Here is a 72089-nt window from a genome sequence, read left to right on the forward strand (position 1 = left end):
ACTCACCAGCTGGCTCGGTCCCCTCTAACTCTGCCACATCCTTGGTCTACTCAGAGCCTGTCGGATGTGGCACCACGTTGACGAAATCCTCTATTTCTTCGGGGTCCGACACGTCCAAGACAGCAGCCGACTGGCGAGGTGTAGCCGGCATCCGACATCAGGAGTGAGGCTACATCCCAAAGAATAGATAAGAATATTATTATGGCAATACCTACATTCGCGGCCGGATGATCCCGATGATAGGGAGCCTTACCCCATTCCCATGCGCCGACCTAGTCCATAGAGGCGGTGGAGATCTGATTCACTAGCTCTGCCACTCTCCCAGGTTGTAGCTCTTTCATCGAGAGCCGGCACGGGTCGTCTCGGTCGCTCATCTGACAGATCAGCTACGGTCGGTGCTGCAACGGCAGAATCTGGCGTGCCACCATGGCGGCAAGGAGATCCGCTGCCTTGAGGCCTTCCACCTTGAGAAGCTCCAGCCGGGTACAGAGCAACTTCACCTCCCCGGTCGGTTTCGGTAGGGTGCTCTTCCAGTTCAGCTTCGCCGATGGCGGCGTGAGGACGAAGTGTGGCAGATTGATATGGTCATTCTTAGGGTCGATATTGTTCATGTAGAAGAAGCCCTTCTGCCTCTTCTTCACCGAGTCCTGAAACGGGAGCTTCGGGAAGCCGGATGCGGTCCTCTCATGGACAAGGGACATGCCGCAGTCAGTCATCTGCTTGTTCCCGGTGGTTCCGCCTGGCACCCACTGTTGTTTGAGGTACAAAAGTCGGCACCACATATCAAAACCTGACTCAACTCCTAGGAAACCCTCGCAAAGGGTGATGTAGACGGCCAACTACAGCACTATGTTCGAAGTGAGATGGTGTGGCTGCAGCCCAAAGTGCGTCAAGAAGCCGGACAAGAAGACGACCGCCGGCAACCCGAACTCACGAGCGAAGTGTTCTACAAACAACACCGCCTCGCCGGCCTCTAGGGCCGGAGAAACTTCTCACACGGGGACGCGCGCGGCGACGACATCCACCGGAGGCAGCATGCTGCAATGGCGGAGGATCTCCATGTGCTCCGCATCCACAATGCTACCTTCCCAGGCGCCCCGGGCCTTCGTCGCTTTGGCCGCGGCTCGGGACATGGTGTTCTCACACGGGGACGCACGCGGCGACGACATCCACCGGAGGCAGCATGCTGCAATGGCGGAGGATCTCGAGGTGCTCCGCATCCACAATGCTACCTTCCCAGGCGCCCCGGGCCTTCGTCGCTTTGGCGGCGGCTCGGGACATGGTGTTGAGCGCAGCGAATGGCGTAGAAGGAGCGCTGTGCTTCGATGGCGAGTGGCAGCAAGCACGCGAGCGGAATCGTTCTCTCGCTCACGCACGCGTTTTGGGAGGGGAGGGGCGTAAGATGATATGGAGCAGGGGACGAATGGCATGTTCGGCCTCCCCGTCTGCCCATTTAAACCCCGAGCTGGATAGCGGGGAAGGCGATCTGGTGTGCGCAATCCCCATCTCCACCACGCCGCACGGAGGCGTTAAGGTGCCTCAGGACGCCAACCATCGCCCTGTATCTATGGAAGATCCTTGCGCGCGGGACGAGGACGCGGCCGGGCGGGCCCCATCGTGTAGGCCTGGTCTTGTTGCTTGTGTGGGCTGTGAGGGCGCAACCCTCGGGGCCAGCCACGTGGAGAACTACCACGTTAAACGGAGAAGCCGAGGCATCTCGCAGAAGCCAGCCAGCCGCCGGCCTGGCCATCTCCAACCAACGGGCCCCAAATGCTCGTGGGAGTGACCTCCAAGCCGGCAAGGCCCACAGCGCAAGCCGGCGGGCCTCCCCTCCTTCGGGCACTACTGACGGGGGGATAACCCCGAGGTAGGCTTACGAGGCCTCCTCCACAATGTTTCGGTGTAGATTGGGGCGAAAGCCTCCTTGCATACCGGCTCCCCCTGGCCGCCTACGCACCATGTGCCAGCTAGGGGCGTCGCCGTCTACTCTCTGGCCGAATGTCTAGCCGCCAGCCGGCTGGGGAGCACCTGTTGCATCATCTCCTATGGTGCGATGAAGGCCTTCGCTTAAAGGCGAAGGCATGTTAACTCGGGTACGATGGAGTGGGATACGCGTGGTTACAGTTGTGCCGGCCGTACCTCCGACTGGTGCCGGCTGCGACCCGTCAACCGTGTACGGTGTTCGCCCGCCGCAACTCACTCCATTACCTGGCCCGACTGGCTATAGTGAAGGCAGCCAAATCACTAACCAGTGCCGGATTCCGCTGGATGACAGCCACAGTACCACCCGTGCTCCTCATGAGGGGCATGCACCGATCCCATTGGCCAGTAGGCGGGTCCTAGATCTTGATGGGACCCTACAGCCAGCGGGCCCCGCCAGCGACAAGACTACTCAACGGTAGACCCACTAACTAGCCGAAGAGGCTGGCAGTCGGGACACATCTTGTACCTTATATTCTTATTGTAGGTCGGGGGGTTCGTCTATAAAACCCCCTGGCCCTCCTCCATGCAGAGGGTCGGTCGATATTACACAAACACACACACACACACTCATACAGGAGAGGTAGACTGCAAGACGGCTAATCCTTCTTCCTCCTCCTTCGAAAAGCTCAAGGCGCATCTTGTAGCTCCACTAGTTGATAAAGCATTCCGGAAGGACTAGGGGTGTTACCTCCTAGGAAGGGCCCCAAACCTGGGTACATCGTTCGTCTTGCATCTGTAGTTACCAATCTCGTTCCTGAAGCCCACCGGTGACCATTCGGCCCCAACCACTCTTGATAACCTACACATGGCATCTGTCGTGAGACTACGACGACAACCTATGAATTAGTAAATGCAAGTCAACTTCATGTTGACAGACACCTAATGGGTAGCCTACCCAGTGGATGGGAAACCTCCACTAACCCAGGTCATAGTGCACACAATGATTGGGTCATCGGAATATTTGACTCAATCGCATTGGCAAATCGCGAGCAGACATCATAGGTCACGATATTTTTGTTGGGGAACGTCGCATGGGAAACGAAAAATTTCCTACACCCACGCAATACCTATCCATGGTGATGATTATCTACGAGAGGGGAGAGTGAATCTATATACCCTTGTAGATCGCTAGGTGGAAGCGTATATAACGTGGTTGATATAGTGGAACATCTTCGCGATTCAAATCGTAGCCCGTCCCGCGATCTCATCCCGATCCGTCGGGCGATCCCATCACGATCCATCCCGATCTAGTGCCGAACGGACGGCACCTCCGTGTTCAGCACACGTACAACTCGATGACGACCCCCGCCTTCTCGATCCAGCAAGAGACATGGGGAAGTAGATGATTTCTCTAGCAGCGTGACGGTGCACTGGTTATGGTCGAAGAACTACAAACTAGAGGAAAGGGTAGCACGTGGCAGAAATTGTGTCTCAAAAACCCTCAGACCACTAGTCTATATAGGAGGAGTTAGGAGGCAGCCTTGCCCACCGAGTGAAACCCCTTGGTGTTGTCCGAACCAAAGGAGGGAGGAGTCCTCCTCCAATCCTACTTGGATTAGGACTCCTTCCCAAATTATCCACCTCTTTTGAATTTTCCACCTTTTTCCACATGGTCTTTCTTTGGTTCACTAGACAGCCCACTAAGAGCTATTGCGCCACCATCAAGTCCACGTAGCCCTCTTGGGGAGTGGTGGGCCTACCTGGTGGACCCTCGGTACCCATTCGTCGCTCCGGTACACTGCCGTCAATGCGTGAAATCCTTCCGGAATCCAAATACCAACTTCCTATATATCAATCTTCGTTTCTGGACCATTCCTGAAACCCTCATGACGTCCGGGATCTCATCCGGGACTCCGAACAAAACTTCGATCACCAGCACCAATAACTCAACCATACCGAAACGTCACCGAACCTTAAGGGTGCAGACCCTGCGGGTTCGAGAACTATGCAGACATGACCTGAGACACTCCCCGGTAAATGTCCAATAGAGGTACCTGGATGTCCATATTGGATCCTACATATTCTACGAAGATCTTATCGGTTAAACCTCTATGCCAAGGATTCATATAATCCCGTATACCATTCCCTTTGTCCTTCGGTATGTTACTTGCCCGACATTTGATCGTCGGTATTTCTATACTTATTTCAATCTCGTTAGTGGAAAGTCTCTTTACTCATTCCATAATACAAGATCCCGCGACTAACTCTTTAGTCACATTGCTTGCAAGCCTTATTGTGATGTTGTATTACCGAGTGGGCCCCGAGACACCACTCCGTCACACGGAGTGACAAATCCTAGTCTTGATCCATGCCAACCCAACAGACACCTTTGGAGATACCTTTAGAGCATGTTTCTAGTCACCCAGTTATGTTGCGACATTTGATACACATAAGGGATTCCTCCGGTGTACGGGAGTTGCATGATCTCATGGACATAGGAACAGATACATTGACATGCAGAAAATAGTAACAATAAACTGACACGATCATATTCTATGTTTATATGTTATCAAGTGACAACACTTGTCTATGGCCAGTAAACCTTGACTATCTTTGATCAACGAGCTAGTCAACAAGAGGCTCACTAGGGACAGTGTATTGTCTATGTATCCACACATGTATTCGAGTTTCCAATAACTACAATTCTAGCATGGATAATAAACGATTATCATGAACAAGGAAAGATAATAATAACCAATTTATTATTGCCTCTAGGGCATGTTTGCAACAGTCTCCCACTTGCACTAGAGTCAATAATCTAGTTAACATCAATGTGTGATTGTAATGAATCTAACACCCATATAGTTCTGGGGTTCGATCATGTCTTGCTTCTGTGAGAGGTTTTTAGTCAACGGATTTGAAACCTTTCAGATCCGTGTGTGCTTTATAAATCTCTATGTCATCCTATAGATGCTGCTACTACGTTCCATTTGGAACTATTCCAACTGATTGCTCCACTATACGAATCTGGTTTACAACTCAGAGTTATTCGGATTAGTGTCGAAGCTTGCATCGACATAACCCTTTACGACGAATTCTTTAATCACCTCCATAATTGACAAAAAAATCCTTAGTCCACAAGTTACTAAGGATAACTTTCACCGATGTCCAGCAAGGCCCACATCAGGTGCAGTACACAGCATAGCATACTATAGAGTCTATGGCTAATACATAGGGGACGACCTTCGTCCTTTCTCTTTCTTCTGCCATGGTCGAGCTTTGAGTCTTACTCAAATTTACACCCTACAACATACACAAGAACTCCTTCTTTGCCGATCTGTTTTGAACTGCTTCAAAAATTTGTCAAGGCATGCATTTCGTTGAAAGTTCTATTAAGGGCTTTGATCTATCTCCATAGATCTTGATTCTCAATGTTCAAGTAGCTTAATCCAGTCTTTCCTTTGAAAAACTCCTTTCAAACAACCCCTTATGCTTTCTTGAAATTCTACATTATTTCCGATCAACAATATGTCCACCACATATACTCATCAGAAGTTCTATGGTGCTCCCACTCACTTCTTTGAAAATACAAGTTTCTCATAAACCTTGTATAAACCGAAAAGCTTTGATCATCTCATCAAAGCTTATATTCCAACTCCAAGATGCTTGCTCCAATCCATAGAAGGATCGCTGGAGTTTGCATACTTGTTAGCATCCTTAGGATCGACAAAACCTTCTGGTTGTACCAAATACAACCTTTCCTCAAGGAAACCGTCGAGGAAACAATGTTTTGACATCCTATGTGCAATATTTCATAAATAATGCAGCAACTGCTAACATAATTCCAACAGACTTTAAAATCGCTACGAGTGAGAAAGTCTCATCATAGTCAACTCTTTGAATTTGTCGGAAACATCTTTGCGAGAAGTCGAGCTTTTCTTAATGGTGACTTTTCACCATCATCATATGTCTTCCTTTTAAAGATCCATCTATCATAAATAGTCTTACGACCATCAAGTAGTTCTTCCAAAGTCTACACTTTGTTTTTATACACGGATCCTCTCTCGGATTTCATGGCCTCCAGCCATTTGCCGGAATCCGTGCCCACCATCGCTTCTCCATAGCTCATAGGTTCGTTGTTGTTTAACAACATGACCTCTAAGACAGGGTTACCGTACCACTCTGTAGCAGTACCCGACCTTGTTACCTACGAGGTTTGTAGTAACTTGATCTGAAGCTTAATGATCACTATCATGAATTTCCACTTCAATTGGCGTAGGCGCCAGAGGAACAACTTCCTGCGCCTTGCTACACACTGGTTGAAGTGACGGTTCAATAACCATATCAAGTTCCACCACCCTCCCACTCAATTCTTTCGAGAGAAACTTTTCCTCGAGAAAGGACCCGTTTATAGAAACAAGCACTTTGCTTCTGGATCTGAGATAGGAGGTATACCCAACTATTTTGGGTGTCCTATGAATATGCATTTATCCTCTTTGGGTTCGAGCTTATCAGGCTGAAACTTTTTTACATAAGCATCGTAGCCCCAAACTTTTAGGAAACGACAATTTAAGGTTCCACAAACCATAGTTGATACGGTGTCATATCAACAGAATTACGCGGTGCTCTATTTAATGTGAATGCGGTTGTCTCCAATGCCTAATGCATAAATGATAGTGGTAATTCGATAAGATAAATCATAGTATGCGCCATATCCAATAGGGCGCAGCTATGACGTTCGGACACCTTGGTGTTCCAGGTGGCATGAGTTGTGAAACAATTTTCACATTGTCTTAATTGTGTACCAAACTCGCAACTCAGATATTCATCTCTATGATCATATCATAGACATTTTATCCTCTTGTCACGACGATCTTCAACTTCACCCTGAAATTACTTGAACCTTTCAATAATTCAGACGTGTGTTTCATCAAGTAAATACACTAGTATCTACTCAAATCATCTGTGAAGTACATAACGATATCCACTGCGTGCCTCAGCACTCATTGGACTGCATACATCAAAATGTATTACTTCCGATAAGTTACTTTCTTGTTCCATCTCACTTGAAATTGAGGCCTTCAGTCATCTTGCCCGTGTGGTATGATTTGCATGTCTCAAGTAATTCAAAATCAAGTGAGTCCAAAGATCCATCAGTATGGAGCTTCTTCATGCGTTGTACAATAATATGACTCAAGCGGCAGTGCCACAAGTAAGTGCTACTATCATTAGTACTTTGTATCTTTTGGCATTAATATTATGAACATGTGTACCACTACGATCGAGACTCAATAAACCATTGAAGGTATTTGTTCAAGCAAATAGAATAACCATTATTCTCTTTAAATGAATAATCGTATTACAATAAACACGATCTAATCATGTTCATGCTCAATGCAAACACCAAATAACAATTATTTAGGTTTAACACTAATCATGATGGTAGAGGGAGAGTGCGATGTTTGAACACATTAACCTTAGAATTACTTCCAAGACACATCGTCACCTCACCCTTGCTAGTAACCATTTAATCTATAGCTGTAATTTCGAGTTAATAAAACTTATCAACTGAACCGGTATCTAATACCCTGGTGCTACTAGGAGTACTAGTGAGGTACACATCAATATCATGTATATCCAATATACTTTTGTCAACTTTGCCAGCTTTCTCATCTACCAAGTATCTAGGGTAGTTCCACCTCGATAACCGTTCCCCTCATAACAGAAGCACTTCGTCTTGGATTTGGGTACAACCTTGGGTTTGTTCACTAGAGCAGCTACTGTTTGCCGTTTCATGAAGTATCCCTTCTTCCCCTTGCCCTTCTTGAAACTAGTGGTTTTTCTAACCATCAACAATTGATGCTCCTTTTTGGTTTCTACTTTTGCGGTGTCAAACATCGCGAATAGCTCAAGGATCATCATATTTATCTCTGATCTGTTATAGTTCATCCCAAAGCTCTAGTAGCTTGGTGGCAGTGACTTTGGAGAACCATCACTATCTCATTTGGAAGATTAACTCCCACTCGGTTCAAGCGATTGTAGCGCTCAGACAATCTGAGGAAATGCTGAACGATTGAGCTTTTCTCCCTTACTTTGTAGACAAAGAATCTTGTCAGGGGTCTCATACATCTCAACAAGGGCACGAGCATGAAATCCCAGTTTATTCTCTTCGAACATCTCGTATGTTCCGTGACGTTCAAAACGTCTTATGTGCCTCAATTCTAAGTCGTTTAAGCATTACGCACTGAACTATCATGTAGTCATCAAAAACATGTATGTCACATGTTCGCAACATCCACAGACGACGTTCGAGGTTCAACACACCAAGTGGAGCATTAAGGAGATAAGGCTTCTGTGCAGCAATGAGGACAATCCTCAGTTTACGGACCCAGTCCGCATAATTGCTACTATAATCTTTCAATTAAATTTTCTCTGGGAACATATAAAAAACAATAGAGCTACAACGCAAGCAACAACATAATTTGCGAAGTCCTTTTGACTATGTTCATGATAATTAAGTTTAGCTAATCATATTACTAATAACTCCCACTCAAAATAGACATCCCTCTAGTCATTCGAGTGGCGCATGATCCAAATCCACTAACTCAAGCACGACCATCTCGTGAGTTGAGTATAGTTTCATTGGTGAACATCTCCATGTTGATCATATCAACTATATGATTCATGCTCGACCTTTCTGTCTCTTGTGTTCCGAGGCCATGTATGTACATGCTAGGCTCGTCAAGTTTAACTCGAGTGTTCCGCGTGTGCAACTATTTAGCACCCATTGTCTGTGAAATGTTGAGTCTATCAGAGCCGATCATCATGTGGTGTCTCGAAACAACGAACTGTCGTGCACAGTCGGGGAGAACACAATTTTATCTTGAAATTTTAGTGAGGGATCAACTTATAATGCTATCGTCGTTCTAAGCAAAATAAGGTGCATAAAAGGATTAACATCACATGCAAATCATAAGTGACATGATATGGCCACAGTATAAGAAATAAGGTCAATTATGACTCCCTATATTGGTCATTGATTCGTCATTGTTGTCGCTTATTGACATTTTTTTGATACAAGGTCAACAGTTGACTGTCAAGAAAGAACAAAGATGACCTTTCTAAAATTTTGGTCGTAGGTCTCTATTGACCAAACTTTTGGTTTGGTCATTACCCATTTGTGTGAGCCACGTAGGATCTGACGTGGCCAAGCTGACGTGGCATTGCTACTGACCAAATGGAATCATCATAAATTTCAGATCCCAGTCCACCAATCTAGCCTACATGGGCCTGGCGCAATACCTATTTTACTATTGAAAATGTCTGATTTGTTTGGGTTGAGGCATTTTTTTGCTAGAAGCACACATATCTCAGGATAGGCCCATTAAAAACAAGTACAAGAGAATAAAAGATTCCAAATAAAATGTATATTTAATTTCAGTAACATATCACATCAAATAAAATACATCATCCACCGACTCCATGCATTAAGGTTCAACGCCTAACAAGTGCACATCACAATAATTTTACATGTGCACAACAGAATACTTCTGCAAGTGCAAGTGCACAAAAAAAGGACCCAACAAATGCATAGTCGCACATAAAGAGAGTTCCACAAAGATTGGGTGAGAACGACAAGTTTCTTCTCATCCTCTTCCTCTACACAATATTCAACTCTTTCCGTTGCCACCTACAAGAAGAAAATGATTGTAAGGCTTAGAAAGCAGACCAAGGGAACTAGTAAAATTGCACGCACGATAACCAATGATAAAATAGTAGAAAATTGTTTTCTCATTCATCTAGTTATGACTTATGAGGTCATAAAAAATATCATATGAATATATATAGGAATTGATTATTTGTCATCCAGGGTGAAGAATTCTTATTCTTCACCCGAGCCAACCCACACCCTAAACCAAAGCATGCAGCTTGCATCCATCGTAAGAAAAACATATGGTTTTGAGGTAATCTTACAGTTTCAGAATTAGTCTTGCGTTTGTAACACCACAATGCGTAGTAGGTGAGGTAAGATTTGTTGCTTGCCAAGTAAAATTATGTCCTCGAGAATTCTTCTTATGCCCCGAATAGGCACGGTAAGGAAAAGGAGATTCTTCCCGTAAAATTACTGCATGACTTTTTGGATATGGCTGTATGGTCCCTTGTGTTTATGGATGAGAAAGAAATGGAGCAAGCCAACATTAATCTCCTTGATTTCACCGAGAATGGCATCGAATACAAAAACGCTAGAATGGATCATGTCAGTGTAGCTAGAGATCTACTATACCTAGTCCATTATACTAATTACTACTCCCTCTGTTCACTTATATAAGATGTTTTAGCCTATTCATACAGTACTCTAAACAATTCAAAACCAGCTGTCTAAACCGCCTTATAAAAATGAACGGAGGGAGTAATAGATATATAAAAAACACCTACTATACAATTAAAGAATGCATCCTTAACCTATTAAAAGGCCTGGACTGTCTCTTAGGAATTTGGCAGTTTCTCTTTCAGCTTGTTCGTAGTAAGGAAAATGTAGCCATCTTTCTGCCAAATTTACTGTTTTTGAAAGAAGGGAGAGGTCGTAGCTCAGCTCTACCCTTGATTACAGCTACCTTACATGCGCTACAAATTTCATTTTAAGCGAAAGCAGAAATACTAAGGCACTATTCTGTCATAGCTACAAATACTTTACTATCTTTACTGGTATAGGGAGAAGGCACAGACTATCAAATCTGTCTTAGTCGATCGATCAGGGTGAAGAATAAGTTATTCTTCACCCCGGTCGATCAAGCGAGCCACTTTGTTTCTCGACCGATCACACCAACATGCCCCTTTGGTGAGCGACGGTTTTGACTAGTATAGTACTGCTTCTCTTATCAAAAGCAGAAGTTTGACAATTTAGTGTGGCACTGACACCGTGTCCATTGATATGGCTGACACTCACTCACACTTAATTTATCCTCCTCATTGTATATGAACTAATGTGTCTACATATATAAATAGATGAAGTTTGTGACCATCATATATTTCATACCGTCGTGATGGTGACTTATAATAGTTCCCACATTTATGGTATCTTCGGTTATTATTCTCAAAGATGGTAGCATTACTTATCAGATAAATATAGGATTTGTGGTCGGTGGCGTATATACATGAACATAGATGAGGCTGGAGTTGTGGAAGTCAAACATACTTGCCACTACTATAGAGTGAGGTGCCATGGGGCAGGTACTTGAAGGCCGCCGCCACCCAATACCCACTCATGCCCAAGCCTTCTTTCTTCTCTTCCTCTTCCTCTGCCCAATACGGAACTCCCGCCATCGCTGCCTGCATGTGGCACACCTCGCATGTCTATTACCCTACTTTATATTGCAGAAAGTACTCTCATCGATCAAGGAGCTGGAATGCTTAAACATAAAAAGATCATCTTAAAAAGGCATGTCTCCTAGAATTCGAACAGATAAAATATGTCCACCTGTAGAAACCTATAAGCTAAGGCATCTTATTAACACATCCAAATTTGTAATGTGGGCCAAAACAATGAACATATACTTAACAAATAACAGAAAATGGTTGAGAGGTGAAAACCTTTTGTTTCACATCTTCTTCTCCACTGTTGCCTCTTGTATTATTGTCACATCCCTAACCCTTAACCAAGATAGCATTGTGCTCATGTCTTCTTTGCATTTGCATCTAAGAAGTTTCTACAAAAACAACAAAGTGGCAAAGGAAAAACTCAAAACCCTAGCCACCATTTCAATTGAAGGAAATTTCAACTAGTTCAAAATCAATGAACCCAAAATGGCCTCAAGAAATGTTCAAACTTTCTGATAAATCATGAAAGTAAATGAGCATTGGAGAAAACTATTTTCTTGACACTTTAAGCATTTTAAATAAATGCAAAAGCCACTGGTTTCAAATTTAAAAATTTGAAATCAGAAACTATAATTTTCCAAAAATGTTGAAAGTCTTGGAAATGAGTGGGGATATTATAACAAATATTTCAGGAGGTCAAAATTAGTTTTTACCTTTTGTTTTGGAGCTGAAATAATTAGCAAAGCAATAAATAGAAAAACAAAAAAAACCAAAAAAGAGAAAATGGGAAAAGCTTACCTGACGCCCAAGCCAGGCCAAGCCCATCTCGCCGCTCGTCCCCTTCCCCGCGCCAGTAAGCAGGAGGAGGTGGCCGCCGCCTCCTCCGGCGCGGCCACGCACCTACGTGCCTGCCTGGCCGCCGGTTCGCGCTGGTGATGACGGGGATAAGCTCCCCAGAGCCTCCCCTATCCATTCCCCGCCTCGGTTCTCCTCCTCCGGCCGGATCCCCTCCTTCTCCCTGCTGCCGCCATTAGAGCCGAGCTCGAGCTCGAGCTGGCCGTGCCCCTGGCCATAGGATCCCCTCCGCGAGCACGCCATTAGCTCCGCCTCGTCGCCCTGGTCATTCCTCCAGAAGCCGAAGCTTCCTCGCACCCTGCAACGCCCACAACGCCGTCGTCTTCTTCCTCCGGCCGCCGGACCTCTCCCGTCGATTCGTCGCCCCCAGGCCTTCCCCGAGCCGTCTGAGCTCTTCTTTGCACTCCCTGTGAGCATGCGGTGGTTTTCCCTAAGTTTTCCCCGTCGATCCCCTCCTCTAGCCCTAGTTTCACCGGAGCCCGACGAGCACCGCCGCTGCCGCTCGTCGCCGGTAGCCCTCCGATGTCCAGCTCGTCCTCCCAAGAGCACCAACAGCTCCAGGACGACGCGTAGATGCCGTAGCAGCTAAGAACTAAGCATGGATCCCTCTGATTCAAAGCCCCCGACCACGCCCGAGCTTCGGCCGCCGCTCCGGCTCGTCGCCGACGCCTCTTCCGGCGACCCTAGCCTCCCCAGATGGTCCTGCTGGATCGGCCACTTCGCGGGCTTGCTGTAGATGCCAACCGCGTGCGTTTTCGTGCTGTGAAGCGCCGTCTAGGTCGCCTCCGGCGAGCCCTCCGCCGCGGGTTTGGTCGCCGGCGACCACCCTCCGGTGGCCGTCGATGTGGCCGACCATTAGGGCCTAATCGCCCTCCCCTGAGTCGCTGCCAGAGGGCCCCACGCCTGGTCAAACCCCAATTAGGGGCTGGTCAGCGCGGGATTAGTCCCAGAGAGGCTGACCAGTGGGGCCCCCCTGTCAGGTTTCACCTGAACAGGTCGGCTGACCTACTGACGTCAGCCTGATGCAATAAATGGAATTTCCAGTATAAAAATAATTCAGGAAATTGCTAAAAATTGCAAAAATCATAGAAATTAATCTGTAACTCCAATGAAAATAATTTATATATGAAAAAGTATCAGAAAAATTCAAGGATTCTGATTATGCTATTTTCAACTATGTTTGAAAAAGTTACAGAACCCTAAATTGTGAAATAAGGAATAATTCAATTCTTTTAATCACTTTATAAATGGAATTTGCAAAAATATCCAAATTTCATTATAAATACAATGATCACACACTGCCCTAGAGGTAAATCAGTACCATAACTTGACATTTCATGCATGTTAACACTAGGTTGATCTGAGCATCAGGTCGAATCAATTAAACCGGTATCCGGGAATACCCGTTTGAATTGCTATTCGAATGTGATTCAAATCAACTCTAAACCTAAAACATCTTGATTATAATAACTTATCACTTGCATTCTCATGCCATGCTCATGCATCATTTTGATTGCATATGATTGTTATTGAATGTTGCCATTCATTTCGATAGGCTCCGCACCCCCGGATTCCACTGAATATCCGTCCGACGGATATCGTTCCTCCTCTGAGCAACAAGGCAAGCAACCCTTTTGATCATCCCGATAACACCTATGTTCTTGCTCCTGCACCTATTTAATGCATTAGGATCAAATGCTTCAGCTGCTTTTGCCACGATAGTTGGACCCACTTCCTTTGCATGACTTAACCTTGTCACAGTAAATAGCCGAACCTTGCAACCTAGCATACCTGGTAGTTGCTTGAGCTATGATGTGCCTTATCCTGCTATGCATGCTATGCTTAGAGTTGTGTATGGTCTGTCATCTGGGAGATGAACATAAATGTGGAACGTGTTCGGTGAGCAAAGGTCGTGTGTTGAACTTGATTTGGTAAAGGTACCGGTGAAAGGCTGTGTAGGAGTACATGGCGGGTTGTTTCATTGGAACCGTCCTTAGGAACTGAGTTCCATGTATGTAATCCAAGACTAGATACTACCACATGCTGGGCCCTGAAATATGACCCCGCTCGGCCTGTTAATCGCTTAGTACTCGGTCGAGGAGTTGCAAGTAGTTTCTGGTGTTTATAGTAATGCTGGAGGCCGTGCATGGTGCTGACCTGAGAGGTGGACCGTGATGCGGTAGGCAGTGGCACGGTGTACCAAGTGGCACCCAGATGGTGGGCTTGGGAACCCTGCGCACATCGTTTGAGGCCGTGGCGGAAACCTCGGCCGGACTTCCGTACGGGTTACTCTCAGATAGGCGATAAACCTGGACTAGGTACTAGTGTGGTTAACGGTCGTGGCCGACTCCCTCGCTGGGCTTCCGCTTGAAGGTTGCCGAGGTGCATGACGTGCACATGGCGATAAGTGGCGGAAGCGTGTGTGACGAAGTACACCCCTGCAGGGTTATGATCTATTCGAATAGCCGCGTCCGTGGATATGGACTACTTGGAGACATATGTTGTTCATAGATAACTTCAGTGGCTACTCATAAAATTGTCAAGATAAGCGTGAGTGTCGTGGACGGCATTTCCGTATGGAGACGGAATGATTCCACGATAGTGTATTGTTGTGGTGTTAGTGGACTCGTGTGCGAGAAATCAAGTTGTCAAAACTAATTTCAAAAAGCAAGTTGTCTAGCCACGAGTCAAACGCTGGCTTTCCGCATGAAACCCCACAATACCTTCTTGATACCTTGCATGAGTAGTTAGTCATCCTAAAGTCTTGCTGAGTACCTTCGTACTCATGTTTGCTTAATAAATGCTGCAGAGATTGCTAATGACCCTAATGGAGGGTTCTTCGTAGACATCGACGATGACGAGTAGCTGTTGTCCCAGCTACGATCTGGCCCTACGTCGGCTCTGTAGTATAGTCAGGCCATGTGCCTTCTAGTTGCTCTGTCTGTACCCAGACAGTTTATAACTCTTCCGCTGGCTTGTAATTGTATGACTGCTATTATGGGTCGAGAGACCCTTAATGTGTAATATTATGTGTGTGGCTCTTCCGAGCCTCTTAAATAAAGCTTGTATGATTATGGTTATGTTGTGATGCCATTGATGTATCTATACATATCGGTATGCCATGCGTACGTGTGTCTTACTTGATATGTATGGGGTTCGAATACCTAGTCGTGAACTTTAGTAGCACTCCTTACAAGGAAATGCCCCTTTGTGATCCAACGAGCCTTGGTAGTTCGCTACTGCTCCGGACACATTGGTTGACCGGCATGTATCCTTCTTAGCTGCTGTGTCTGTCCCCTTTGGGGAAATGTCACGCGACGTAATGGAGTCCTTGTAGCTTGCTACGACTCGTCTACGTTCGTTGGTGACCGACACCTGCTTTGTTGGGTCATGTATGCCTGTCCTTGTGCGGAACTGCCACTTTGGTTTATGACTAGACATGTTGATCCGGGTTCTTTGACATTGGCTTGCTAGCGACACTATCGCATACGTGAGTCAAAAGACGCAAACAGCTAAGGTAAGGCTGCAGCCGTGGAGTTAACCGTGCGTGAGACCACAAAGGGATGCGTTGTGTTACAGGCTGGATTCCTATGGCTTAGGATCGGGGTCCCGGCATAAGGAGAATATGAAAGAGGAGAAGAAATAGGAGGAGGAGGAGAAGAATAAGAAATCAAGAAGAAGGAGAAGAAGAAGGAGAAGGAGGAGGAGGAGGAGAAGGATGAGAAGAAGGAGAAGGTCTTTTCATTTTTCTTATTTCTTCTCCTCTTCTTGGAGCTAAATTATGTAATTATGTCTGTTTGGAGATAAATGGCCTAATTATGTCATTTTGGAGCTAAATAGGCTAAGTATATAATATTCGTGAGCTAACAAAGGTTCTTATATATGCCATTTTGAGCTTATTATGTCATTTTTGAGCTAAATGGGCTAATTATGTCATTGCTGGGGAAAATAAGGTTAGGAGAATACGAAAAAGGAAAAGAAAGACGAGGATGAGAAGAAGAAGAAGAAATCAAGAAGAAGGAGGAGAAGGAGGAGAAGGAGGAGGAGGAGGAGAAGGAGGAAAAGAAGGAAAAGGTCTTCTCCTCCTTCTCCTTCTTCTCCTCCTCTCCTTTTCCTACATCTCCTCCTCCTCCTTCTTCTTCTCTTCTTCTTATTATTCCTTCTCTTCATTTTTCCTATTTCTTCTCCTCTTCTCCTATTCTTGGAGCTAAATTTTCTAATTATGTCTTTTTCGAGCTAAATGGGCTAATTATGTCATTTTGGAGCTAAATTAGCTAAGTCTATAATATCCATGACCTATCCAAGGTTCTTAGCCATTTTGAGCTTATTATGTCATTTAGGAGCTAAATGGGCTAATTATGTCATTGTTGGGGAAAATAAGGTAAGGAGAATATGAAAGAGGGAAGAAATAGGAGGAGGATAAGAAGAAGAAATCGAGTAGAAGGAGAAGAAGGAGGAGGAGGAGGAGGACGAGAAGGAGGAGAAGGAGGAGAAGATGGAGAAGGTCTTCTCCTCCTCCTCCTTCTCCTTCTCTTCTTCTTCTCTTCTTGTTCTTGTTCTTCTTCTTCCTTCTTTTCATTTTTCCTATTTCTTCTCCTCTTCTCCTCTTCTTGGAGCTAAATTATCTAATTATGTCTTTTTGGAGCTAAATGGGCTAATTATGTCATTTTGGAGCTAAACAGGCTATAATATTGATGAGCTAACCAAGGTTTTTATGCCATTTTGAGCTTATTATGTTATTTTGGAACTAAATGGGCTAATTATGTGATTGTTGGGGAAAATGGGGTAAGGAGAATATGAAAGAGGAGAAGAAAGAGGATGAGGAGGAGGAGAAGAAGAAATCAAGAAGAAGGAGAAGAAGAAGGAGGAGGAGGAGGAGGAGGAGAAGGAGGAGAAGGAGGAGAAGAAGGAGAATGTCTTCTCCTCCTTCTCCTTCTCTTCTTCTTCCTCTTCTTCTTCTTCCTTCTGTTCATTTTTCTTATTTCTTCTCCTCTTCTTCTCTTGTTGGAGCTAAATTATGTAATTATGTCTTTTTGGACCTAAATGGCCTAATTATGTCATTTTGGAGCTAAATAGGCTAAGTATATAATATTCATGAGCTAACCAAGGTTCTTATATATGCCATTTTGAGCTTATTATGTCATTTTTGAGCTAAATGGGATAATTATGTCATTGTTGGAGAAAATATGGTAAGGAGAATATGGAAGAGGAGAAGAAAGACGAGGACAAGAAGAAGAAGAAGAAATCAAGAATAACGAGGAGAAGGAGGAGAAGGAGGAGGAGGAGGAGAAGGAGGAGAAGGAGGAGAAGAAGGAAAAGGTCTTCTCCTCCTTCTCCTTCTTCTCCTCCTCCTCTCCTTCTCCTTCATCTCCTGCTCCTCCTACTCCTTCTCTTCTTCTTCTTCTTCTCTTCTTCTTCTTCTTCCTTCTTTTCATTTTTCCTATTTCTTCTCCTCTTCTCCTATTCTTGGAGCTAAATTTTCTAATTATGTCTTTTGGGAGCTAAATGGGTTAATTATGTCATTTTGGAGCTAAATTAGCCAAGTATATAATATTCATGACCTAAGCAAGGTTCTTATGCCATTTTGAGCTTATTATGTCATTTTCCAGCTAAATGGGCTCATTATGTCATTGTTGGGGAAAATAAGGTAAGGAGAATATGAAAGAGGGAAGAAACAGGAGGACGAGGATAAGAAGAAGAAATCAAGTAGAAGGAGAAGAAGAAGGAGAAGGAGGAGGAGGACGAGAAGGAGGATAAGGAGGAGAAGAAGGGGAAGGTCTGCTCCTCCTTCTCCTTCTTCTCCTCCTGCTCCTTCTCCTTCTCTTCTTCTTCTCTTCTTCTTCTTCTTCTTCTTCCTTCTTTTCATTTTTCCTATTTCTTCTCCTCTTCTCATCTTCTTGGAGCTAAATTATCTAATTATGTCTTTTTGGAGCTAAATGGGCTAATTATGTCATTTTGGAGCTAAACAGGCTAAGTATATAATATTCATGAGCTAACCAAGGTTCTTATGCCATTTTGAGCTTATTATGTCATTTTGGAACTAAATGGGCTAATTATGTGATTGTTGGGGAAAATGGGGTAAGGAGAATATGAAAGAGGAGAAGAAAGAGGAGGAGGAGGAGGAGGAGGAGAAGAAGAAATCAAGAAGAAGGAGAAGAAGAAGAAGGAGGAGGAGGAGGAGGAGAAGGAGGAGAAGGAGGAGAAGAAGGAGAATGTCTTCTCCTCCTTCTCCTTCTCTTCTTCTTCCTCTTCTTCTTCTTCTTCCTTCTTTTCATTTTTCTTATTTCTTCTCCTCTTCTCCTCTTGTTGGAGCTAAATTATTTAATTATGTCTTTTTGGAGCTAAATGGCCTATTATGTCGTTCTGGAGCTGAATAGGCTAAGTATATAATATTCATGAGCTAACCAAGGTTCTTATATATGCCATTTTGAGCTTATTATGTCATTTTTGAGCTAAATGGGCTAATTATGTCATTGTTGGGGAAAATAAGGTAAGGAGAATATGAAAGAGGAGAAGAAAGACGAGGACGAGAAGAAGAAGAAGAAATCAAGAAGAAGGAGGAGAAGGAGGAGAAGGAGGAGGAGTAGGAGAAGGAGGAGAAGGAGGAGAAGAAGGAAAAGGTCTTCTCCTCCTTCTCCTTCTTCTCCTCCTCCTCTCCTTCTCCTTCATCTCCTCCTCCTCCTACTCCTTCTGTTCTTCTTCTTCTCTTCTTCTTCTTCTTCCTGCTTTTCATTTTTCCTATTTCTTCTCCTCTTCTCCTATTCTTGGAGCTAAATTTTCTAATTATGTCTTTTGGGAGCTAAATGGGTTAATTATGTCATTTTGGAGCTAAATTAGCCAAGTATACAATATTCATGACCTAAGCAAGGTTCTTATGCCATTTTGAGCTTATTATGTCATTTTCCAGCTAAATGGGCTCATTATGTCATTGTTGGGGAAAATAAGGTAAGGACAATATGAAAGAGGGAAGAAACAGGAGGACGAGGATAAGAAGAAGAAATCAAGTAGAAGGAGAAGAAGAAGGAGAAGGAGGAGGAGGACGAGAAGGAGGATAAGGAGGAGAAGAAGGGGAAGGTCTGCTCCTCCTGCTCCTTCTTCTCCTCCTGCTCCTTCTCCTTCTCTTCTTCTTCTCTTCTTCTTCTTCTTCTTCTTCTTCCTTCTTTTCATTTTTCCTATTTCTTCTCCTCTTCTCATCTTCTTGGAGCTAAATTATCTAATTATGTCTTTTTGGAGCTAAATGGGCTAATTATGTCATTTTGGAGCTAAACAGGCTAAGTATATAATATTCATGAGCTAACCAAGGTTCTTATGCCATTTTGAGCTTATTATGTCATTTTGGAACTAAATGGGCTAATTATGTGATTGTTGGGGAAAATGGGGTAAGGAGAATATGAAAGAGGAGAAGAAAGAGGAGGAGGAGGAGGAGGAGGAGAAGAAGAAATCAAGAAGAAGGAGAAGAAGAAGAAGGAGGAGGAGGAGGAGGAGAAGGAGGAGAAGGAGGAGAAGAAGGAGAATGTCTTCTCCTCCTTCTCCTTCTCTTCTTCTTCCTCTTCTTCTTCTTCTTCCTTCTTTTCATTTTTCTTATTTCTTCTCCTCTTCTCCTCTTGTCGGAGCTAAATTATTTAATTATGTCTTTTTGGAGCTAAATGGCCTATTATGTCGTTCTGGAGCTGAATAGGCTAAGTATATAATATTCATGAGCTAACCAAGGTTCTTATATATGCCATTTTGAGCTTATTATGTCATTTTTGAGCTAAATGGGCTAATTATGTCATTGTTGGGGAAAATAAGGTAAGGAGAATCTGAAAGAGGAGAAGAAAGACGAGGACGAGAAGAAGAAGAAGAAATCAAGAAGAAGGAGGAGAAGGAGGAGAAGGAGGAGGAGTAGGAGAAGGAGGAGAAGGAGGAGAAGAAGGAAAAGGTCTTCTCCTCCTTCTCCTTCTTCTCCTCCTCCTCTCCTTCTCCTTCATCTCCTCCTCCTCCTACTCCTTCTGTTCTTCTTCTTCTCTTCTTCTTCTTCTTCCTTCTTTTCATTTTTCCTATTTCTTCTCCTCTTCTCCTATTCTTGGAGCTAATTTTTCTAATTATGTCTTTTTGGAGCTAAATGGGCTAATTATGTCATTTTGGAGCTAAATTAGCTACGTATATAATATTCATGACCTAACCGAGGTTCTTATGCCATTTTGAGCTTATTATGTCATTTTGGAGCTAAATGGGCTAATTATGTCATTGTTGGGGAAAATAAGGTAAGTAAAATATGAAAGAGGAGAAGAAAGACGAGGAGGAGGAGAAGAAGAAGGAAAAGAAGAATGAGTAGTAGGAGGAGGAGGAGAAGGTGGAGAAGAAGTAGAAGGTCTTCTCCTGCTTCTCCTTCTTCTCCTCCTCTTCTCCTCCTCCTTCTCCTTCTCTTTGTTCTCCTCCTCCTCCTCCTTCTCCTTCTCTTCTTATTCTTCTTCCTTATTTCCATTTTTCCTATTTCTTCTCCTATTCTCCTCTTCTTGGAGCTAAATTATCTAATTATGTCTTTTTGGAGCTAAGTGGGCTAATTATGTGTTGGCCTAAATTAGCTAAGTTGTGATCTAACCAAGGTTCTTACGATGTTTTTACCTAACTAAGCTAAACTAGCTAATTATGTCAAAAATGAACTAGAGAAACACGAGGGTTGCTCACGTCGGCTTCGTTTGGAGACGGTTGCCGTGGAGAAGGGTTGTGCGATGCCGCTCGGGAGTTATTCTGCAAATTTTTTTTCAATATCTTAGTTAGCATGATGACACACAATTGTTAATACTAGTTTATAATGACCATTAAAACGAAACTCACCATGCCAATCCCACAGAAGACGGGCATCGGCGGAGGGGCTTGTCCGCTCTTCTCTTACATGGACTGCACATTCGGTTTTGAAGAGTCAGTCCTATTAGCTAGTAATGAAACAGACGTTACACACATGATTTGGATAATGTGAAAAAGAAACTTACCACAATAAGCTCGTACATGGCCAGGTGAGCCGCCTCATTCCGGGCCCTCTCGTCCTCAATCAACCGAGCCGTGGTCGGGTCCCTCTCCTCAAGAGCAGCCTGAAGAGTAGCCTGGCTTGCCGCTCTCTCTGTCTCAAGAGCAGCCTCGGTTGCCGCTCTCTCTTTTTCAGGAGCAGCCTCGTTTTCCCCTCTCTCTTTCTTAAGAGAAAGCTGCAACACCATTCCTCGTTACCATAGTAATGATCGATGGCCACACACACAATGAAATGGATGAAAGTTTTCTGAGTCCGTACAACTAACCTCGATGGCAAGATCGAATGGCCATGGATGAGGCCTTATCTCAAGACAGGAGCTCGACTGGCGCGCCTTGATCTCTGGGAGAGTGAGTGGACAACGTATTATACCATCTCCAATGGCTATCGAGCAATGGGTCCTCCGGCAACCAGATATCATCACCAGCTCTGGATCCAAAGGTTACTGGCTCGGGTTAAAGTCCTCCCCTTTCCAAGCCTTCCCCGTGTCCCTGTATTTCATGAGCTTGTGGTGGGTTAAGATGTTGGTGAAGTTATTTTGATCATCCAGGTCAGCCAAAGAGAATGCCTTCGCCTTCTTGTACGAGGCGGTATGGGCCATGCCATAAAGGTCGTACAACTCTGGCATCTCCATCTTATTGTGATGCACCTAAAAGAGAGGAACAAAGTATTAGTAAGGGGCTCAAGCTAGCATGAAGAATGAATGGCATGAATCATGAAGCAAACCAAATACCCAGTTTCGTCCGAACTGAAGTAAGTTGGCGCTGCCTTGATGGTGTGGCACACCAACCATTTGGCTACGCCGATCCTTCGCATTGTCATGGACGGCTCGCCAGTTGCCTATGCACCACTCATCCACCAACGCCTCCCAACAATCCATCTTATCCGCACACCATCTCGGGGTCACCTATAAGTTATTAGAAAGAATTTTGACCGCTACGCCTATGAATCAAATCAAGAAAACTACGTACATGGCCTTAAGAAAACTACGTAATTACCTTCATGTACTACTCCTTTTTCAGTTACTTTCTGCGGCACTCCTTCTTCTGCTTCTTAATACCACGCGTGGCATAGTAGTCTCGAATGGCCTCCGGCCGAGCCTCGTGGCATAAGTTATGTAATAACCACCTACACTCGGCCTCGATAACCTTGGCCTCCTCCTCCTCATATCCCTCCTCACACCTATAGAAGGTCTGCAATCAAACGAGACAACCGATTAGTACAATAATTAGCTATATTGTTAATTTTAGATTGTGTAAAAGAATAATTTAACCTAAAGTTGTTGATCACCACCTCGGCCCTCATGTGGCACAAGACACCATCTAAAATCTCCTCTGGCGAGGCCTGCGTAGCCTGGTAGTGCTCCTAGGTAAATCCTAGTGTAGGAACGTGACCCTCACCAGGCAACGTGACAAACCCCGGAAAATTTGTCCGGCAAAGCACACCAAGGACGCAGTTCGGCTTGCGGACTCCACAAGGGTGTTTCCATCCCTTGCAGTATGATAAGGTCAACACATTAGATCTTTGAACAAACTTGAAGGCAGAAGATAAAAAAAGAGGGAATGTACTTACCTATCCCCTCCAGGCTTAATCCCCCGCCTCTGCTCACGGGTAGCCAGCGCGACTGGGAGACATGTACTACCACGCTTGTACACTTTGGCCCCGTCCACCTCCACGTCGCCCTCACTATCTGTAGACTCATCCCCACCATCAACAGAACATGCACCAGGACCCTCGGTCCGATCCGGCACCTCGGTCTGATCCGACTAGGCAACCCATCTGGACCTCTCCACGTCGGCCGAAGCGTGTGTGGCAGGAGTCTCCTGGGACGTAGCCTCAGGGACCGGAGTCTCATGGGCCAAAGGCACCTCGACCCGAGGCTGATCCTAGATCAGAGTCTCATGGGCCGAATGACCGTCCACCCGAGGCTCCTGGACCGGAGTCCCCGTAGCCTCCTTCGTAAACGGTTCCACCATAGTAGTACTATGCTCGAATGAATGAGATGGTGGTGGTGGCGAGGACGTCGCAACAGCCCGGCAACCTCTTCCGCGGCCACCACCTCTCCCTGTACCCTTCCCCTTATTCCCTACCCGACCAGCACCTCTCCTAGTGGGCATTGCCGCCGATGAAGAAGCACCCACTGGTGGTGTCGTCAAACTATCTGCCAAGGTTCTACGTAGAGATAGGGGTGGAATGGAAGTACCACCCCTCGTGCGGGCCGCTGAAGAAGAACCCGTCGAGCTATCTGGACCTGCGCCCACCATCTTTCAACACCTGTTGACCTGCCATGATAAAGATTAAAATAAATTAGTACAACATAAATTTTTTGAATAAATGACATGAATAATAATATGTACATATATAATTTAAGTTGGACATCTTCATGAATGACGTGCTCATCGGGTTCAACGGCATGAAGTTGTGGAAGGCCTTTCTGTAATCGGTCAAGCATTGATAGGTCATCCGCATCAGTAACCTCTTCTAGTTCCATCTCTGCTGGTTCCGGCTCAATGGTGAAGTCAGGTTCATTATCACTGTCTACTTCCATGTTCAGGGGTGAAGCACGGCGGTTTTTGAAACATTTCTTGGAAAGACGTGTTTCTTGGAAGAATTCTCCATCATATGTGTCTGGGTTAATGTGAGGTCCATAATCCTGTTCATTTGGGAGAGGTGGTCTAAGACGTGGCGGCACTTCATAAACAACATACCAACCTTCCAGATTCTTATCAGTTTGGCATGCCCACGGTAGATAGAAAACCTGGATTGCCTGTTGAGCCGTAATATGGACATCGGGAACATCTAAATGGCAGTTTGGATTGATTTCGACTAATCCTATATGTTCATGATTCCTTCTAGTCTCCTTCGGCTGGAAGCAATAACATTTGAAGACTACCACATTCGGTGGGCTTTCACCATAGAATTGAAGTTCATAAATTGCTTCAACTCTTCCATAATACTCGATAACACCTTCACCGATAGCAGAGACACCACAATTTGTAGATTTCCGGTCGGGCATAGATAGCTCTTTGCCAAATGTACGAAACAGATACCCATTGATGTTGTATTTCTCAAATGAATGAACCTTATAGTCAAAACCATTAGCGGCTTGTCTCAATTTGGCATCCATAGACTCTGTATTAGCCTAGATGTTTAATACGAAACGATTGTTGCATTAGCCGCAAGTTAGACCAAGAAATGAAATGGTCCATTATTGATAATTACCGTTTGTTTGAACCAAGAGATGAAACCGGGATAGCCGCCTCCTGTCTTTGCTAGAAGCTCATACTCTTCGACGGAATCATTTTGGATCACCGCTCCATCCGAGAATTTGGCAATGTATCGGCTGTATGAAATATCCGAGAATAAGAGTAGTTCAAAGGAATTAGAAGTTACGGGAAAATGTGCCGAGAACTTACTCGATGTACAGCCGCACTTCGGTTAGGTTGTTGAAGATATACAACGAAATGGTCCCCCATTCTTCGACATCCAACATTATTGGTTTCGAAGCACTAGCTGGTGCGAGCTTCCCTTTGAATAGGATGAGGTTGGACCCACCTTTTTTAGGGTCTGCATCATTATACCGAGGCTTAGGATTATGCAAATGATGATTTTTGGCTTTGTAGTGTGCTGTCACAAAGTTTGCCACCTCCTCAGTAATGAATGCCTCAGCCATCGATGCTTCAATTCTACACTTATTTTTACATTTAGCTCGAAGCGTCGTCTGCATCCTCTCACTTGCATAGCACCAATGATTTTGCACGGGCCCACCCAATCTTGCCTCGGTCGGTAGATCTAAAATCAAATGCTGCATTGGATTAAAGAAGCCCGACAGAAAGATCTTCTCGAACTTGCACAACAACTCCGGTTCAAACTCCTCCTTGTCATCTACCATGCCAGGCAACAATTCTTTTGCACAAAGAACATGGAAGAAATAGCTCAGCTCCGCCAGTACTAGTTATTCGTCCTCGGGAATAAAGCCACGTAACATCACCGGCATTACCTGCTCTAGCCATATGTGCCAATCATGACTCTTGAGACCAAATATTTTTAATTTTTCTAGACTCGCTCCCCTATTTAGATTCTCTGCATACCCATCGGGGAACATCAAGTGCATTTTGACCCACTAGATAATTTCCCTCATGGCTAGCCTTCCAAGATTGAACCAGGCCTTTGGCGTCGACCACTTCTGCTTTCCTTTGCCTTCTCGCATGTTTTGTAACGGTCTGTGACATAGTGTCTCTTGATCGACTCTAGCCTTAGTATTATAGTTTGTCTTACCATCTATGTCGAACAATGTACCAAAACTAGCCTCTCCGATATTCTTTTCAATGTGCATCATGTCGATATTGTGTGGAAGAAGGAGGTCTTTGAAGTAAGGAAGATCCTAGAAGCATGACTTGTGAGTCCAGGCGTGTTTTGAATTATACCCCTTGAAATACCCTGGACGCTCTGGATCAGGTTAGAGGGCGTTTAACTGATCCAGGATATGTTGGCCTGTCAAAGCAGGTGGTGCCATGTTTTTGACAACTTTACCTTTGGTAAAGTTCTTCTTGTCTTTTCTGAACTGATGGTCTGGATCTAGGAACTGTCAATGCAAGTCAAAGCAAGAATACTTCCGACCCTCCTACAACCAATGAAACTGAAGAGCTGCCTTGCTTTGGTGGCACGGGAACCTTCCATGCACACATCATCCAGAGAATAGCACACACGCCGGCAAGTCATGCATAGAGTACATGTACCACACATGCATTTTGAAGTTTTGTTTTCTAGCGGCATCGTATGTCTTGACCCCATTGTCCCAAGCTTCTTCCAATTCAGCCTTCAGCGGTTGCAGGTACACATTCATATTCTTCCCCAAATAATTGGGCCCTGGAATTATCAACGTCACAAATATGTTCTTTCTTTGCATAATCTGCCCGGGGGGAGATTGAGTGGAATGACAAATACACGCCAAGAACTGTATTGGGTTGTCGTCATTCCGAAGGGATTAAAACCATCTGTGGTGGCGTAGACTCGAGGATTCCTTGGATCTACGCTTTATCCTAATGCAATCCATCGAAATGTTTCCACGCTTCCCCATCTGATGTGTGTACCGCCATCTTATTCCCATCTGCATCTAGTTCAGTTCTTTTGCCCAATTTGTTTCATGTCATCTGTCTGGCTGTCTCTTCATCCATCAAAATACGTTGAAGCCTTGGTACGATTGGCATATACGAAAGAACACTAACTCCAATTTTGGTGTACCTCTTCTCACCCATACCGTTGTCTACCACAAGATACCTACAAGACTCGAAATTGGGACAATATTCCAAGTGTGCATACTCCTTCCTAAATAAGACACATCCTTTCTCACATGCATCTATCTTCTCATAGGACATCTTAAGTACATGAAGTATTTTGTCCGACTGGTACAGATTTGCAGGCATGACATGTCCTTTTGGTAGGAAGCGTCCAAATAGTGTCATCGTATCGTTGTAGCATTCTCTTTCCAAGTTGAACTAAGCCTTCAGAGCCATTACTTGCGCAATTGCATCCAGCTGACGAAGCTCAGTGTGCTCATGGAGAGGACGTTTTGAAGACTCCAACATTTCATACAAGGCCTTTGCAGATTCCTCCATCTCATCATCTGAATCCCTAGCATCATCAAAGTCTTGCACCATGTCTTCGATCCCGGTACCATGCTCGTCTGTGCGACGACGGACCACCTCACCTCTGGTGCGTTGTATAGACTCCACATGAAATGTCCACACCGTATAATTAGGCTTAAAACCCCTCCTCTCTAGGTGTTTAATCATTACATCCTCTATTGTCTTTTTATAATTGTCGAATCCAGGACAGGGGCAATATTTTCTTTCCTGGCCATTTACAAATGCGGCTTTCACAAATTCCTTGGCTTTTAGAAACCATTCTTTCGTCATCTCTTTCTGACTAGGGTGACCGGCATACATCCACGCACGATCACTCATGTTGCCTAGCTACAAAACACATAAGAAATATATTTATATATAATTTAGCATATATATTCATCAGTTAATCAAGTTTGCCATTTTTATTATGTCCATGCAACCTACACACTAATAGGTAAAGATAGGTCCTAGTCCCACCCGAGTATGTGTAGATTGGGTTCGTTTTCCCATGCTATGCTCCGGATCCAATATAAAATTTTGGCAGCACCTCCCCGCTGTTCTCCCCATACGTGTCTCCGCAATAAATAGAGAGGATGTGTATCCGGAGAACAACAGGGAGGGACTGATGAAATTATGCATCGGATCCGGAACAAAGCATATGGGAAAACGAACCCAATCTACACATTCCTTGGGCTGTCCATGGATAACGTTGGAAAATTCGAAAGAATCACGGTTATAAATATAAGCAAATGCATGCATATTTATAACTGTATCCCTTTCGAACGGGAGACACATACTGGTCACGCATACTGATAAATTAATTTAATTACCTACATCTAGCAAGTTTCATCCGAAAATCGACCCACAGTAAACGAAGGGGTGAGGAGGAGATGACATTTGTACAGACCCACGAATGCAGGGGCGGAGCTCGTAGAATGCACGGGGAGGTCTTCGCACAGCACACCTCACAGCGATGAGACAACTATCACATGTAAATCCACCCGGTCAACACAAATATTTTCTGTTCTTTAATAAAATCGAACAATATACGACCTAACACAAATATACGGCGTATTAACAATTGCGCGGAGTTTCGTGCTGGGGTGTCAGGATGTCGTGTCGGGGTGTCGGGGCATCGTGCCAGGGTGTTAGGGTGTCATTTTCTTCTTCTTCCTCTTCTTTTTTTCCTCTTCTTCCATTTCTTCTTATTCCAATTCTTCATTTTCTTCTTCGTCTTCTTCTTCTTCTTCTCTTCTTCTTCTGCCGGCAGGAGGAGAGAAGAAGGAGAAGAAGAAGGAGGGCTCCTTCTCCTCTTATTTCTATTTCTATTTTTCTTTATCCTCTTCTTATACTTATTCTTCTTTTCTTCTTTTTTCTCTTCTTCTCCTTCTTATTTTTTTTCTTCTCTGCTTCATTTCTTCTTCTTCTATTCTTCTCTTTCTTCTTTTCTTCTTCTTCTTTTCTTCTTCTCCTTCTTATTTTTTTCTTCTCTTCTTCATCTTCTTCTTCTTCTCCTCCACTTCCTCCTCTTTTCTCCTCTTATCCTCCTCCTCTTCTTCTTCTTGCTCTTCTTTCTATTAAGCTAACTAACTAACTAACCTAACTAACCAAGCTAACTAACTAACCTAACTAATAAAACTAATAGTAGGTAATTAACAACTAACCTAACTAACAGTAGGTAATTAACAACTAACCTAACTAACCTAATAATCTAAAGAACTAACCTAACTAATTTAACATAAATAAAAATAGGAAAAACAAAATAAAAATAGGGGTGGCCTACCAGCGGGGGGGGGGGGGGGGGGGGGGCTGGGCGTTGTGGGCGGCAGGGCGTCGGGCGGTTGGTGGCGGGGACGATGGGGTGTTGGGGCGGTGGGAGACGCACGCGACACGGGTTGTGGTGCGACGGTGCGACAGGGGCGGTGGACACGTTGGGGGCGGTGGGGCACCGAGGGCGGAGCGTCAACGAAGGCGGTGGCCGCGGGGGTGGCGGTGGTGGGTGTCGGGGAGAGAGGGGAGTGAGAGTGGGGGTTGGGGCGACGACCGTTAGGGGAGAGAGGGGTGCGGGGGTGGGTGCGACGGTCGTTAGGGCATGTTACCTCTTTGCTGTCTACCCCCGACGGCAAAGAGGTAAAAGGCAGACGGCAAAGGAAGATTCCGTTAGGGGGAGAGAGTGGTTACGGGGTGGGATGCCTTGTGCTCTTTGCCGTTTGCCTGAATGCTCTTCGCCGTCAGCTGGCACATGGCAAAAAGCAGACCGATGGCAAAGAGTATCTTTGCCTTTAGTCTGCTGTTTGCCGTCTGGTTTTTGGTAGGTGATGGCAAAGAGGGTCTTTGCCATTAGCCAACAGACGACAAAGAAGCTGCAGATGGCAAAATCTCTGATTCCAGTAGTGTATTAATCCCTACTTTTCCTAACCGGTATGATTGTCTTGTGTCCCTTTGGACGCACCCCTTCGGAGGATATTTATATGTGTAATCAATCATCAATGAGAACAATGATTCATTTTACATATTTTTTCTTGTCTCTCGTTTCCTACTCTAAACAATTTCAGTCATATCAGGTGAGGTTGTGTGTTGGCTATAAATAGCCCATCCCCTTCACCATAAGTTGCTGGCTGCTCGGAGTTTGATACGTCTGTTGTCTTTTTGGAGCAACCCACCTCGAAGGCACTGAGAGAAAACGATCCTGCGAGGATAAACACAAACAAGTAGAGCTAGTGTGTTTGAGCATCACCGAAGTCGTTATGTTCTGAGTGAACTGAAGACTTATTACACTTGAATACTGTGATAATTTCAGACGGTTAGGCGTCTAGGTCTAGAGATACAAGAGGAAACAAGTAAATCATGTGATATATTTTGCTTATGACCTCCAGAGAAATTGTCGGGTATAGGCATGCACTCTTATACCGCTAGCAGCATAATAGACATCCTAGAAACAATATGTTCATTGGTCAAAATAATCGAATAGGAAGGAGTTGCGGCACTAAAAAACCTGGAACACTTGAAGATTAGATTTATATAATATAATATTCTTTTGCGCCGAGAAAGTTCACTCACATCAGAAGATGCTGCGAATTCATTTGGCTTACTATACATCAGCCACAAGTTACGTCACGAGAGAAGAGACCAATTGAACTGAGAGAGATACGATTTTTTCTAAGCTACTCATATTAGAGAGGAATCATCCTCTCGTACATACATATTACGATCATTCCCCTACAACCCAGCTCATGTCATGTTATTCAAACACATAGATTACTAACAGGTAATTTGTGATGCTTTTATAGTCCGATGGGATTATGCATGCATAACCTAGGTCATGTTGTTTTGTAACCATCGAACAGTCACTACTTATATTCGAATAGTTTTCAACAGAAAAATATTGGCGGCCCTCAATGATGCATTGCTATGTCAAAAGTAGATTAGTAGAATTTTATCGGGAATGACCCAGTTTATGCATTCCTCATAACAATTACATGTACCATCGAAAATAAAACTTTCTAGCCAATCAGTTGGCACCCATATGTGTTTGGGTGAAAATAAGGGGTAATGGGTACCGCGCACACAGAGTGACATGCATGTCACTTACAACGTGCAGTTGTCCATGTATCTTTCATGGCGACACTTTCTTCTCCTAGGAATGCTATTTAACCCGACAATGGCTAGCACAACATCCATAAACAATCATATCCTCATCAACAACCTCCTTCTAAACCCGTCATACCATGTGGAAGTAATCTCAAGGTCTAGAATGGCGGTGAATACTAGGAACGCAATTGGTGTCATTCTCCTCCTGGTCGTGATGGTAGCGGCGGTATCAACACCTTTGGCAACTGCCGAAGAGTTCTGTTGGGACAAATGTATCAAGCGCTGCAAGGGAGAACTAGAGGTTTGCAGCCCAAAGTGCATTCATTTTTGCAACTATCAATCCGGAGACGTAGGATATGTTAAGTGGGCTACCGATAAACTGAAGGAGGCCGCCGCTACCTCGCCTGAAAAGGCTGTCCTCCTCAAGAATGAAGCTCAAACGTACTTAGAACGTGCCAATGCCCTCAACAAGAAAGCCGAGACCCCGTGAGTGTGCACCCTTCTGTCTATAGGTGTCGCTGCCGTTTTGGTGTCTATATATGTTTTGTTTTTTTAAATGGTCGTGGTTGCATCCCCTTTTCTTGTTTCTTTTTTAAAGTAATATCTTTTGTATTATGACGACAAGCTTGTTCCAACAACTCAGTTTCCCTTGTCGACTTGATTTTCATTTGATTTGGTTATGTCATAATAAAGTTCCTTGGTATGGAAATATTCCTTTTTAATGCGCACAGTGCCTATTCTCCTATTTTATCTGCACGCAAGAAGGATTGGGATCTTTAGGATGTGTGAAAACAATCCGTCCACATTCAAGAACAATTAGGCATGCATATTCTAGAGAAGCATCCGTGTAAGTGCTTGCGCATTTTTTAGAAAATGGTCATATATATGTAAAACACTAACCTTGATATTCACATGTTTTCTTAAAAAATCATGTAAGTTTTCTGCGCATTCCTGGAAACCACATAAATTAGAACTTTTTCCTAGGAAATATATGCTGGAAAAACCAACCAGCCAAAATAACGGTGGGCCAAAAATTAAAAAAACTGGGCATCTATAATTCCCTACGGCCATCGAGGCAATCGCGCTTAGTCTTATCATTGTGAAATTATCGATACAACTTTGTTGATTATTTGTTTGTTCCTCTTCAAGAAAATCATGTATTACCAACATTTTTATGTCATCCACCCCTAGCCTCTCATCTCTCTTGTACAAGACAGGGCTCCTAATTAAGGTGTAGGACTCCTTAGGGCTCCTCGTCTGTCCTTCACACCATATATCATGTAAACGTACGGCCGTCGTCGGGTGTTAACGTTGCTTTACCATCCTTGGAGTACATAAGGTTAAACACTTCACTTCACCTTCTGGTCTAGGTGAGAAGGTGTTTGCACGGAAGAATAAGGCCTGACACCTACACTCGGAACCTATGGTTGCCTTGGCCACCGTTTCCTTGAGCTTGGTCAGGCCCATGGCCATGCCGACATTGCGAGTGAAGATAAGTAATAAATCCATGTCCAAGTTACGATGGTGCCAACAATACATTAGCCACATCCTAGGAATCTACTTTGGCGTCGTCCACGCCCCGGACACCATGTATACAGGTCACCTAATCTCAATCTCGTCTACTTAATAAGTATGTAATTACTAAGATAGTTTTCAAGATCCTTTAAAAGTTTTTTTTTTACTTTTGCAAAACCAAATATTGTATTTTTTTCAGTGACTTTATCCATCTAGTGAGGCTTCCCAAAACCACTAGCTCTAGCAACATAGCTCAGTCCTTCTTTTTTAATGTACTACTTAGGAACTCTCCACAGTTTTATAAAATTGGGATTTTTCTTTTTTCCCATTTTTTCTTACAAACCTGATGAAAAGGTAGGGGCATATGCATGTCATGTTGTAAGTCATACATGTTGATCTGGGTACACGGTAGCCATTCCTCCTTGTTTTTCCACAACCACATATTGGTGACAAGTGATTGGCTAGAAAGATTTATTTTCCATGGTACAAGTAAATGTTACGAGGAATGCATACACCGGGTCATTCCTGACAAAATTATATTGACCTACTTATGACATGGCCATGCATCATGGAGGACCATCAGTATTTTTCTTTTGAAAAATCATGTGAATACAAGTATTTATTGTTCGATTGTATCTTGCATGCATGTGTTGCAAAACCGCATGACTTGGATTATACATGCACAATTCGATGGGATAATAAGAGACCAACAAAATCTCTACTAGTAATATATGTTTTTGAATAGCATGGCACGGGCTGGGCTATAGGGGAATGATCATAATACGTATGTATGGGACGAGGATTCCTCTATAATAGTAGTAGCTTGAAAAATATGTTTCACCGTCAGATAAATAGGTGTCCTCCAATTTGTGGCGTAACTTGTGGCTGAAGTTCAATGAGCCAAATGAACTTACAGAACCGTCTCATGTCAGTGAACCTTTTGGCTGCGAAAGTATATAGCTATATGCTTCAAGTGTTTCGATTTTTATATTACCGCAACTCCGGCCTATTGGGTTATACTCACCAGCCAACAATATGCTTCTTTAATCTCTGTTATGAGGCACTATAAGAGTGCATGCCTATACAAAACACGTTTTTGAAGGGCATAAGCAAAATGTATCGTATAATTAACTTTTTTCCTCTTAGAGGTGTTACCCAAGGGATTTTCTTTAAAATTTGATCTAAATCTTCAAATGTTTTCTAATCCTAATCGAAAATAGTCAATTTCAAACAATTCATCCAAAACTTTGAAAAATTGTTTTCCTTTAGGCCGCAGTGTCGCCGCCCCTAGTTCTCTCCACGATTGCACCAAATAGTATGTTGTCACTATGTCTCCTATTTGGGTTGTAGTGGCGCGAGACATGCTCCCCATGACACACAAGCCACCGCTACAACGCCCCTTCGGGGATGTAGTGCTGCGACACACGGTTCTCGCTACCACCCGAGGTCTTCCTGCTGTCGCCCCGACCTGTTCGCCGCCCCGAGGTCTTCCCCCCGTCGCCCCGACACGCGCGTTGCCGCCTCGGGATGTAGTGCCGCGACACGCGGTCCACTCCACTGTCCCCTGCTCGTTGACTTCCTGTGGTATGCGCCTGTCGAATTTCGGGCTCCGCAATACCCTAAGGATTCGAACATTGGGGCATGTATGAAGATCTCTCCCTGCTTAGCCTCGCCTAGCCCACTACTCGATGGAAACAACGAAGGACTCAGTCGATGGCGAGGGTAGCGCAGAACACAACAGTTTACCCAGGTTTGGGCCGCTGCAAAGCGTAAAACCCTACTCCTGCTTTTGGTGGATTGCCTCTCGTCCAGGTGTTGGATAAATTGGTACAGTGCTCTCGAGCCTTCGGAGGCCAAGTGGCTAGGTGTATCGCCCTACGGTTCGAATGAACTCTCCCTACCAAGTGTTCTACCCTCACTATTTATAGAAGAGGCCCGTGTCCTCTTCCCTCGTAGCTTCGGCGGGAAGGGATCCCACAACGGCCAATTTTGATGGGGAACCGGGGAACATGCTCCCCTGCCAAAAGGTGGTCTTCGCCTGCAAAGTAACTGTCCGTGCTGCAGGGACAGGCCCGAGGATGACGTTTGCACTACTGGCGGGCAGCGGCGGCTTCGTTGCACCAGAAGGCAAACCTTTCGAACATGCCTTTGGAACCCTTGTACGCTCCCCCTCCTTTGCACCAAAGGGGAAACTGCCCCGCCCTGCCATCTGCTGCTCGTCTGTCCTTTCATGGCGTCACCCTTGCCTCTTGAGGCCCGACCTTGCCTTGGAATATCCGCCGCTCCGGAGGGGTCCTGAGGAGGCCCCTCCGGGTCTTGACGCTGCTCCTCCTCGTGAGGCGTGGCCCCTCACGAGGGCCTTGCCCTGAATGGTGCCGAGCCGGTTGGTTTGTTCCGATGAGGTGGGCCCGCCGTGGGCAACAAGTAGGCAGGTCTGGTTACCCCCATTCCTAGAACGCCGACGGTAGCCCCCAGGCCCGCGGACTGCTCTGGTTGGCTTCGGGGCGGAGCCTAGGAGGGCAGCATGAGGCATCATGGGCCATCAAATGCCTATGGGCCTGGCCGGCGCGCGTCACGCGGCTGGTGTCGGGTCCTTCGTGTCCTCTATCTCTGCCTCCCTTATTAGGTGCCCAGCTTGTAGCTTCGGTGCCTTATTGCTTTCCTTCTTCCGTACTCGCCCTTCCTCTTTGGTCTCTCACTCCAACCGGCGCCTCCTAGATCCAGCGCCGCGTAGTTCCTTGTCAGTTCAACAATGGCGCCCGCCGGCAAGCAGAAACCACAGGGGCATGGTTCGCCCGCGGCTTCTCTGCTCCTGGACTCTGCCCTCTCCAAGGACACGAGTATCGTCCCCGTGCTTCCATGGACTGGTGCCGAGTCCAAAGAGCATGGGTGAACCGTCATCTAGCCTAGCGCCGTAGAGGAGCGGCCCGCGTCCCGGGCGGTATAACCTTCTTCCTTCAAAGTATTTATGCTGGGCTGGTGCCGCCTTTATCCCGGTTCTTCACCGTTCTCTTGGACCACTATTGGATCCAAGCTCTTCATCTCCAGCCAAACTCCATCTTGCTGCTGTCCGCCTTTGCTTTCTACTGTGAGGCTTTCGTTGGCGTGCAGCCTTCGGTTGCCCTCCTCCGCCACTTCTTCAGCTTTCGCATGCACGACAACGCTCATTTGTCGGCGTGTGTATCCTTTGTGGCGGCCCAGACCGGCAACATGCTATTGAAGGCCGGGAAGAAGGTGGAGAACTTCAGGCACCGTTGGGTCCTTATGTGCCTCAACGATACCAACCCTCGGCTAGAGAATCCGAAGGAGTTGCCGGAGAAGATCTCCACATGGAGCTCGGCGAAGCTCTCCGACCCTCGGATTGTGCCCGTGCTGGAGCGCTTTTCCCGCGACATCAGCGGCATGTGGCTGACCGGGGGAACGATAGGGAAGGAGTTCCTGGCGCAGTGCATGGCGCCTCTCCAGGAACAATCCAGGCCCGTGTGGGAGTACCGGGATGGCGATGTAGCGCTCCGGCTACGGTCCCGGAATCTCCCCACAGAGGACCTTAGTAAGGTCATGGCGATCTTGGTGGCAGTGACCCTGGCAACCTTCCCGAGGCCCTGGGTCCGTTATACTGTCGTGATGACTGGGCCGACCTGGTCGTTCCGATGCCTGTCTTCAAGGAGGGGGGGCTCCTCCCGGCTGAGGGCGCTGGTCCGGTGGAGGTGTCATCCGGTGAAGGGGACTCGAAGAAGACAGTGAACGACCGCGTGGCCAGAGTTCCTCTCCCGTCGCAAACTTTCCTTCTACGCAAGCTCGAGGATGATGATGCCAACAGTGATACCCCGACCGGGACCTCCTCGCACCTGTCGAGGGCCTCCAGGGGGCCCGGGTCGACCCCCTGCGCCACGCGGTCCGCGTGCGTGCTTGCTTCCCGGAAGCTCGGGGCTGAGCCATCCTCCGCGTAGCCCACCTCTGTCGGCAGGGGGTCTAACGCACCGAGCTCGCCTCCCTCTGTGGGGGGCTTGTCACCTCTGATGTCGTCAGGGCGGAGAGGAAGAAGAGATGGTGTGATTTTGAAGAGTAAGCTACTTGCCTGGGCACGCCTTGCGCATCTATTGTCCGCGCTTGGTTGATCCCCCTCTTTACTTGTCGTCCAGGGATGTTGTCTCGCTGGGGGAGAACAGGAAGGAGACGGTCTTCAAGCCAAAGGCGACTCCCGACGGCCCGCCTACTCTCGTTAGCGCACCGCCATATGGAGGTGGGGAAGGGGAGGCTCCTGGGGCGGTCCCCCTGGCCTTGGTCGTCAAGCCCCCGATCCCCCGAAGCATCTTGAGGCAACCGTGGGGACGCCGTTGCCTGGGGTCAGGCCCGCGAGGGGCCTCGGGCTCCTGAAGGCCTTCACCGCCTTAAGAAATGTCACCGACGAGATGGGGAAGGCCGAGAGGGAGGCCGAGGCTGCCCGTGCCTTGCATGAGAAAGCACTGAAGGAGGCCAAGGCGGCTATCAAACGCTGTGAAGAGGTGGAGCTGGCCTACTTCCCTGACGTTGAGCTCAGGCTTCGCACGTTGCTGTGCTCCCTCTACCGGGACGAGTTCAATGAACCTCTGGCCACCCCGTAGGACGGCTTTGTCTCGCTCGTGAAGGGGCTCGTAGGGGCACTGGAGATTGTCGTCCTGCAGGTGGATAAGATCTTGGGCATTGAGTGCCGCGACCTCTTCTTCGTGGCTGCGACTCGCGTCTTCATCCACCTTCATCTTCGTGACCCCGGATTCGATCTAAGCTCCGTGATCATGCCGGTCCCTACCGAGGCCCACAACCATGCAGCGGGGGCGTTGAAGGGCCCTGTGGAGGCGTTGGTGAGGAGGTTCGCCCGTGTTGCAGATCCTCCGTCTTCAGGTGCCGCTAGAGCTGATGATGGGGAAGACAAAGCCTCTGACGTTGACGACCAGCCCCCTGCGGAGGGGGCGACCGACAGCGGCTCCTCCTGATTTCTTGGCCCTGTTATTTTCCTGCAATGCACATCGTGCCTCGCGAAGGCGTTAAACTTATTTGCGTTTTTATGAACTTGGTCATGGTTTGTAATAACTGAATTCTTGAATGTTTTCCTCGCCTTGTTCCTGTCATGTTTGTTGTGTTATTCTACATCGGCAGGGTCCGCCCCGCGCGTACGTTTCCGTGATTGAACCAACGAAAAACAAAGGACGGCCCAAAGGGGGAAGGGTCTATGAGCGTAGTTAGGCACCTTAGTCGCGATGCTTAGGAGCCCCCCTTGACGCGCGAGCTTCCCTCATGAGGAGAACGCTGCGATGATTTCAAAACATCGGACATATTCAGCACTCCGTGTCGGCAGGGCCCGCCCCGCACGTACCTCAACGCGATTGAACCGATCGGAAACCAAAGCCGGCCCAAAGAGGGAAGGGGCTATGAGCGCAGTTAGGCCCCTGAGTCGCGATGCTCAGGGGTCCCCTTTGACGTCTGAGTGACTCCAATGTTCCTACTAAGAAGCTGATAATTTGAGACTCTCGAACTCCTTCAGCACTGTGCGTCGACAGGGCCCGCCCCATGCATACCATCCCGCAGTTGAACCAACCGGAAAGGGTGGCTCAAAAGGGAAAGGGGCTACAGGAGCCGCGATGCTTAGGAGTCCCCCTTGACGTAAGAGTGACTCCAGTGTTCTTCCTAAGGGATTCGAAGTGATTTGTCGAGCGCACTGGGCTCTGCATCGGCAGGGCCCGCCCCGCGCGTACCTTCCCGCGCTTGAACCGACCAAGGATGACCCTGGTGAGTGTCCCTACCTCCGAGTCATTGGTGGATTGAGTTGATTTTGTTTGGGACATTGGGAAACCCTGCCGACTTCTTCTTCTTTGGGAGCGAGGCTGCGTATCTGCATGGACAAGCTTCGACCGAGCCCCCAAGAGGGGAGCCGACCGCCCGACAATATAAGCAAGGCAGAACGTTAGGATTCTGAACGGGTGAAATTGAACAACCAAATGATGCATAAACAAAAGTTGCAGCCGGAGGAGTGTCCTGAGCTCGGGGAGGCCGCATGGCCCCGGGGGTGCCCTCAAATGGGGTGAACCAAAAAGTTACCTCACAGTAGCCAACAAAAAAGTCACCTGGCGGCGTGCCGCTGAAGTACCGAAGGCTTCGTCGTCGCTTGATCTCCTGTCTCCACGGTCGCGACCCTCAGGGGTCCGCCGCTTCCCGAGGCTTGGGGCCTTCTCTTAGCCCGAGCATCTCCGACTCTTCCTCGCGGCGCCCTAGCAAGCGGGGTACGAGCATGACCCGCTGGAGCCTCTGGTAGGTGGCAGCCGCGTTCCCCAGCCCGAAGGGCATGAAGGCATGGGCGTTTGGTACTCTCACCGGTAGCCAGCCAGCGTAGGCTAGAAGGAACTGCATCCCGCGACAATGTTGGTTGCGGGCACGTTGATGCAGATGCAAGGCCGGTCAAGCGTGCCGACGACGGCGACTGCGATTGGTGATGCAGGGCAGTCACCGCATCACATGGCCTGGGCCCCTCGAAGTTCTTGGATTACTCTGATGACGGATTCACGGGAGCTGGGTGGACATGCTCAGGAGCGCGTCCTCCGGATGTGCTCGAACGCCGTCCCTGCCTCACTGGTCAAACCAGGGACCTCCCCGGTGGGAGCCCCCAACCCTGACCCAAGGGGGGTGCCGAGCGTGCTTTTCTATGAGATGGAGGCATGTCCCTGTCCCCCGGCATGGAGCCCGAAGCCCCGAGGCGCTCCGTGGAGAGGAGCTCCTTCTTCATCTTTCGTGGGCCTCGCGAGGCAGCTCGTCTTCTTCGTCGTCCTGGCGTTCTGCCACCACCGTGCGATAGGCGTACTCAAGTGTACAGACGACATCCTTCTTGTCGCAGGGGATGGTGATGACGCTGCCGCTCCCTGGCATCTTGAAGACATTGTAAGCATGGTGGATTACTGCCATGAACTTGGCGAGTGCCACGTACCTGAGAATTGCGTTGTATGACAGCTGAATGGGCGCGACATAGAAGACGATGATCTCGGTGTGGTAGTGCTTGTGCCCACCGAAGGTGACGGGCAGATGCACTTGCCATGGGCACGGTGGACCCCTCTGTTACTCCTGAGAAGGGCTTGGTTGGCATTAGCTGTTCGTACAGTAACTGGAGTTTCTGTAAGGTCTCGACTCATAGGATGTTGAGCCCTGCTCCACTGTCAATGAGGGTCTTGGTGACGAGGACGTTGCTAATGATCGGGGTGCACATCACTGGGAGTTTGCCGGCCATGAACGAGCACCTGAGCTAGTCACTTGGGTCGATGGCGATGGTGGTATGGGACCAGTTGAGGGGGCGCATTGCTTCTGGCCTCGGGAGGGCAGCGTTCACCTCCGAGGGAAACTTCTTGAAGGCGCGGTTGAAGGCTGGGGTCTGGGCGCCGCCCAAGATGGAGGGAACCGCCCTGGCATCCTGGAACTCGCTAGCCCCGTCGTCATGCGTGTCTTCATCGTTCCTCCAGGGTGGCAAAGGCAACGGGGGCAGTCGGACCTCCCGAGGGCGAGCCTCACGAGGCTGACCGTGTCGTTGCCCCTCCTGAGGGGTATCACGCCAGCGGTCCTCTTAAGGCTGGCCACGCCGGGGTCCTCCCGAGGTTTTTCACGCCACCCCTGACGCGGCTCTCGGTCATCCCAGCGGCCCCCATTGCATCCTCCTCCGCGCGCGGGGCTTCTGTCGAACCGTCTGTGGCGCCTGTTGAAGTGTTCGGCACGGACCAGACGGACTTCTTGACACTCATAGGTATCATGGGCACTGGTGCCATGGAAGATGCATGCCGGCCCCCCTACGGACGGGCGCTCTCCCCCTCGGACATGCTTCACCTCGGGCTCGGCGGCGAGCACCACCGGGGCCTTGTGCTTCACCTCCTTGGCTTTGGCTTTCTACACTTCTGGGTCCGCAGCTTGGGTCCCGAGGACCGACAGGCGTCCTTCTTCAGCCTTGGCGCATTTTCTTTCCAAGTTGAACATCTCCAATGCGGTGCTCATTTCATTATTCGTGGCGAGCTCCTCTTTGACCTTGAGGTCGGTGATAACCCACAAGTATAGGGGATCGCAACAATTTTCGAGTGTAGAGTATTCAACCCAAATTTGTTGATTCGACACAAGGGGAGGCCAAAGATTATTCTCAAGTATTAGCAGTTGAGTTGTCAATTCAACTACACCTGAAAGATTTAGTATCTACAGAAAATTTCAGTAGCAAAGTAGCGTGATAGTAACGGTAGCAGCGGTAACAGTAACAGTAGTGACAGCAGTAGCGGTAATAGTAGCAGCAGTGACAACAGTAGCGGTAAAGTAACTTAGCAAGGACTAGTAGGAAAAGCTCGTAGGCATTGGATCAGTGATGGATAATTATGTCGGATGACATTCATCATGTAACAGTTATAACATGGGGAGATTTGTAACTAGCTCCAGTTCGTGAATGTAATGTAGGCATGTATTTCGTATATAGTCATACGTGCTTATGGAAAAGAACTTCCATGACTTCTATTGTCCATCCCTCCTGTGGCAGCGGGGTCCTAATGGAAACTAGGGGATATTAAGATATCCTTTTAATAGGGAACCGGAACAAAGCATTAGCACATAGTGAATACATGAACTCCTCATACTATGGTCATCTCCGGGAGTGGTTCCGGCTATTGTCACTCTGGGGTTGCCGGGTCATAACACATAGTAGATGACTACAACTTGCAAGATAGGATCAAGAACACACATATATTGATGAAAACGTAATAGGTTCAGTTCTGAAATGATGGCACTCGGGCCCTAGTGACAAGCATTAAGCATAACAAAGTAGTAGCAACATCAATCTTAGAACATAGTGGATAATAGGGACCAAACCCCATCAATACTAACTCGATTACATGATAGATCTCATCCAACCCATCACCGTCCAGCAAGCCTACGATGAGATTACTCACGAACGGTGAAGAGCATCATGGAATTGGCGATGAAGGATGGTTGGTGATGACAACGGCGATGATTTCCCCTCTCCGGAGCCTAGAACGGACTCTAGATATGCCCTCTAGAGGAAGAACAGGTGGTGGCCGCGGCTTCGTATTGTAAAACGCGATGAACTCTTCTCTCTATATTTTTTCTGGACGAGAAAGACTATATAGAGCTGGAGTTGGAGGCGACGGAGCCACGAGGGCCTCACAAGCCTGCCAGACGTGGCCGGGGGGGGGGGGGGGCGCCTCCTGGGCTTGTGAGCTCCTGGCTCCGTCCCTCCAGGTAATTCTTGCACGAGTATTTTTTATATATTCCACAAAAAATCGTCGTAAATTTCCAGGTCATTCTGAGAACTTTTATTTCTGCACAAAAACAACACAATGGCAATTCTGCTGAAAACAGGGTAAGTCTGGGTTAGTTCCATTCAAATCATGCAAATTAGAGTCCAAAACAAGGGCAAAAGAGTTTGGAAAAGTAGATACGATGGAGATGTATCAACTCCCCCAAGCTTAAAGCCTTGCTTGTCCTCAAGCAATTCAGTTGACAAACTGAAAGAGACAAAAGAAAAAAATTACGAACTCTGTTTGATCTTGTTGTTGTAATTATGTCTAACTCATATTCAGATTTTCAGCAAGGTCATAATCTAACCACATAAGCAATGACATTTAGGTCTCATGATGTACTCATATCAATGGCATAATCAACTAGCAAGCAATAATAATGAGTTTCAAACGTCAATACTTCAATCAAAACAATCATAACAGAATATGAACAGGTGGTATCTCGCTAGCTCTTTCTGACACCGCAAAACATAAATACATAGCACCTTCAAAGACCAAGGGCTGACTGAACATTGTGATTTATGGCAAAGAAGATCCAGTCACAGTCATACTCAATATCAATTAATAGCAAAGCATAAAAATGACGGAGGTGCTCTCTAACTGGTGCTTTTAAAAGAAGAGGATGACTCAACAGAAACGTAAATAGATAAGCCCTTCACAGAGGGAAGCATTGATTTGCAGAGGTGCCAGAGCTCAAGCTTTTAAAACAGAGATAAATAATTTTGGGTGGTATGCTTTCATTGTCAATGCAATGACCAAGAGTTTTCACCATCTTCCATGCTACACATATTATAGGTGGTTCCCAAACAGAAAAGTAAAGTTTTGACTGCCCCACCACCGATCAATCACACTCCACGACTAGCCGAATCCTCGGGTGTCGTCCATACCAACAACAATCCAAGGGTAGTTTTGTTTGCAATTATCTTTTCGATTTGATCATGGAACTGGGCATTCCGAGGATAGTGATTAACACGTATCGAGGATAACATGCCTATCATGGAAAATACTGACCGCCCCTTGTCACCACATGAGCAGTTCGGGCATACAAAACAGATTATTGCTTGAAGATTTAGAGAGTGGCACGTGAAATTTAATTGGAACGGCAGGTAGATACCGCATATAGGTAGGTATGGTGGACTCATATGGAACAACTTTGGGTTTATGGAAGTGGATGCACAAGCAGTATTCCCGCTGAGTACAAGTGAAGGCTAGCAAAAGACTGGGAAGCGACCAACTAGAGACAGACAACAGTCATTAATATGCATTGAAATTAACCAACGTTGAGTGCAAGCATGAGTAGGATATAAATCACCATAAACATGAATATCATAGAGGCTGTGTTGATTTTGTTTCAACTACATGCGTAAACATGTGCCAAGTCAAGCCACTTGAATCATTCAAATTAGGTTACCATCCTATCATACTACCTCATAATCAGCTTGAAATTCATCTTGGCAATCAAGACAAACCATTATAAGCTCCTAGCTAATGAAGCATGGCATCAGAAACTATGATCTCTAAGTTGTCATTGCAAACATGTTTCTCTCATAACAAAGCTGAATTAGGTACGATGAGCTAGTCATATTTCCAAAAACAAAATAGGTCGAGTTCATATCAACTTTTCCAGGCTGAGTCACATCATCATATATCGTCATTATTGCCTTTCACTTGCATGACCGAATGATGTGAATAATAATGAGAGTGTTCATGCATTGGACTAAGCTGGAATCTGCAAGCAAACACAAAGGAGAAGACAATGTAATATGTCTCTTGGACGGATAAACAGATATGCATGTGAGAGCCACTAAACATTTTAACCATGGTCTTCTACCTTGACCCAAAGAAAAAGAAAACTATTTACACGGGAAAGCTCCCAACAATCATAAGAAGAAAAGGAAATATTTTTGGGTTTTGTTTTTAAACACCACTAAGCAAGCTGGAAAGTAAACTAAGAACTATTTTTTTGTTTTTCTCAAACTAGACAAACACACGAGAAGAAAGCGAGAAAAAGAAATAAACTATCATGGATGATACAATGGCAAGGTGTGAACACCGACTATCAAAGTGACAGTCTGAGCATGAATATAAAGTCGGTGAGAAACACGTAATCCCCCAAGGTTAGGCTTTTGGCCTAAGTTGGTCTACTCCCAAGGAGGGAAGTAACCGTCTCCGGGGTACTCCGGAGTGTACTGAGGGTGCCACTGCTGGGTGAGCTCATCTGGCTCCCACTGATAAACTGGCGTCTGGTACTCGACTGGTAGCTCGGGCACGGGCGCCTGTGGTGGAGCTATGCCCCAATATGCGTAGATGTCCGAGGTCATAATAACATACTCCCTAGATGAAGATTGAACAAAGAAGGAGCAGGCAAAGTAATAGTCTCACGACTACCCTGACTAAATACCAAGTTATAAATCATCCTCTTATTTATATCTTTATCAAGAAAGTCATGGCGAACCATGCTATCATAATCTAAATATCTCTCAAGAAGAAGCATCACTTCTTCCTCGTATAGTCTAATAGGTATGTAATAACAGCGCCTTTAGTACGGTTCATGTTCAACCGTTGAGCCACTATAGCGCCCAAGCTATAAGTTTTATCATTATAAAGAGCTTCGCGCAATACTGCAAGATCTAGGGAGCTAAGAGCCCCAGCGTTCCCACGGCCAATCAAACACTTTCCCACAAATAAAGAGAAATACCGAACCACGGGAAAACGTATACTAGCAACTCTAGCACAAGACACTCCTCTCTCCGCTCCTACAACAATAGTATCAACGAAAGCCTCCAAGTCCCATGGACGGGGTTCATGAATATCCCCAACATAAGGTAATTTGCAAATATTGCAAAAATCCTGACGTGACATGCGCTGGGGGATATCATATAACTTGAACTGAACCATAGGAGGACTCTTCCTTGGATAGAAATTAAATCTTTGCACGAAAATATTAGTGAGGAGGAGGTATTGTTGACACTTATCTTCAACAAATGCGGTAAGGACTGTGTTCTCCACCAAGTAATAAAAATCCTCATAAAGATCGGCGGCACGTAAGAACACATCGCTTGGCCACTCACACGCTCGAACTTCTGCAACTCGGGGGACCGGATACTTGGGTTTCTTCTACTCATTTTCATATTCCTTCAGGTCACGGCTTGAAGAGCCTCTTAGAAACCTCCTAATCTTTTACTTTTTCTTTGTTTGAAAATTTCTGAAACTTTTAATGACTCAAAAGAAAAGTTAACAAGGCTCAACAAAACTCATAGCAACTACTCCTACATGTGCCTAGAGGGCATATCAGGCATCAAAACTACTTGGGACCAACTAAAATTAACATGCAAAGCTCAAGAGTAGGGTCACCAAGGCAGTAAAAATATGCAACGAATAAAGCACTAGAGAAAAAACTAATTGGACCAATGGAGGATTCACATACAAAAGGAACAATACCCCCAAAACAGTTTGATAAATGTGGCTTTGCACAAGGAGATCGAAAAATGCAGCAAGAAGAGCAAGAACACGGGTTTGAGTTGTGGAATGATTTTTTTCTGGAGGTAGGAGAAGGAGATGGGAGCTGGAATAAGTGGAAGGGGCCACGTGGGGCCCACAAGCCTACCAGGCGCTGCCAGGGTGGTGCCCGCGCCTCCTGGGCTTGTGGCCCACTGGTGCATCCCCCTGACTAGCACTCTATCTCAGAATTTTTCAAAAATTCCAGAAAAATCATACTTGATTTTCAGGGCATTTGAAGAACTTTTATTTTCGGGATACTTTTCTAAGGGACGGAAATAGCACAAAACAGGGAAAATAAAGCTAAATTTACCATTTTTCTTCGAAGCAACAGAAAGTAGAAGTGTGTGACTTCGGAACAGAAGGTTGTGACTCCTATATTCATCCATCTCATGGTCATCAAAAGGAATCTCTCAATGATTTTGATCAAGTCTCCTTGACAAACATTTTTCAAATCACATAAAACTGGAGAATTTTCGAATAATCACTAGGTTACGTCAATGGGGGTGTGCATATCCCCAACAAGTATATCATACTTCATCTTGACAGTAGGTATAGTGCATTCAAAGCTTCCAATAAGAATTGATGAAGATTTTTCAATAGCATTGATGCAATGTACTCGATATTGTTTCTTCGGAAAGTGCACCGTGTGCTCATTACCATTAACATGGAAAGTGACATTGCCTTTGTTGCAATCAATAACAGCCCCTGAAGTGTTTCAAAAGGGTCTTCCAAGGATGACCGCCATGGCATCATCCTCGAGAATATCCAAAATAACAAAATACGATAAGATAGTAACGTTAGCAACCACAACAGGCACAGGCACGCAAATGTTGATACGCAAAGCAGTTAATTTGTCGGCCATTTGCAAAGACATTTCAGTGCGTGTCAACTTATCCAATTCAAGTCTACGATAAAGAGAGAGAGGCACTAACACTAGCTCCAAGATCACATAAAGCAGTTCTAACATAATTTCCTTTAATGGAGCAAGGTATAGTGGGCACTCCGGGATCACCTAGTTTCTCAGGAGTTCCACCCTTGAAGGTGTAATTAGCAAGCATGGTGGAAATCTCAATCTCAGGTATCTTCCTTTTATTAGTCACAATATCTTACATGTACTTAGCATAAGGAGACATTTTGAGCATATCTGTCAAACGCATTGGCAGGAAGGCAGGTCTAATCGTTTCAACAAAGCGCTCAAAATCCTCATCATCCCTTTTCTTGGATGGTTTGCGAGGAAAGGGTATGGGTTTCTAAACCCATGGTTCTCTTTCTTTACCATTCTTTCTAGCAATAAATTTGTTCTTATCATATATCCTATTCTTAGGTTGTGGGTTATCAAGATCAACAGCAAGTTCAATCTCCACATCCTTATCATTACTAGGTTGAGCATCAAAATGAACACCACTATCAATATTATCAATAGGCTCATGTTTGTCACCAAATTGTGTTTCCGCATCAGAAAGAGAGACATCATTTGTATTCTCAGGTGTAACAGCAACAGGTTTGCTAGCATGCAAGTTCCTATCATCTTTCTTTTTCTTCCTATTACCAGGATGACTAGGTGCATCAGTGCTAACTCCTTGAGAATCTTGTTCAATTCTCTTAGGATGGCCCTCGGGATACAAAGGTTCCTGAGTCATTCTACCACCTTCAGTGACGACTCTAAGAGAATTGTCATTCAACTCATTGAGCATGTCATTTTGAGCCTTAAGTACTTGTTCTACCTGAGTAGTAACCATAGAGGCATGTTTACTCAAAAGCTTAAGATCATTGACACTTCTATCCACACAAGCACTTATATGATTAATCGTGCGACCATTTTGTTCCAATTGTCTGCTAACATAATAATTAAACTTTGTTGTTTGGCAACGAAGTTATCAAATTCATCTAAGCATAAGTTAGCACGTTTATCGTAAGGAATATCACTCTCATTGAATCAACGAACAGAATTTACCTCTACTACGTGTGTCGGGTTATCAAGACCATGTATTTCTTTGATAGATGGTAGATTCTTAACATCTCCAGATTTAATACCTTTCTCTTGCATAGATTTGTTTGTTTCTTGCATATCTTCAGGACTAAGGAATATAATACCTCTTTTCTTTGGAGTTTGCTTCGGAGGTGGTTCGGGAATAGTCCAAGCATTATCATTGCTCAAGATATTATTCAATAGAATTTCAGCTTGTTCCACAGTTCGTTCCATGAAAACACAACCAGCACAATGATACGTCTCAAACGTATCTATAATTTTTGATGGTTTCATGCTGTTATCTTATCATCTTTGGATGTTTTATGTACCTTTTATATATTTTTTGGGACTAACTTATTAATTCAGTGCCAAGTGCCAGTTCCTGTTTTTTCTATGTTTTTGCCAGATCTGATTTTGGAACGGAGTCCAAACGGAATAAAATCCCCGAAATGATTTTTCCCGAAAGGAAGAAGATCAGGGGGTCTGTGGGCCAAGCCAGGAGGGCTACAGTGATCCCACAAGCCCCCACTCCGCCACCAGGGGGGCGGCGATGGGCAGGCTTGTGGCCTCCCTGGCGCCCCCCTCAGCTAGATCTTGCGCCTATATATTCCCTAAAAATCAGAAAAAAATCAAGGGATCCACGAAAATACTTTTCCGCCGCCACAAGCTTCCGTTTCTGCGAGATCTCATCCGGACACCCTTCTCGGTGCCCTGCCGGAGGGAACTTTGGAGTTGGAGGGCTTCTTCATCATCATCGCCCCTCCAATGACTCGTGAGTAGTTCACTTCAGACCTACGGGTCCGTAGTTAGTAGCTAGATGGTTTCTTCTCTCTCTTGGATCCTCAATACAAAGTTCTCCATGATCTTCATGGAGATCTATCCGATGTAATCTTCTTTGGCGGTGTGTTTGTCGAGATCCGATGAATTGTAGATTTGTGATCAGATTATCTCTGATATAAATTTGAGTCTATGCTGATTTCCTATATGCATGATTTGATATCCTTGTAAGTCTCTCCGAGTATTGGGTTTTGTTTGGCCAACTAGATCTATGATTCTTGCAATGGGAGAAGTGCTTGGTTTTGGGTTCTTACCATGTGGTGACCTTTCCAAGTGATAGTAGGGGCAGCACGGCACACATTGAGTGGTTGCCATCAAGAGTAACAAGGTGGGCTCTGTCGTTGATATGAGATTGTCCATCTACATCATGTCATCTTGCTTAAGGCGTTACTCTGTTCTTTTGGACTTAATACACTAGATGCATGCTGGATAGCGGTCGACGTGTGGAGTAATAGTAGTAGATGCAGAAAGTATCGGTCTACTTGTTTTGGACGTGATGCCTATAGATATAATCATTGCCATAGATATCGTCACGACTTTGCGCGGTTCTATCAATTGCTCGACAGTAATTTCTTCACCCACCGTCTACTTGCTTTCATGAGAGAAGCCAGTACTAAAAACTACGGCCCCCGGGTCTATTCACATCTATCGTTTACACCTCCGCTTTTACTTTTCTTTGTTACTTTGTTGCTTTCAGTTCTCACTTTGTGAACAATCTATAAGGGATTGATAACTCCTTCATAGAGTTGGGAGCAGGTTCTTTGTGTTTGTGCAGGCTCTTGTGATACTCCTTCACTGGATCGATACCTTGGTTCTCAAAACTGAGGGAAATACTTACCACCGCTGTGCTACATCACCCTTTCTGCTTCGAGGGAACACCAATGCAAGGCACCAATGCCACGGGGAAATCCTTTGCATATTTGCCTAGGAAGTCCCTAAAGGCGTAGCCGTAGCAGAAGGATTCCTGGTGCAGTTGCTGAGGAGAATCAAGACAAGAACAGTCTCCTGTCCGCACATGTTTCTGCCGCAGTTGGAAGGTCTTTTGTTGCAGTAGCAGAAGTATTTCTGGTGCTGTTTTCGGGGAAGGAGAGATCTATCCAAGTAGGTCTCACAAACTCATCTTCTGCATTTACTTTTTTGCCAGTTGCCTCTCGTTTTCCTCTCCCCACTTCACATTTGCCGTTTTCATTTGCCCTTCTCCTTTGCCGTTTTCTTTTGCCTATTTCACTCTATCTTCCTGCCCATTTGTGTGTGAGATAGTCCATCAATGGCTAGACCCACCACTCCAACCGATACCCCTAAAAATAAAGTTCTCAATTTCAGGCAGAATGAGGAAGAAAATTTGAAGGACGCTTGGTACAGGATTTGCAATGCTCAAAGTAGATCTACTCGTAAGCAATCCACTACCATCCTTCTTCGCAGTTTCTATGTTGGAATTTCTCCTTGGAATAGGTATATCCTTGATACCATTCTAGGCGGGAACTTTTTGGGGAGCCATACTGTTGACTCCTACAAATCTATCATGAATTTGGTACGCTCACTCCCGCTCATGGTTAATGGAACTACCTTAACCTTGGAACACGTGATGCAAAGGCTTGACACTATTGAAATTTTTTTTGCCACGGTTGAACTTATTGAGGGTTTGGATAGAAAGATCCACAATCAAATTACTCAGTACGGATCCAAAGTGGGAAACTTTTTGAAAAATTTAAGGGAGACAGAACTTATAGTAATGATTCTTCTAGCAAATTGGAAGATGTCATAACCAACTTGGGTTCCGCTTTTGCCGTTGTGCAAAATACTCCAAATCTCAATATCAAAAAGACCGTCAAGCCTGTTTTTGTTCCTAAAGCTAGTGGTGAGTCATCCAATAAAGATGAAGATCTTAAGATGATAAATGATCACACTACTTATGGTTTGAGCACCAAAGATGACTCTACGTGATTCCATCACCTTTTGCCTAGCTAAGGGCGTTAAACAAAAGCGCTTGTTGGGAGGCAACCCAACAAATCTATCCTTTTTATTTTTCTTTTGTGTTTTCCACACTTTCATAATTCTGTTATGATTGTGTTTTTTGTGTTTCTTTTTGCGTTTGTGCCAAGCAAAACCGTTATGATTAGTCTTGGGATGATCGTTTGGTCATGCTGGAAAAGATTGAAACTTTCTGCTCACGAAAAGAATTTTCGTTTTTTTTCTGTAAGAGCTTTTGAGTTGATTCTTTTTTCTTTTGATTTCTACGCAAATTCACTAGACTGTCGTAAGTTTTCTGAATTTTTGAAGTACCAGAAGTATATGAAATATACAGATTGCTATAGACTGGTCTGCTGTTAACAGAATCTGGTTTTGTTGTGTTGGTTCCTTATTTTGATGAAACTATGCATAGTATCGGGGGTATTAGCCATGGAAGATTGAAAATACAGTAACTCAACATCAGCATAAGTATAATTTACGTTTTCTACAGTACCTAAGGAAGTAGTGGTTTGCTTTCTCATACTAATGTTATCACGAGTTTCTGTTTAAGTTTCGTGTTGTGAAGTTTTCAAGTTTTGGGTCAAGTTCTTATGGACAAAGAGATAAAGGCAAGAGCTCAAGCTTGCGGATGCCCAAGGCACCCCAAGAGATTCAAGGATGCCGTAAAATCCTAAGTTTGGGGATGCCCCGGGAAGGCATCCCCTCTCTCGTCTTCAATCCATCGGTAACGTTACTTGGGGCTATATTTTTATTTACCACATGTTATGTGTTTTTGCTTGGAGCGTCTTGTATCATAGGAATCTTTTATTTTTGTTGTGTCACAATCATCCTTGCTGCACACCTAGAGAGAGAGACATGCACTTACCGTGATTTTGTCGAGCTTCACTTATATCTTTTGGTAGACAATTCCGCTCACATGTGCTTCACTTATATCTTTTGAGCTAGATACTTTTTCTCTATGTGCTTTACTTATACCTTTTAGAGCGCAGCGGTGCATGGCTTGGTAGTTGATCTATGCTTTGAAAGTGTTCTCAAAAGGGGTAGTTATCCAAAGGGATACAAAAACTTCCACCTTCATGTGCATAGAATAGTTAGAGAAGTTTGATTCATCTCAATTAGTTTTGAGTTGTGGTTATGGTAATATTGAATTATGCTAGTAAGGTTTTTTGGATCTAGAAATACTTGTGTTGAAGTTAGTGATTCCCGTAGCATGCACGTATGGTGAACCGCTATGTGATGAAATCTGAGCATGATTAGTCTATTGATTGTCATCTTTGCGTGGCGGTCGGGATCGCACGATGGTTTATACCTACCAACCCTTCCCCTAGGAGTATGCATTGAATGCTTTGTTTCGATCTCTAATAAAACTTTTGCAACAAGTATATGAGTTCTTCATGACTAATGTTGACTCCATGGTTTAGATGCACTTGTACCTTCCACCATCACTATCTTCTTAGTGCCATGCAACTTTCGCTGGTGTACAAAACCCACGATTAGCCTCCCTCAAAACAGCCACCATACCTACCTACTATGGCTTTTTCAAAGTCATTCCAAGATATATTGCCATGCAACTACCACCATGACATGTTCCACCACATCTACATTGCCATTGCATGATTGTAAGATAGCTAGGATGATGTTTCCATTAATGTCTATGCCATGCTAGATCATTGTCACGGTACACTACCGAAGGCATTCCATATAGAGTCATCGTTGCTCTAAGTTTTGAGTTGAAAGTGTGATGATCATCATTAATGGAGCATTGTCCCATCTGAGGAAATAAAAGAGGCCAAAGATGCCCACCAAAATATAAAAAAAAGAGGCCAAAGAGCCCACCAAAAAAATATGAGAGAAAAAGAGAGAAGGGACAATGTTACCACTTTTCCACACTTGTGCATATTAGGCACCATGATCTTCATGATTGAGAGTCTCTCGTTTTGTCACCACCATATAGCTAGTGGGAAATTTTCATTATATAACTTGGCTTGTATATTCCAATGATAGGCTTCCTCAAAATTGCCTCAGGTCTTCGTGAGCAGGCAAGTTGGGTGCACACCCACTAGTTTTCTTTAAGAGCTTTCACTTACTCTTAGCTCTAGTGCATCATTTGTATGGAAATCCCTACTCATTCACATTGATATCTATTGATGAGCATCTCCACAGCTCATTGATATGCCTAGTTAATGTGCCCATTTTCTCTCCTTGTTTTGTCTTGCAACCTCCACCACACTCCACACATCTATAGTGCTATAACCATGGCTCACGCTCATGTATTGCGTGAGAGTTGAAAAGGTTTGAGAAAGTAATGGTGTGAAACAATTACTTGGCCAATATCGGGGTTGTCCATGATTTAAATTCGTTGTGCAATGATGATAGAGCATACCCACACTATATGCTTTTGTAGGGATAACTTTCTTTTGGCCTTGTTATTTTGAAAATTCATGATTACCTTGCTAGTTTTCTTGAATTATTATTATTCCCACGTCAATAGCAAACTATAGTTTTGAATCTAATGGATTTGAACATTCACGTCACATAAGAGGAGTTACAAAGGACATCTATGCTAGGTAGCATGAAAGCATCGAAAATTCATTCTTTATCACTTCCCTACTCGAGGACGAGCAGGAGTTAAGCTTGGGGATGCTTGATACGTCTCAAACGTATCTATAATTTTCGATGGTTTCATGCTGTTATCTTGTCATCTTTGGATGTTTTATGTACATTTTATATCTTTATTGGGACTAACTTATTAATTAAGTGCCAAGTGCCAGTTCCTGCTCTTTCTGTATTTTTGCCTCTTTTCAGATTTGATTTTGGAACCGAGTCCAAACGGAATAAAATCCCCGAAATGATTTTTTTCCGAACGGAAGAAGATCAGGGGGCCTGTGGGCCAAGCCAGGAGGGCTACAGGGAGCCCACAAGCCCCCACTCCACCACCAGGGGGGCGGCGGTGGGCAGGCTTGTGGCCTCCCTAGCGCCCCCCTGACCTAGATCGTGCGCCTATATATTCCCTAAAAATCAGAAAAAAATCAAGGAATCCACGAAAGTACTTTTCCGCCGCCGCAAGATTCCGTTTCCGCGAGATCTCATCTGGAGACCCTTCCCGGTGCCCTGTCGGAGGGGACTTTGGAGTTGGAGGGCTTCTTCATCATCATCATCACCCCTCCAATGACTCGTGAGTAGTTCACTTCAGACCTACGGGTCCGTAGTTAGTATCTAGATGGCTTCTTCTCTCTCTTGGATCTTCAATACAAAGTTCTCCATGATCTTCATGGAGATCTATCCGATATAATCTTCTTTGGCGGCGTGTTTGTCTAGATCCGATGAATTGTGGATTTGTGATCAAATTATCTATGATATATGTTTGAGTCTTTGCTGATTTCTTATATGCATGATTTGATATCCTTGTAAGTCTCTCCGAGTCTTGGGTTTTGTTTGGCCAACTAGATCTATGATTCTTGCAATCGGAGAAGTGCTTGGTTTTGGGTTCTTAGCATGTGGTGACCTTTCCAAGTGACAGTAGGGGCAACAAGGCACACATTGAGTGGTTGCCATCAAGGGTAACAAGGCGGGCTTTGTCGTTCATATGAGATTGTCCATCTACATCATGTCATCTTGCTTAAGGCGTTACTCTGTTCTTTTGGACTTAATACACTAGATGCATGATCGATAGGGGTCGACGTGTGGAGTAATAGTAGTAGATGCAGAAAGTATCGGTCTACTTGTTTTGGATGTGATGCCTATATATATAATCATTGCCATAGATATCGTCACGACTTTGCGCAGTCATATCAATCGCTCGACAGTAATTAGTTCACCCACCGTCTACTTGATTTCATGAGAGAAGCCACTAGTAAACAGTACGGCCCCCGGGTCTATTCACATCTAACGTTTACACCTCCGCTTTTACTTTGCTTTGTTACTTTGTTGCTTTCAGTTCTCACTTTGCGGACAATCTATAAGGGATTGACAACCCCTTCATAGTGTTGGGAGCAGGTTCTTTGTGTTTGTGCTGGCTCTTGTGATACTCCTTCACTGGATCGATACCTTGGTTCTCAAAACTGAGGGAAATACTTACCACCGCTGTGCTACATCACCCTTTCCGCTTCGAGGGAACACCAACGCAGATGTCCCTAAAGGCGTAGTCGTAGTAGAAGGATTCCTGGTGCCTTTGCTGAGGAGAATAGACACACAAGAACAGTCTCCTGTCAGCACGTGTTTCTGGCGCCATTGGAAGGTCTTTTGTTGCAGTAGCACACAACTATATAGGTAGTCCCTAGAAGCATCGGTTAGTCCATTATAAAAGATATCAAGTATTTCATTTTTCTCAAGAGGGTGATCAGGCAAAGCATTCAGTAACTGGAGAAGCCTCCCCCAAGCTTGTGGGAGACTCTCTTCTTCAACTTGCACAAAGTTATATATATCCTACAAGGCCGCTTGTTTCTTATGGGCAGGAAAATATTTCTTAGAGAAGTGGTAAATCATATCCTGGGGACTACGCACACAACCAGGAGCAAGAGAAGTAAACCAAGTCTTAGCATCACCCTTTAGTAGAAAGGAAACAACTTAAGGATATAGAAATAGCAATTTTTTTCCTCATTCGTGAATAGGGTGGTTATATCATTCAGCTTAGTAAGATGTGCTACAACCGTTTCAGCTCATAACCATGAAAAGGATCACATTCAACCAAAGTCATCAACTCAGGATCAACAGAGAATTCATAATCCTTATCAGTCACAAAGATGGGTGAAGTAGCAAACTTAGGATCGTATTTCATTCTAGCATTCAGAGATCTTTCTTTCCACTTCCGCAATAAATTCTCAAGATCGTAGCTATCCTTACAGGCAAGAAAGTCCTCAGATACCTCTCCCTCCATAACATAACCTTCAGGTACATCAGGCAGTTCATATCTAGGAGAGCAAGTTCTATCAGGTGAAACAGTAGGTTCTACTTCAATAATTTCAGCAGTTTCAGAAGTTTCATCAGATTCAGCAGTAACTCTAGCAATTTGTGCATCAAGAAATGCACCTAGTGGCAAAGCAGTATCAAGCAAAGCATCATCATAAGCATCATGGATAGCAGAAGTAGCATCATCAAGCACACGCGACACATCAAAATTGCTAGTAGGTGGTGGTGTCGCAAACTTACTCATAACTAAAGGTGAATCAAGTGCAGAGCTAGATGGCAGTTCCTTACCTGTCCTCATACTTGAGGGAAAGACTTTAGTTTTTGGATCTCTCAGATTCCTCATAGTGATCAACAGACGTAAATCCAAGTAACTCAGAGAATAGAGCTAGGCCTCCCCGGCAACGGCGCTACAAAATAGTCTTGATAACCCACAAGTATAGGGGATCGCAACAGTTTTCGAGGGTAGAGTATTCAACCCAAATTTGTTGATTCCACACAAGAGGAGGCCAAATAAAATTCTCAAGTATTAGTAGTTGAGTTGTCAATTCAATCACACCTGAAATATTTGGTATCTGCAGCAAAGTTTTAGTAGCAAAGTAGCGTGATAGTAAAGGTAGCAGCGGTAACAGTAGTAGTAGTGACAACACTAGCGGTAACAGTAGCAGCAGTGACAACAGTAGCGGTAAAGTAACTTAGCAAGGACCAGTAGGAAAAGGTCGTAGGCATTGGATCGGTGATGGATAATTATTTCGGATGACATTCATCATGTAACAATAATAACATGGGGTGATTTGTAACTAGCTCCAGTTCGTCAATGTAATGTAGGCATGTATTCCGTATATAGTCATACGTGCTTATGGAAAAGAACTTGCATGAAATCTATTGTCCATCGCTCCCGTGGCAGCGGTGTCCTAATGGAAACTAGGGGATATTAAGGTCTCCTTTTATTAGAGAACCGGAACATAGCATTAGCACATAGTGAATACATGAACTCCACATACTATGGTCATCTCCGGGAGTGGTTCCGGCTATTGTCACTCCGGGGTTGCCGGGTCAGAACACATAGTAGATTACTACAACTTGCAAGATAGGATCAAGAACCCACATATATTGATGAAAACATAACAGGTTCAGATCTGAAATCATGGCACTCGGGCCCTAGTGAGAAGCATTAAGCATAATTAACACTACTGGAATTCAGTTTTTTGCCGTCTGCCATATATGTGCCGTGAGCTGGCTGATGGCAATCAGTTACTTTGCCGTCAGCTGCCACAAAGGAGAGGGCAAAGAACTGGCTGATGGCATAGAATGTCTTTGCCATCAGTCACATCTTTGCCATCAGCCGCAGACGGCAAAGAGTCGCACAACAGACGACAAATATATAGGTGGGGCCCACCTGACCGCGGGACGTTAGGTCAAACTGGAGTCCCTTCTTTGTCGTCTGCTAGCGGAAGGCAAAGAGTCTGGAGGCAGACGGCAAAGAGTCTAGAGTCTTTGCCATCCGCCGGCAGACGACAAAGATCTAACTCCGTAACGGCTCTTTGCCCCCACCCCGCCCCTCTCTCTCTCACTCACTTACGTCGGCCACTATGTAACGGCTCCACACCCCGCCCCTCTCTCTCTCCCACTCCTCTCTCCGACGACCACCGCCGCCACCACCGTCGCGCCGCCGCCCCTGGCGCCCCCGGCGCCGCCCTGGTGCCTCAAGCACCGCCGCCGCCGCCCCACCGCCCTCGTCGCCGCCCCGGTGCCCCACGACCCCCTGGCGCCGCTGCCCCACGGCCCCCGGCGCCGCCCCGCCACCGCCAACACCCCCGGCCCCGCCACCCACGATGCCACAGCTGCCCCTGACGGTGACCCCCACACCCCCCCCCCCCCCGCGCACGGGAAAATTAACTATTTGGTATTTAGTTTTTTGGAATTATATTATAACTACAAAGTTGATTTTTTATTGTTGTTGTAGTAGTTGTTCTTGTTATTGTAGTTGTTGTAGTAGTTGTTGTGATTGTAGTTGTTGTAGTAGTTGGTGTTGTTATTGTAGTTGTTGTAGTAGTCGGTGTACCGGTTGATGAGCCCTATATTCTTAGCTTTTCATATAAAGACCATCTCCACTAGTTAGTTAGCTTAATAGAAATAAGAGGAAGAAGAAGGGAAGAAGATAAGAAGAGAAGAAGGGAAGAAGAGAAGAAGAACTAAATAAGAAGGAGAAGAAGAGAAAAAAAAGAATAAGTAGAAGAAGAGGATAAAGAAAAATAGAAATAGAAATAAGAGGAAGAAGAAGAAGAAGAAGAGGAGAAGAAAGAGGAAAAATGAAAAGAATAAGAACGAGAAGGAGGAGGAGGAGAAGGAGCCCTCTTTCTTCTCCTTCTTCTCCTTCTTCTCCTTCTTCTCTCGTCCTTCTTATTTTTTAGCTTGTTTAGCTAATTATCCTCCAAAATGACATAAAAAGCTAAAAACCTTGGTTAGCTCACGAATATTATATTCTTAGTTTTTTTCCTAAAAAATCACATAATTAGACATAATTAGAATATTTGTGTTGATCGGGTGGATTTACATGTGGTAGTTGTCTCGTCGCTGTGAGGTCTGCTGTGCGAAGACCTCCCCGTGCGTCGTACGAGCTCTGCCCCTGCATTCGTGGGTCAGTACAAATTTCATCTCCTCCTCGCCCCTTCATTTACTGTGGCTCGGTTTCCGGATGAAACTTTCTAGATTTAGGTAATTAAATTAATTTATCAGTATGCATGACCAGTATGCGTCTCCCGTTCGAAAGGGCGACAGGTATAAATATGCATGTCTTCGCATATTTATAACCGCCATCCTTTTGAATTGTCCAACATTATCCATGGACAGCCCGAGTATGTGTAGATTGGGTTCGTTTTCGCATATGCTGTGCTCTGGATCCGATGTGGAATTTCGTTAGTGCCTCCCTGTTGTTCTCCGGATGCACATCCTCTCTGTTTATTGCGGAGACGTGTATCAGGACAACAGCGGGGAGGTGCTGCCGAAATTTTGCGTTGGATCTGGAACAGAGCATGGGAAAACGAACCCAATCTACACATACTTGGGTGGGATTAGGACCTATCTTTACCTATTAGCGTGTAGGTTGCCTGGACGTAATAAAAATGGCGAACCTGATTAACCGATGAATATAGATGAGTGATCGTGCGTGGATGTATACCGGTCACCCTAGTCAGAAAGAGATGACGAAAGAATGGTTTGTAAAAACAAAGAATCATCGTTTGTGGATGTATACCGCATTCGCAAATGGCCAGGAAAGAAACTATTGACCCTGTCCTGGATGCGACAACTATAAAAAGACAACAGAGGCTGTAATGATCAAACACCTGCAGAGGAGGGGTTTTAAGCCTAATTATACAGTGTGGACATTTCATGGTGAGTCTATACAACGCACAAGAGCTGAGGTGGTCCGTCGTCGCACCGACGAGCATGGTACCGGGATCGAAGACATGGTGCAAGACTTTGATGATGCTCGGGATTCAGAAGATGAGATGGAGGAATCTGCAAAGGCCTTTTATGAAATGTTGGAGTCTTCAAAACGTCCTCTCCATGAGCACACTAAGCTCTGTTAGCTGGATGCAATTGCACAAGTAATGGCTCTGAAGGCTCAGTTCAACTTGGGAAGAGAATGCTACGACGCGATGATGACACTATTTGGACGCTTCCTACCCAAAGGCCATGTCATGCCTGCAAACCTGTACCAGTCGGACAAAATCCTTCGTGTACTTAAGATGCCCTATGAGAAGATAGATGCATGTGAGAAAGGATGTGTCTTATTTAGGAAGGAGTATGCACACTTGGACTATTGTCCCAATTGTGAGTCTTGCAGGTATCTTGTGGTAGACAACGGTATGGGTGAGAAGAGGCAGAACAAAATCGCAGTTAGTGTTCTTTGGTATATGCCAATCGTACCAAGACTTCAACGTCTTTTCATGGTCGAAGAGACAGCCAGACAGATGACATGGCACAAATTGGGCAAAAGAACCGAACTAGATGCGGATGGGAATAAGATGGTGGTACACACATCGGATGGGGAAGCATGGAAACATTTCGATGGATTGCATCAGGATAAAGCGGCAGATCCAAGGAATCCTCGAGTCTGCATCGCCACGGATTGTTTTAATCCCTTCGGCATGACGGCAACCAAATATAGTTGTTGTCATGTATTTGTCATTCCACTCAATCTCCCCCCGGACAGATTATGCAAAGAAAGAACATATTTCTGACGTTGATAATTCCAGGGCCCAATTATCTGGGGAAGAATATGAATGTGTCCCTGCAGCCGCAAAGAGTGGAGGGGTATAATGGCGAGACTAACGGAGGCAACGCCTGTCGGCTCCCGTCTCGACCTCTTTGCCGACTGCTGTTATGAAAAGCTGACGGCAAAGCTCTTTGCCGTCCACTTCGGTGAGGCTGACGGCAAAGAAGCTATAATGCCGTCGTAGGCTGACACATAATTTTTGCCGACAGGTGGCAGACGGCAAAGACCTTTGCCGTCGGTGGAGTCCTCTTTGCCGCTTGTGATGGTAGACGACAAAGAAGCTGATTCCTGTAGTGAAAGTAGTAGCAACATCAATCTTAGAACATAGTGGATACTAGGGATCAAATCCCATCAAAACTAACTCGATTACATGATAGATATCATCCAACCCATCACCGTCCAGCAAGCCTACGATGAGATTACTCACGAATGGTGAAGAGCGTCATGGAATTGGCGATGAAGGATGGTTGGTGATGACAACGGCGACGATTTCCCCTCTCTGGAGCCCAGAACGGACTCCAGATCTGCCCTCCAGAGGAAGAACAATTGGTGGCGGAGGCTTCGTATCATAAAACGCGATGAACTCTTCTCTCTTCATTTTTTCTGGGCGAGAGAGACTATATAGTGCTGGAGTTGGAGGCGGCAGAGCCACTAGGGCCTCACAAGCCTGCCAGGAGTGGCCAGGGGGGGCCCGCGCCTCCTGAGCTTGTGGGCTCCTGTCTTCGTCCCTCCAGGTAATTCTAGCGTTAGTATTTTTTATATATTACACAAAAAATCCTCGTAAATTTCCATGTCATTCCGAGAACTTTTATTTCTGCGCAAAAACAACACCATGGCAATTGTGCTGAAAACAGCGTCAGTCCGGGTTAGTTCCATTAAAATCATCCAAATTACGGCAAAAGAGTTTGGAAAAGTAGATACGATGGAGACGTATCAGTCGATGACTCCGTCGGAGAAAGCCGAGATGATGGGTCCATCTGACGCCTTGGGGATCTTGAGGCGCATGACCGTGAAGCGGTGTATGAACTTGTGCAGGGTCTCTCCCTCCTGCTGCTTGACGCGCCACAGGTCATTCATGGTGGGGGCGTGGTCGCGGGTGCCATGGAAGTTGGTGATGAAGCACTCGTGCAAGCCGTCCTAGGAGGTGACGGACGCCTTCGGGAGGTTGAGGAGCCAAGAGTGTGCACCATCCTTGAGCGCCATGGGGAACTAACACGCCATGATTCTGTCGCCTCCTCCCGCCGCCCTGATGCTCAGCGTGTAGAGTTTCAGGAACTCAGCTGGGTCTTGGGTGCTGTTGTAAGGCGGGGGCAGGTCAGGCTTGAACTTGCGGGGCCATGCAACGGGGTATAGCTCGGGGGCGATAGCGAGGCACCCCACCGGTCCAACGGGTATGGTACACGCTGGGGCCGCCGGGCATTGTTGCACCGCGGGGTCTGCTTCAAGCGGGGCGTGCTCATGACAAGGACTTTGCAGCGTCGGGGGCATGCATACATTGGCGCGGGGCCGGGGGTTCATCTGGCAGCTTGCTTCATCTGTGGGTCCTGCCCTAGGTTCACGAGGCCGGGCGTGGGGTCGCGCTTCCTGACTAGGCTCGGGGTCCAAGACATAGCGCGGGGGTGGGGGTGGGGCGTCTTATCCCTCATTGTTCGCCAGGGACGGCTGGGGTCAGAGCGAGCAGTAGAGAGCGCTGAGTCACCGGCGGCGGCGACGAGCTCTTCGATGCGCTGGAGCCAGTCGTCGTGGCGGTCAGGAGCAGGCCGGTAACGGAGCAGCTCGGTGACCATGGCAAGCGCGCGCCGGCCAATGGGCATCTCTGGCCGGGCACGGGATGCCGAACCCGAAGGCTTGGCGAGTGACGGAGTGGTGGTGCGGCCGTCGACCTGCTCGGTCACCGGCTGGGAGGAACCTTGTTGCTCTTGAACTTCGGGGCCGGTGGTAGCGTTCACCATGGGTGACGGCGACCGGCGCGTGCCGGCGGCACCGAGAAGCGTGGTCTAGGCGATGTGGCTGGCGTGACACTCTGCACGAACCCGGCGAACGTCAGCAATTGGAGCGGTGGAGCTTGGTGAAGACGGAGCTGGGAGCAAACCTCGACACGCCCCTCCCTGGCGCGCCAACTGTCAAATTTCGGGCTCCGCACTCCCCTAAGGATTCGAACAATAGACGTGTACGAAGATCTCTCCCTGCTTAGCCTTGCCTAGCCCACTACTCGATGGAAACAACGAAGGACACACTCGATGGCGAGGGTAGCATAGCATACAACAGTTTACCCAGGTTTGGCTCGTTGCGAAGCGTAAAACCCTACTCCTGCTTTTGGTGGATTGCCTCTCATGGAGGTGGTGGATGAACTGGTAGAGTGCTCTCGAGCCTCCGGAGGCCAAGTGGCTAGGTGTATTGCCCTACATTTCAAATGAACTCTCCCCTACCAAGTGTTCTACCTTGTCTATTTATAGCGGAGGCCCGGGTCCTCTTCCCTCATAGCTTCGGCCGAAAGGGATCCCACAATGGCCAATTTTGAAGGGGAACAGGGGAACATGCTCCCCTGCCCAAAGGTGGTCTTCGCCTGCAAAGTAACTGTCCGCGCTGCAGGGACAGGCCTGAGTATGGCGTTTGCACTACTGGCGGGCAGCGGCGGCTTCGTTGCACCAGAAGGGAAACATTTGGAACATGCCCTTGGAACTCTTGTACGCTCCCGCCTCCTTTGCACCAAAGGGGAAACTGCCCCGCCCTGCCATCTCCTGCTCGCCTCTCCTTTCATGGTGTCACCCTTGCCTCCTAAGGCCCTGCCTTGTCTCAGAATATCCTCCGCTCGGGAGGGGTCCTAAGGAGGCCGTTGTGGGTCTTGACGCAGCTCCTCCTCGTCAGGCTTCGCCCCTCACGAGGGCCTTACCCTGAACGATGCCGGGCCCATCGGTTTGTTCTGGTGAGGTGGCCCCGCCCTGGGCCGCAGACAAGCAGGTCTGGGTACCCCCATTCCTAGAACGCCGACAGCGCCGCACTGATGACCCACAAGTATAGGGGATCAATCGTAGTCCTTTCGATAAGTAAGAGTGTCGAACCAAACGAGGAGCAAAAGGATCTGACAAGTGGTTTTCAATAAGGAAATATCTGCAAGCATTGAAATTGTCAGTAACAAGTGATTGTGTGGTGAGATGATTCGTAGCAAGCAACAAGTTACAAAAGTAGCAACGGTGCAACAAAGTGTCCCAATCCCTTTTGTATCAAGGTACAAGCCTGGACAAAGTCTTATACGAGGAAAAACGCTCCCGAGGACACACGGGAATTTCTGTCATGCTAGTTTCATCATGTTCATATCATTCGCGTCGTTACTTTGATAGTTTGATATGTGGGTGGACCGGCGCTTGGGTACTGCCCTTACATGGACAAGCATCCCACTTATGATTAATCCCTCTTGCAAGCATCCGCAACTACGAAAGAAGAATCAAGACAAAGTCTAACCATAGCATTAAACTAGTGGATCCAAATCAGCCCCTTACGAAGCAACGCATAAACTAGGGTTTAACCTTCTGTCACTCTATCAACCCATCATCTACTTACTACTTCCCAATGCCTTCCTCTAGGCCCAAATAATGGTGAAGCGTTATGTACTCGACGTTCACATAACACCACTAGAGGAAAAACAACATACAACACATCAAATTACCGAACGAATACCAAATTCACATGACTACTATTAGCATGACTTATCCCATGTCCTCAGGAACAAAAGTAAGTACTCACAAAGCATAATCATATCCATGACCAGAGAGGTAATGAGTAGCATCAAGGATCTGAACATAAACTCTTCCACCAAGTAATCCAACTAGCATCAACTACAAAGAGTAATCAACACTACTAGCAACCTTACAAGTACCAATCGGAGTCGCGAGACAGAGATTGGTTACAAGTGATGAACTAGGGTTTGGAGATGAGATGGTTTTGATGCAGATGTTGATGGTGATGAGTCCCCTCCAATAAGAGGAGTGTCGGTGATGATGGATGGTGACGATTTCCCCCTCCGGGAGGGAAGTTTCCCCGGCAAGATCGTCCTGTCGGAGCTCTAGATTTGTTCTGCTCAAGTTCCTTCTCGTGGCGGTGAAGAAACCACGAAAAAGCTCCTCCCTGATTTTTTGCTGGACGAAACCCTCCATATAGCAAATGAGGGTGGCAACTGGGCCAGCAGGGTGCCCACAAGCCCCATTGCACGGCCTGGGGGGTGGCCGCGCCATGCAGGCTTGTTGCCACCCCCTGGCGCCCCTCTCGCGCTTCTTCGGCCCAGTATTTTTGATAAATCGGGAAAAAAATCCTCGTTGATTTTTACGGCGTTTGGAGTTGCGCAGAATAGGTATCTCAACTTTGCTCCACTTTCAGGCTAGAGTTCCAGTTGCCGGCATTCTCCCTCTTCATGTAAACCTTGCAAAATAAGAGAGAAAAGGCATAAGGATAGTACCGTGAAGTGAAATAACAGCCAAAGAAGCGATAAATATCAACATGAAAACATGATGCAAAATGGACGTATCAACTCCCCCAAGTTTAGATCTCGCTTGTCCTCAAGCGAAAGCCTAGCTCAATAAATATGTCCACATGTTTAGGGACAGAGGTGTTGACAAAACAAGATACGAACATGCATGCATCATGATCATGATCATGATCAGAACAGCAATACCAACATATAATCTCTCAAGCTAAAGTGACAATTCCTTCACAAAGTAAAGCATGGATGAAGAACCTTACCAAGAAGTAACAACCGATAGCCTTTAGTCATTGAAGCAATTGCAATTTATCACAACATCAGAAAGAGTCAAATAAGAGCTTGTAAAGCAAATCCACATACTCAATCGTTCTTTCGTTCTCTACAATTGCTACAACTCCCGTGGTACTCATGAGATCAAAGTTTCAGCTGGACACGGAGAAAGATAGGGGCTTACAGTTTTGCCTCCCAACTTCTTACCTCAAGGGTACTGTCAACAATAATAATTCATGTATGCCTAGCTCCAAGATGACATATGCATATAGATCTTTCCCAAGCATATGATGTTAGCGAAGATAAAGGCAAAATAGGGAATTGGTGAAGATCACCATGACTCTTTCAAGGGCAAAAAGTAAAGGTACAAGATAGGCCCTTCGCAGAGGGAAGCAGAGGTTGTCATGCGCTTTTGAGGTTTGGATGTGTGTCCTCTTAGCTGGTGTAAGAGGGAAGCAGAGGTGTTCATCCATACTAAACTTTATAATTTATCACGGCGTCAAAAATAGTTGGTGTTCATCCATATTCCACACAAATCTCTCTCTATCTCTTTGGCCGGTCGTAATGGGAGTATCATAGGTAGTATCACGCATGCCAACTAGGAAATTTTGATGAGGTGACATAGAATTAAATGAAGGAAGAGAGGGCTGAGTATCATATCATGATACCATATAATATTAAATATTGTGCTACTATGTGTCATGCATGGCAATAAATGAAGTATCCTATGATACTAATATATGATATTATGCATTAAAAATGAAGTATCATACACTAGTATCATATGTATGATACTAATACATGATAGTCCATGTTACAACCAGCTTTCTAACACCAGAGAAACTATTCTGCTTGAGAAGCTCAAAGTCCCTCCAGTTAAAAACACCTCAACACCAAGCCTTGTCCTCTCGCCCGGAACTGTAGGAATGTACATCTTGATAGGGCTCAAAGACATGCAAGAGGCACATCAGAAGAAGGCGATCAATGAGGAGCTAACCATTGGTACCTATGATAGAGTTTGTGATGAGTCCCATACGTGAACGACATCCCACCAGATTTGGTGTTACTAATATGCCACCTCGAAGCCTAGGAGGAAAGGGTTGTTCTGCTACTTCACTCGCGACAACACTAGCACCGGTGTCGGTCCTATCATACAAGATTCCTGAGTGACGGCGCAGGTTGGATATCATGGTCACCTGCTCTCTAATGTTGCATCTTAATATGAATAGTTTTTATCTTATCTTAGTTAAATATAATTTGTCTTAGTTTGAAAAGTTTTCATGTCATTGCAATTGTGGTCCTATGTCGGGATGCCATCGGGCTTATGAATGATTGAGGGGTTTATGTTGCCCCACGCTTCATTGCTATTGGACATGGGGTACCACAGTGACATCAATGCCACCCTCACGAGTAAACAAATGTCTCCTTCGATCCCCCATAACACCTGTTCGTGTCGACTATTGGTTGTCGTGACGTCGTTGGCGGTATCATGGATGCATGGGTATCGCCGCACCCAAAGTCCCATGGTGTAGGTTCACGTAGTGGTTTATCGAAGGACTCATCATTGGGAACCATCAAAAGACCTTGACGATTGCAACTCAACAACTTAAATAAGCATCGGCGTACATGTATGAAGACGCCATGTTTCTAGATGCTTCCGAGAGGCAACAAAAATTCATAATCTAGCCCATCATCATATTGACGAACCCCACAACTCACCATGCCCCATGAACCTAGAGACTTGGGTGTGATAGGTTCAGGGTTAATGGTTTTGGGACAATGACTTGGCAAACAATATTCATGCCTTATTGTGCGGTGGTGAACAACTACCTCCCACCTTCTTTCAAGTGGGCTCCTTACTACTTGGGACTTCTGGACTCCTTCTCCAACTCTTGCGATTTCAATTTTTATTTGCTTCTTGGATTTTCTTCTTAGACTCTTGGAAATTTATTTTGATTACTCATGCGGGATGATTGATTGGCCGCGTACTTCATATACTTGCTTTAACATTCAGTTTAACTTCTTGGGGACTCGTCTTCCAGGATTTATTGGGGATCCACCTTGAGAACTTGGAAGGCAAATGTCACCTCCGCGGACTAGGAAAAACCCTCTAGCACTTTATATGGAGCTTCTGGTGGCAGACCTGAGGGAGTCCCAAATTAAGGGGTCCTCACTTGGTTGGACTGTTGTTTGTGGGCCGACCTAATGGGCCACATTGTTGAAGATCGGACTACATGACTATCTGGTGAACAAATAGGAAAGCTGTAAAGATTGTTGCTTCATCCAAGCTGTGTAGGCTAGATTCACGTGTTTACCCCTGGCTGAGGTCGGTTGTATCACTAGTAGAAAAAGGCTATAGTCCCGGTTGGTAAGGGCCTTTAGTCCTGGTTCACCAATCGGGACTAATAACTTGGAACTAAAGCCCCCCTTCAGTCCCGGTTTGCCACGACCTTTGACTAATTCCCTTCCACGTGTCTGGTAGCGCGCGCCAGGGGGAGAGGACCTTTAGTCCCGGTTGATAACACCAACCGGGACTAAAACATTTGGCGATTTATGGTTTTGGGGTTTTGGGGTTTTGGGGATTTCGGGTTTATTGTTTATTTTGATTTTGGTTTTCTATTTTTCATTTAATTCTTTTCATTTCAAACATATCTTATTCTACTATATGCCATACACGTTATATATGCATATATCATAGGATTTCTCGTAGGACCAATCATATATATCATAGGATTTCTCATAGGACCATGCATATATATATGCATATATATACACATATATACAATTTGGTATATGCAGTTTCTTCTTCAACTTGCAGATCAATTACATGCATGCATTAATTGGTGAAGTGGTATTCTCCTTTGGGGTCTATGACCTGATCAAGCAAAAAATCCCGAAATTTTCTCTTAAAGTGCTCGTATGCGTTCCTTTGATAGAAATTTATCCCGCATCTCGTGCATCTTTAAAGAAGCAGACCAATATGAATATATTAGTTATGTGTATATGTATTAGACAATGATAAAAAATGTGTGAATAGTGTTTACGTACCCCAAGAGTTCTTGCATCTTTGCAACTCCATTCGATCATAAAGCGAATGTTCTCGCAAACATAGTATGCACATAGATTATTCCCGTGATCCTGCTGCATGCAGAACTTTACGAGAATAGAATTCAACCAAATAATAATCAAGTATTATAATGGTATTGAAACTAGAACTGAAGAGATGCGCGAACGTAGCTAGTACTACTTAATAACCTTGGATGTTGACCATTGCAGCTTTGGTTTCCATTCACCGCAAAACTTCTTGATGAATCATGTCCAAACCCTTCTCGGCAAAGAAAAGAATAAATGAGTCACTGATTACTTGTTATCAGGAAATGAACTAAAGAGGCTGACATAGTGCGATAAATATTGAAATTATGTGTCGAGCATCAACCTCGGGTTCATGTACTCTTTAGGGTCTTTTCTTAGTGAGTCCAGTACAAGAACTTTTCCCTCGTCAACCGTAATGATTAGCATGGTAAAGTGGAATCTGCGTTGTATAAGTGGGCATGCATGCATAACTCATCAAGTACTATACGTACACTTAACATCGAGTAAGCAAAATATAACGTGAAGTTGTAAGGTAATAATATTGTGGGTTGGGTATTTAGTATCTCCAAAACCCGGAACAATTTGTCCTTTGTTTCATCTTTGTTTCTTATTAACGTCTCCTCATGAATGGTATTTGGGTCAGTGAAGCCAATGCCAAAGACTCCATCTCTTCACATTTCGAACATCTTCATTCTGCATAACACCACACAAAAGAATATAGTGAGGATAATTAGAGGCAAATGTCCGAGCTGTTGAGAGCTAGAGACTTAAATTACAGAAAGACATCACTTACAAACAATAGAAACTGACAAGAGATTTGTCGAGCGCATGTTGATTGAATAACTACCAGACTTCTGGATTTTCAATCCACAAATATTTTTCATTGAAGTAATACTCTCTCTTTACTGTCACCATGAGGCTTTCTCGCCCGAGTTTTGCTTCCATCGTGTACTAGGTATGCAATCTATACATTTGTGTTGGTAGCTCCTACACAAGCTCAGGCCTGACGAGAGGTTGCCTGGGGGCAAATGTCCATGTCAGTTGTTCCCCTTCCATCGTGGGCATTTCCTCGTCGCCTAGGAGTTGTTCAATAGTGACACCGGCCATTTTAGCCATCTCTTCAGCAGCAGCGGGATCGATTATGACCTCGGTACCCACCTTGAGTGGCGGGATCAATTGGAGTGACTGTTCTCCCAACTAGGGAAGTGTTTTCCTGCTACTTTTTACTACGGACCGAATCCTTCGTTAGCCCTTTATGATATAACCTGCTAATAGAGCGTTCATAGTCTGATCGACTTTTCTTCGAAGGCGGTTTAGCAAGATTGGCCAGAACGCGTTGTGCGGTTTCCACATGTACTATATCCTTTGGCGGCGAGGGCATTTTCGGTCCAGAATGGGCCTTCAATTCCTTAGCCACTTGGGCGTCTCCTTCCTCCGTGCTCTTCTCTAAGCTAACTTATTTTTGGCACGAGGGGAGGGTTTCTTCCTTGGTGATCTCTTCCGCTTTTAAATTTGGTTCGTCATCTGAAAATGAAATGACCATGTACTCCGCCTGGGCTCCGTCTTAGGGTGGCGTTGTTGGAGTTGGCTGATGCGGTGGCGGACTCGTGATGGGCTCCATGTCGGGGTGGGATGGAGTCGGCTGACACGGTGGTGGACTAGCGCTACGCTCCATGTCAGGGTGGTGGGGTGGAGTCCGCTGACGCGACGGAATTAGAGGAGGAGTCGGTGGCCTTGGAAAGACGATGTAGTCCTTTCTCCATAAGCGGAGACCACGTATGACTTCTTGAAGTGTCTGCTGCCCTTGACCTATAGGAATGTCGAGCTCTTGTGACTCATATCCCGGCATCACTTCATCCACCCCGACACGAGCATAGCCAGCTCGAATCGGATTGGAATGGAAGGTTGCATCAGGGGGATTTGTTAAGGCATAGCTGTGTGCTACCTTCATGGATATGTTCTTGATATTCATGTGTAACTCTGTGATTTCATCCACGGGGTAACGATCCAGAAGTGCATCATCGATAATGACCCCCGTAGAACCCATGCCGCTTTTCGGCATCGGTGGGACGGTGCTATCCAATGCTAGATCTGATTGCTCAAGCCACTGAGACGCCCTTTGCTGGCTAAGTGTGTCGATCTTCTCCTGCTCTAGCAAAAAATTGTGTTCCAAGTCAGCAAGCTGGTCAGCATCCTGCTTCTTCTTGGCTGTCTCCAGATTCTTCTTTCTTGAATGGCTTTTGTTAGAGTCGTTCGAGTCCTTTAACCCGTCAACCCATGGAACAACGTCTTTGCCTCTTGTTCGTCCTGGGTGTTCAGGATTCTCAAGGGCGCGTGTAAGCTCATCATTCTCTCTCTCTCGGGCTGGAACACCCCCGTTCGAGCATCTTCTATTGCAGCAAGTATAGCATGAGAATAATTTTTAAGACTTGCATGCTCCAGAATTACCCCTGTTTTTGGGTCCAACTTTCCCCCATGCCCATAAAACCAATTCCTGCACCTTTCGGACAAATTAATTGTTTGTGGAGTGACCCCTACATCAATCATATTTTGCTCATATTCATCCCACTTAGGGATGCCACTCTTGTAGCCACCTGGCCCTAGAGAATGGTGATGCTCTTTATTGTGAGCATTTTTCTTGTTTATCCTCGCCGCTCCTCAGCTGCTTCTGACTGCTTGAACTTCACAAATAAGTCCTAGTGATCTTTTAACTTCTTGTATTGTCTAGTGAATTCTGAAGTCTTGTCTTGTTTGCCGAAGTCGGACCATAACGTTTTCTTCCAGTTATAGAATTGTGCGGCCATCTTCTTAAGAGCATACTTCTTGACTTTCTCCCCTTGTGCATCTGACAAATGCTCTGGTAGGCTAAAATATGTCATGAGCGTATCCCAAAGCATATTTTTTGCTCTTTCATCCACAAAACTAACTTCTCGATCTTTCTTTGACCTATTCCACTATTGAATGGAGATCGGGATTTGGTCCCTAACAATAACTCCGCATTGGCGGACAAATTTTCCACATTAGGTTTGGGACCACTTGATACGCCACCTTCTGTTATGTCGTCAATGTTATACTTTATGCCCTCAACCAACTTTTTGGCTGGGTCTCGTACTGCCCGGCTTGTGGACGATTTGCTTGATCCGTTGGGCTAAAAGAAGAGACCCTTAATATATATATATACACACACACACACATACACACACACACACACACACACACACACACACCTATTCATCAGCCAGGGTGCAGAATAAATTATTCCTCACCCGAGGTAATTTTACGATCATTTCATAAATAAATTACATTTGAAATGCAGATAGTTACATTTATATTGCTTCACTACGTAAAATTTGACATAAGAAAACAAAAATATAGGTCATAAGACCGGAAAAATCGCATTTTATGTATAATTTACACTTTGTTTTTATGTTTGTAATTTTACGTGACATATTTTTTTACGTGACTATGTCTTTTCCTACAGTCCCTTTTTACACACGAGATAAGATTAAAATTTACGAAACATAAAATTATGGTGTATTGATGTGAAAATAGAGGGGATGAAGAATAACTATTCCTCACCCAGGGTGACGAATAGCGCGACCATATATATAGATATATATATATATACATATATGTATATGTATATATATATATATTAATTAATACATCTAATGATCACCAGAGGCCAAATTATATATATACCTTGCCGGACTTTATTTATTCGAGAAAAAGATATTCATCATCGTTTGGTTCCCCTTTGTCTATTGGTTGTTCTTCCTCAATTCCCTAACCGGATGGGTTGAGATATTGTGAGCCATCATCTAGGACTTCATTCTCTTGCTTTCCCGAGTGTAGTATGTCGTACAAGACATTCTGTGGATCATTGTGTGTGTCTCCACCAAAGACCTTATTGAAAATTTTATGACATAAATTTTGTTTTAGCATTATTTTTCTAGGGGGAGAAACTTTCTCTTGGGGGAGAAAACCTCAGTGATCCCATACAATATAAGAGGTAGAATCATCTAGGATCCTGACATAGGGGGAGATAGTTCAAGGAACTCTTATCCATATCAAAGGGGGCAAATCTTCAATAAACCCTTACCTACTATCCAAGGGGGAGAAAATTCAAATTCAAGGAACCCTTATAAAAAGAGAAGTATACATGATCCCTTTCTCTTGATGAGCCCTTACCATCTGACTTTTTTGGCAATTAATGCCAAAGGGGGAGAAATATCAAAGCTTGTAATGAACCTATTTATAGGGGAGAAATATCACCAAGAACCTTAAACAAAAGGGGGAGAAATATCAATAGGGGAGATATATGTTCCTAAAGGAAGGTGTACCTAAGGGGAGATCTACTTGAGGGGACATATATCAAACCTTATATATTTAGGGGGGAGAGATGAAATTGTTTCAGTTATCATTGTTATTGGTTTGAACTTATCTTACCCTACCTACTCCCAATATCACCAATGCTATGATTCAGGGGGGAAGAAATTATTACATATTCATCCTAAGGGTAGAAAGTTCTTATTTCTCTTGGAAAGATATCTATCATCAAATCTTATCTTCAACATGTCTTCAATATCTTGGTACTTTTGAAGCTCTTTGCATCTTTACAATAGAGTACTCTTGTGTTATCTAACATTTGTTTTCCCAAGTGTACTCCTATGTTAAGACGCTAAAGATCGTCAAGGTAAGTATATGCATCATATCCTTGTTCATGATGATCTCTTGTTCCATGCACATATTGTTTGCAAGAGGGACTCTTCAACATGGAAGCTCTTCATTCACTTATGTATGATGCATACAGTCAAGATTTATATGACTTGTCTTGTCCTTCTACCTTGTATGTGCCCATGCATTCCAAAGGAACTATGCATTAAAAGGGATTGCACACATTTAGGGAGAGCTTGTACTAGTCATGTTTCTTTCAAAGTTGTCATATTATAAAGCTTATCTTTACTTGAAGCTTTGATTGTATGTTGTCATCAATTACCAAAAAGGGGGAGATTGAAAGCACAATATGCTCCCTTGGTAGTTTTGATAATTCATCACAACATACATTCTCTCTTCGACTAACACTTTTACCTTGATATTCTAGGAATAGTTCATGGAGAGCATTGTCTAAAGGCTTATGTGGAGATGCCCCTTGATGCAACCAAAATACTCAGTCATTTTTTCCACAAAACTATTCTGTCCACAACCACACACTCAAATTCGGTGCCACCAACTTTCCCATTTTGGCCCTACCGATTTTCATCTTAGACTGAACCCTAGCCATTCCCACCAAATTGGTGCAACCGAAACCATATCGGTGCTACCGAGTTCGAGGTGACCAACTTTCTGTTGCCTCGGTACACAAAATTAGAATTTTTTAGTTTGTGTATCGGTGTCACCAAGTTTTGTCATCTGACCATTAGCCACGTTTTCGGTCCAACCGTGTTGTGTATATTGGTCCCACCGAGATTCAGAAGTTGTTGCCTTTTGTGCGAGTCTCTACCATCGAGTTTATGACTTTGGTGTCACCGTATTTTCCACTTTAGGTGTAACAGTTGGTTTTTGTGTGCTGCCTATATATACCCCTTCACTCACCTCTCATTTGTGGGAGAAGCACTCAGAACAGACACTTCATTTCCAGAT

Source organism: Hordeum vulgare, chromosome 5H (genome assembly GCF_904849725.1).
Source record: "Hordeum vulgare subsp. vulgare chromosome 5H, MorexV3_pseudomolecules_assembly, whole genome shotgun sequence".
In the NCBI taxonomy this organism is placed as follows: Eukaryota; Viridiplantae; Streptophyta; class Magnoliopsida; order Poales; family Poaceae; genus Hordeum; species Hordeum vulgare.